The 57,434-nt window shown below is 40.4% G+C and overlaps 1 protein-coding gene and 1 pseudogene across 1 annotated transcript; one reads left to right on the forward strand and one right to left on the reverse strand.

Annotated features, from left to right (window-relative positions):
* Positions 1-3,863: 3,863 nt before the first annotated feature.
* CLCA2 (chloride channel accessory 2) lies at positions 3,864-39,049 on the reverse strand. The gene is made up of 14 exons (XM_004026077.4): positions 36,132-39,049; positions 35,092-35,229; positions 32,009-32,159; positions 29,605-29,713; positions 28,129-28,288; positions 25,919-26,146; positions 21,569-21,799; positions 20,349-20,526; positions 18,835-18,941; positions 16,367-16,591; positions 12,624-12,894; positions 9,669-9,839; positions 6,813-7,046; positions 3,864-5,333 (listed from the first exon to the last, which is right to left on the reverse strand). The coding sequence occupies exons 1-14, from the start codon at positions 36,315-36,317 to the stop codon at positions 4,891-4,893; spliced, it is 2,832 nt and encodes a 943-aa protein (XP_004026126.4). The 5' UTR covers positions 36,318-39,049; the 3' UTR covers positions 3,864-4,890.
* Positions 39,050-55,299: 16,250 nt separating this feature from the next.
* LOC101124034 (ribosomal protein uL30-like) lies at positions 55,300-56,057 on the forward strand (annotated as a pseudogene).
* The last annotated feature ends 1,377 nt before the right edge of the window (positions 56,058-57,434 follow it).

Below are 57,434 nucleotides of genomic sequence, written 5' to 3' on the forward strand. Positions count from 1 at the left end.
GGTCAGGCAGTTGTTAAACTGTCTCTCTAAAATAATAATTGGTTGCAGCCAGCACCAGGAGAAGGTAGTTTCCCAACAGATAGAAAACACCTGAAGCTGGTGATTAGCAGCTTCCCAGTAAGATCTCAGGAATTGGTCAGGTGGGCTCAAGCATGTGCACTAAGAGGCAAAATGGTGGAGTTTAACTGGTATATGACCTTCCTCTAGGAACACTCGACTGGTAAGGAAAAAAATGCCTAAAATGAACATGTACACAACTTTAGTAAACATAGTGTGCATGCTCCCCTCCCAAGTGCTGGCAGGCCACTGCGAATGCAGACAGCCTGTCCCAAGAAAAAAAATCAAGGGAGGAGAGATGCAAACCCCGGAACCATGCCAATGTATAATACCCTAAGTCAAAGGTCAAACAGGGCACTTGGATCTCTCAAGTTGCCCACTTGGCCCTCTTTTTGTTCATACTCTAAAGCTTTTTAATAAAATCTTACTCCTGCTCAAAAACTTGCCTGAGTCTCTCACTCTGCCTTATGCCCCTCGGTCAAATTCTTTCCTTCAAGGGGGCAAGAATTGAGTTGCTGCAGACCCATGTGGATTAACCGCTGCTAGCAGGGGCTGTCCTGTGCATTGTAGGATGTTTAGCATATTTTTATTTTAGATATTTTTATTTTATGTATTATTTTTGAGATAGGGTCTCACTCTGTCATCCTGGCTGAGTACAGTAGCACGAGCATAGCTCACTGCAGCTTTGACCCGCTAGGCTCAAGTGATTCTCCTGCCTCAGCATGCAATGTAGTTGGGACTACAGGCATGTGCCACAACACCTGTCTAATTTTTTTGATTTTTTGTAGAGATGGGATCGCATTTTGTTGCCCTAGCAAGCCTCTAATTCCTGGGCTCAAGCAATCCTCCCACCTAGGCCTCCCAAAGTGCTAGGATTATAGGTGTGAGCCACCATACCTGGCCTCAATTCTCTATTTTTAATGGGTGCTAAAAGAGTTACAATATGTGTTCTTAATTTATCCCACTCTACTCTGAATTAATATTATACCACTTTATGTATAATTAGAGTACCCTTCGATATTATAATTCCGTTTGTCACCTTTATGTTCATTCTGCGCTTATTGTCTTATATCTTACTTCTTGTTATTAATACCACAATATATTGTTTTTATTTCTGCTATAGTTAATTGTTTTTTAAAGGAATTGGGTAAAGCAAACCAACAGCATAGATACTTATGTACCTATTTATAATTTCTTTATTTTCTTTTTTTTTTTTGAGATGGAATCTCACTCTGTCTCCCAGGCTAGAGTGCAGTGGTGCTATCTCAGCTCACTGCAACCTCCGCCTCCCAGGTTCAAGTGATTCTTCTACCTCAGCCTTCTGAGTAGCTGGGATTACAGGCACCCGCCACCATGCCCAGCTATTTTTGTATTTTTAGTAGAAACAGGTTTTCACCACGTTGGCCAGCCTGGTCTCGAACTCCTGACCTCAGGTGATCCACCCACCTAGGCCTCCCAAAGTGCCAGGATTATAGGCATGAGCCACCGTGCCTAGCCTATAATTTCTAAAAACCTTTCAATGCTATAGATCTATATTTCCATCAGGCATCATTTTCCTTCAGCCTAAAGAAATTTCTTTGGTATTTCTTGCTGGCAAAAATTAGCTTCTGCTTATCTACATTTTGAAAGACATTTTTGCTTGAAATCATTCTATGTTGACAGATTTTCTTTTAGCACTTTAAAATGCTATTTTATTGTCTTGTGGCCTCAGTTGTTTCTGATGAGTAGTCAGTCATCATTCCTATGATATGCCTAGGTGTTTTCTTTGTATAGATCCTATTTTAGGCTCACTTGAACATCTGAGATCTGTGGATTGATAGTTTAAATCAAATTTGGGTTTTTTTCAGATTGAGAGGATGCAGGTTTGGGGACTTTCCTCTTTGTGGCTGCTTCTTTTTGGGATTCCCTTCCTCAATTTCCAACTAATCTGACACCCAGATTGCTTACTTCTGACTTATCAATCTGGGATGATGGCTGCTTTCTGCTTGAGCTCTATCCAGATGTTCTGAGCAAACTAGGGAGATCCTTTGGGGAAAAATTTGGTTAAATGTGGATCCCACCTCTACTTATTCTCCCCTTGTAAGGGTCATATCTCCTTCAGTTTCTGCTTGCTTTTGTCAGGATCCATTGCTTAAAGAATTGTGTTCTACATTTTCTTCCAGAATTATAATTGTTATTTGTAAGAGGATTAGTTTGATATGAGCAGCTTCACCATCAGTGTCACATTAAGTTTTAAATGTAAGATATATCTAGGGGTTAACTCTTCTAAGAATAATTGCATTGTAATAAAAGATAAAGCATACACAAATTTTTTTGGTAGACTTTTTGCTATTAACATGCAAGTACAAAGGTACTTTTGGGAAAGTCAATAGTGTCCACATAAACAGTGACCTGCTCAGTGCGTAGGCTATATCAGCAGCTCTTAAAAATCTCCCATCCCCTACTTTTGTCTCTCTTCCATTGAGACAATTAATCTTCCTCTACTATCCCTAAAAGAAGAGGGCAAAAAATGGGGGGATGCTCTTTTCACTTTCCAGAACAAATTTCTATCCACTACATAACAATGACTATTCTGAAATTTAAAAATAATATCTGCCCATACTGCTTAATTCCATAGACTTCTCTTCCCTCTCTGAGACAACTGTCTATCTAACCCACAATCTTCCTCCTCTTTCAATCTTGGGTCAAATTGTTAATGATGTCACATGTAGTGACATCATGGTATTCCACTAGTGACCAGCGAGCACATCATAGTTTTTCATTCTTTTTGGCCAAATGCCCTATTGTTTCAATTTTTTTATCAGGTATTTGGAATCAACAGGGTCTTTACTGTGACTCTGTTCTATTGACTGCTGGAATCTCTAAATCTGTGTTTTCCTACATTTACTACATCTTTCTTTTTAATATTTTCACTCCTTACAACCACTGAACACTGTTTACCCTACGCACTTCATGAGATCACTCTTTCTATACTGTTATATTTGTTTGTTACTTTAATATCATTAGAACCCCTTAATTTTGCCTCTTATACTCACTAATTTCTGGACTTAAGTCCATTTGTTCCATTCCTGTACCCACAACATGGAAGACAAACAACAACAACATCAACAACAAAACCCACCAGGTTTCTTTAAAGCTAGATCTGCTGTCCTGCTAACTTATCATGAAACAGTTAAATATCTCTAGGTAGAAACCCTGGCATCTCCCACACCTTCTTAAATAGGAGTAAAGGAGTAGTCTGAGAACCTGGCTCTACCTCTAATACAGCTTTGCCATTAACCAGTATAAAACTTTGAATTACTCACCCAACCCTCCATTTTCCTGTCTGTAAAATGAGGAAAATATTCGAGAACTTGAAACCCACTACAATCCGTCTCTGTGTTTCACTAGCCCAGTTTAAAACTGGAGAGAAGCAAATTCCATGCTAGCAAGTATAATAGCAATAGAGGGAGGAAGGATTGACTGCCAGCTAGGAATTGAGCTGCAAGTGTCTTGAAGCTTTCATCTGTGAAAATGTAGGCACTGTGAGACTTAGAAAGTAACAGGCCAGACACTGGATCAGTATAAACTACAAGGAGGTGGCCTGGGTAGAGAGATTTGCTGGTTGTTTTTCTCCCCAGCACTGGTCTCAGTCTCTCACTTAGGGCTTCATGCTATCTCTTTCTTCCTGTCCCAATTCCCCACATTTCCCTCTCCACCACCCCAAAACATAATCTAATTTTTATTCTTATTTGGTCCTGGTTATAAAACTTAGATCTAGTCTACATTATTATATATATTCTTCAATAAAGTTTTAAACTCTTTAATTAAAAAGGCAAATGATTTTATTGTTCGATAATCTTTTTAAAAAATAAGAGGAAGGAGTAAAATTAAAGATGAAAGATGATTTTTATTTCCTTATGACCTCTATATCCCCCTTCCCCTGCCCTTGGTAAGTAACTCTTGATGGAGAAAGGATTAAAGACTCTTATTTAACCAAAAAACAGAGCCAGCTAATCATTTCCAAAGGTTAGTATCTCCCTGCTGACCTCTTCTTTGGTTTAATTGAATAAAACTATATGTTCATATATGTATTAAAACAAACTCAGAATAATATCTTTTCTTCCTTAGTTAAGGCATTATAAGGGCTATAACTATCATCCAATAATAACCAAGGCAGTAACTTAGAAAGCTGCTTTGATGGGAGTAGAAACTTACAAACAAATAAATTCAATAGACCTTTGTCATAAAACCGGTATGCAGAGACAAGGGTAATACCCATATTGTTAAAGGTTACCTCTTACAGTGAAAAAAGATCTCTGAGCATTAGCAGTGAGATTTCATCTGTAATATATATAACAAAATAGCAAGAGGTAAAGAGCTTTGCATTAGGGGCTTCATATATAAAATATAGCATGATCTTCAGTTGTAAACAAGCAACCTGTTCTGCACAGATAAGGAGAAAAGAAAAATTAATCAAAGTAACTAAATGATTGCTTCACATAGACAGTTATAATGCAGACCTACCCTCCTTTTCTCTGCTTGGGGCTATTTTTCCACCTCAATAAAACAAACTTTCCTTGACACTGGTCCGACTTTACCCTTCCCTTTGCCTTTAAAGACATTACTTTAAAGAATAATTTTTATTATTTGTTCATAGCCAAAGTGTAAGGGTTTTCTAATCTACCCCCAAAAAGAATTTGTTGATCTACCATGTAAAAATCTTATCTGTATTGTACAAAAACTCAATGCATTTTAATACAGTTTTGATGTTAATTTGACTTTGTTAGTATGTTTTTGTAGTCGAAGGCCATGGGTCTTATATCTAAGAAGGAAGACACTTTGTATATTTATTTATAATAATTTTGTTCCATTCTCTTTCTTGTCTGCTCTCTTTTTCCTGTTTAAAGTATGATGTGTCACAACTATAATAAGGCAAATGATTCCTATCAAACCCATTGCTGTTAAAACTCCTTTCAATATAAGATCATCTCTGGCAGGTACAGGATCAGAATTGGGGGGAATAAACAGAGATGCCTGGGCAATGTTAGATAGAGCAGACTTTAAGGAGTTCCTATCCATTGCTCGTATTGCAACATAAATTCTGTGGCTTTCATGTGTTTCTCCATTTGGCTGATGTTCAGGTCCATTTGTGGAAATTTGGGGTGAGAACGTAAATATCTCCCTGATGCCAGCTTGCTGAGGATTTCGCTTTGATGTATTTACTAAAATAGCATTGTTAAAGTCATCTTGGATATTCTGTAGACTTTTACTCATTCTTATTTCATAGCTTGTGGCTGAAATTAAAAAATATAAATAGGAAAATTAAGTCACTTTGAGTATATTTTCTAGTTTATTAGAAATTACTAATGAGAACAGCAACAAAAAGTCAAAATATTTAGAAATAAACATAACGAGAAATATGAATACAAGCAAAACTTTAAAACACTACACAAGGACTCATATTAAAATCCAAGGATTTTTTTTTTTGAAAAGCAAGATTCAACATAAAATATGTTATTTTTTCCTAAGTTATTTTGTAAATGTTATGTGATGTTTTTGTTTTTGTTTTTGTTTTGTTTTGTTTGAGATGGAGTCTTGCTCTGTTGTCCAGGCTGGAGTGCAGTGGCGCCATCTCGGCTCACTGTAACCTATGACTTCTGGGTTCAAGCGCTTCTCCTACCTCAGCCTCCCAAGTAGCTGGGATTACAGGTATGCACCACCATGCCCGGCTTATTTTTGTATTTTTAGTAGAGACGGGGTTTCCCCATGTTGGCCAGGCTGGTCTCGAACTCCTGACCTCAGGTGATCCACCTGCCTCGGCCTCCCAAAGTGCTGGGATTTCAGGCGTGAGCGACTGCGCCTGGTCTGTTATGTGATTTTATTTAAAATGCCTCATTTCTGCTTTATCTAGTCAAGTTTATTGTAAATTCATATGGAAATTAAGCAATCAAAAATGAGCATATAAAGTCTAAAAAATAGCAATGTGGAAGGACTAACCCTACCAGATATACAAATGCTATAATACCTCAGTAATTAAAATGCTGTGGTACTTACTGATGCATGAATAGACACATCAAAAAATAGGCCAAAACACATTCAGAAATTTAGTATATGATAAAGGTGGAATTCAAATTAATGGGGGAAAAATACAATTTCTGAATAAGTGGTGTTGTGGAAATTGGGTAAAAAATTTGGAAAAAGACGATGGAGGCAGAAGCCTCAAAGTTAACATAAGCCTTAGAAAAGGGAAAGTAGAAAAAGTACTCCGTCAATGTTTACCCAAGCGAGAATAAGAAAGCCCTGAATCAGGGGACTGGTCCCAGGCTTCCTCGCAAACATAATGGCCAGAAGTAGGAAACAAAAATGCACCAAGGTTTGCATGAGTTATGCAAAAAATTCCCCAAAGCCTACTGATAAATATATGAATAAATATTTACTACCCAACTTTCAGAAAATGAATCACTTCCAGTACTGGGAAGCACATGCTCTGTAGTGCAGAGCCCATTTCTACTGAACAGACACCCATAACACATGGTGTTTATGCTTCTAGTCAAGGTTTCTGAGTGATTAGTATCAGTGAGTTAGCCAGGGCCTCCTCATTCCAGGAGTAGGCAACACACTGTCCTTCTGGGACTCCAGGATTTAAAGCCTGATCAGCAACTCAGAGCTTTTCACAACAATCCTCTGTATCTTTTTCAGTTCTACTAGCCCCTGACCTAGTTATTAGAAATGCTGTCTTATGGAAAAATAGGTAATGAAATGAGCAAACCTACCCTGGCCCTGATCAAAGTCTTCTCCAGGTGCTGTCCAAGATAGGGTCAATTCCTCTTCTACTCTTACAGCTTCCAGGTCAATAATTTTGCATGGTGGAAACACATCAGGGTGGGGGCCAGCTGGAACTCCCAGCACTGAAAAGGAGCCTCCTGAGCTGACTCGGCTAAAGCCCCACTTTCGCTCCTCCTCATTTCTGCCTACTGATTTCCTTGGAGCATTCATCTGAATATTACCTGAGACAAATGAGGAAAAAAAAGGCAAAATGACAAATTACAAAGCTTCTGAATAGCTTGTTCTTGACACAGTGAGACTTTCTTAAACCTTTTCTTCTTTACTACATCTCTAGAATAACTGAGTGTATTTGTACAATACTTTGATCACTAATTCATCCATTTATTCACTCAGTAAATCTTTCTTTTATTTTATTTTGAGACAGAGTCTTACTCTGCTGTCCAGGCTGGAGTGCAGTGGTGTAATCTTGGCTCACTGCAACCTCCGCCTCCCAGGTTCAAGCAATTCTCCTGCCTCAGCCTCCTGAGTAGCTGGGATTACAGGTGCCCGTCACCACGTGCAGCTAATTGTTGTGTTTTTAGTAGAGACAGGGTTTCACCATGTTGGCTAGGCTGGTCTCGAACTCCTGACCTCGTGATCCGCCCACCTTGGTCTCCCAAAGTGCTAGGATTACAGGAGTGAGCCACTGTGCCCGGCCTCAGTAAATACTTATGGAGGGCATATGCTGTGCCAATAATTATAGACAAAACAGTATCCCTCATGGAATTTATAGTCATGTTAATCATATTAATAAACATATATTTACAAAGTATGATAAGTGTAAGAAGGAAAGAAGACAGGATGCTATGAAAGAAAATAATGTGGGTCAGTAATTTAGCGTGGTATCAAAGAGGTAACATTGAAAGGCTTCCTAAAGGTTGAGTAGGAACTGTCCAGCTAAAGAAGAGAGGGAAGAACATTCTAGGTAGAGGAAACAGCAAACCCTGAGGTGAAAAAGAGGTTTCAAATTAGAAAAGCTAAATTAAAAGCAAGGAGAGTCGTTTGAGATGAGGCAGGAGAGAAGTTTACACAGGACTTCATGGTCCAAAGTGATTTTAGATTTTAATGTTACATGCTGTAGGGAAGCAGGGAAGTGACAAAATTATATTTGCTTTCTAATAGGACACTCTGGCTGCTTCGTGTAGAATGAATTAAAGCACAGCAAGCAACAAGGTGGCCACTTAGCCATTCAATAGTCCAGATGAGAGAAGATAGCAGCTTGGGATGGGAGATGGTGTGGAGAGGAGGGCAAGAAAGAGGCAGTTCAAGATGTCTTCTGCAGATGTCAGGCAAAAGCTGGTGATGGATATGAATACAGAATGGTGAAGAAAAGAAACATGGTTTAAAATGAAAAAAAAAAAAAAGCTTCCAGGTTTCTAAAATGAGCAAGCTGGGAGGCGAAGCAGGGTAAGGAGAAAAAGAACAAAAATTAAATTACAAAGTTTGTGATTCCTGTAAAACATCTAATTCAAGATGTTAATGAGCCATTTAGATCTGGATTTTAAGCTTAAAAAAGAGATTTTAGCTAAATTTAATAATTTTAAAGTTATGAATTTGGAGGTTATACACAGATAGATGTTATTAAAGGCATATGAATTAATGAGATTAACTAATAATAATTATTACTATAATGATAAGTAGCACTTTTTGAGCACCTTCTATGTGCCAGGCACTTTTCTAAGGCCTTACATGTATCAGATATTTAATTTTCCCAACAAGGCTATGAAGAGGGTACAATTATTACCCTTAATTTTTAGATGATGAAACTGAGACACACAGAAGCTAAGTCACTTGCCCAAAGTCACACGGCTAGTAAATGGAGGAGCTGGGTTTCAAAACCAGGCAATGTGGCTCCAGATGGTAAAGAAGGTTCAGAGTCAGCCAACATTTAGGGGCCTGGTAGAAAAGGAGGAGCTGGAAAAAGAGCCTGATAAAAAATTCCAGAAAATAAGAGGTAATCAGGAGAGTGAGGTATCACAGAAACCAGGAAATGGCAAAGGAGGGATCAATTGGCCGTGTTTGATACTGGTGAGGTCAGGAAGAATGAGGACTGAAAAGTAAACAAAAAGTATAGAATCATGTTATGGAATAGTCCAAATGATTAGTTATAACTTCTAAAATACATGAATAATATTTATAAAGAATCTGCATTTTTGGAAATAAAAATGCTTAGAAGTCTTTTTTGAGATTGTTTTCAAAGACTATAGCATGATATATTTCTGTTGGTCTATTATGCTTTAACCACCGCTTCCTATCAGGAACTATTATAATGGTGTTAAAAAGATAACTATCTTCCATTTATTTTGAACTTTTTTCTTGAAGAAAAGCAAAACATCTTCAGGAATCACTTAGTTGCCTGTAACATCCAAGCTCATATTTATTTAGGAACTCATTTCCTGTGTGGACTGTTTGGGCTGTTGGCCTCCTTCTTTCAACTGCTAATAACTTTTTGCCTCTTTCTCTTGCCTAAACCTCTATAGAGGAAACACAGAAGCAGGAACTGAGAAAACCCAGTAAATCTCTTTATCTATTAGTAATTCTGATGAAACAAGAAAGAGGTCAACATAATGACTAAAATGAAGTTAGGTATAATCTGTGGGCATTACCTATTGCCTTCCTGTTACCCCCCTACCATGAATCACTGAGGATTGAAGAAACAGTCAACAAATTATGTATGGACTTAAGCGTAAAGAGTTTTGAAATTCTCTCTTTCTCTCACTCCCCGCCACCCCAGTACACACATACCCATCAGAGATATGTGCATGAAATGATGTTACTCAAATAACAGTGCTAATGGTTCTTACCGTTTGCTGTGTAACCTGGTACATACATAGCATGACTCCCTGGAATAGAGTGGGCTAGGGTGCTTATGCTGGGAGAGTGATTGACATGCACTTTCAAGCTATATCTACCATTTGCAGCAAAGGAGAAAAAATACCTCGAGTAAATTCCATCATTTTTTATAACATCAGCACCTGTATATATAAAAAACACAGTGTCAACACTTGTTATCATAGTAGATTACTAATATTTAAGTCATTAAAAATGAGATTTACTCCCCTTATTCTTTCTATATAAGATATATTATCATGCTCTTATCTACTTTTTACATTCTCAGGTGATAAAAAATCCAATGGGTCCATAATTTCTCCCTGTAATTTCTTACCTCAGTAAAATGATTTTCTAGAGGTGAATAAGTTGTACCATGCTAATAAAACATTTAATCATCACCTTTAACATTCTTGTACTTATCATTGAAAATAATACTAGTTTTTTCTAGAAATCAAGCACATTCTTCAGGTTGCTTATAGTCATTGACCCTTTTGAGATATGAATAAAAGCTATTTTGTCCCTAGGAAATAAATATATATGCACATATACACATTTTCATACAGTTTCAAGGGTTTATGAATGCCTTGAAGTCACTTGATTAAGGACCTTTAATAAATAAAAACTTTGGTTAGTTTATAAAATAGTGTGAAATTACTTAATTTCCTCATTAGAGGGTATCTGGAACTGTTTTTCTAGATTCTAGGGGACTTGATGACCTGGAGTTTGACAGAATTTGGTAGCATCTACTGTGCCTTGCTTCAGGGGGCATTCTGAAAGGTTAGCCAGTGATGTACTTCCTTCCTTTTGCATTGATCTTCAGAGAGCAGTTCAATTCCAAGCCAAATTCATGACTCAATGGCAGGAAGGCCTAGACCCCAGGGCAGCAGAGGGAAGTCCAGCTTAGCCCAAGTATAGATCACTTTTGCCATTCAAGTACAGGTGGCCATATTGGGCAAGCAGCTTGTCCTCTATCCTAGAGGTCAATTCAGTTTTCATACCACACACACAGCCCTGCATACCAGCAGTGTATCATTGCTAAAGTGTCCCCAGAATCTCCCTCTTCCCCACTGCAAAGGCAGAGCTCCTTAACATAAGAAAAGCAGGAGTATATTTAAATGAAATAAGAAGTGCTAAACATTTTATTATCAAGATAGATTTAGAACTCTTTTTTGTCTGTTGTAAGAAATCAAATCTTGGTATTTAGTGGTTTTATGATTAATAAGGTTTATCTTTGTTGAGAAATTACAAAGGAAAATCTCTCCATATTAAAGTCACCACTGCCACCTCTTTTAATAACTGAGGCAGAAAGAAATGGGGAAAGAACATTGGCTTGGGAGACAGAGGAATTAATTTGAAGGCCTGCATCTGTCACTTAGTAGCTATGAGGCTTCATGTCTCTGAGCCTCAGTTTTCTCATCTATAAAATGGAGATAACTTATCTTGCAGGGTTGTTGTGATGATTATTTGAGAGTATGCATGAAAAAGTACATTTTAAATTGTAAATCATTTCAGAGGTATAAGTTTTATTACAGTTCATTTACTGAGCAAATAAATACTGCTTCCATTATAAAAGTATTAAACAACTATGTACATGCGTGTTAAGTATTGATTGGAGGGGAAACAATTTACATTTTGATGCCTGAGCAGTATTTTTTATTGTTCCTTTTTTTAGGGCATACATTTAGATATCAAACAAATAAAATAGTTCCAGGGAATAATATAAAAGCCTATTGAGCTGAATCAGACGATATTCCCTAGGGGAGTAGGCTCTGTTCTCCAGGCCGGCCCACAGGGTGGGGCAAGAGAGAAACATTCTGCAAAAGTACATTTTTGGACCATAAACAAAAAATGAAAGGTGCAACCATGGATAAGCCATCAGAGCATGAGAAGTTCATTTGGTTCCAATCCAACAGGCAAAACAAGAAGACTTCTCTGGTATCCCCCTGTGGTGGACTTGAACCAAAACCCTTTGAATAAACTTTTGTTTTCCTGCACATCATACATGATTGCCATGGCAAGATACTGATGGGCTACCAAACTTAAGACTCTTGAAAAAAGATTAACTTTGAAACAACAGGGCAAAAGAATATAATTTTGTTAGTAGATCAAACATTTCGGGCTGCCAAGAGGCAGGTCTACTGCCATTCTAAGAATGTAATTTAGGAAAATAACCAAATAGGAAAGATGGAACAACAAAGGAATTTGTTTTTCAAAGGATCCCAAGTGCTGCTGTTTACCTGGCTGGATGCTATACCATCTATAATGTATGATGACGAGGCTCTGAACGCTGTATGTGCAGAATGAGAACTTTTCTCTATTCTGATTCCACTAGGCTTGCAGGCTGGGTCTTCTTGGGACCAAATTACACATGTAAAAGGCATTGGCTGTGCTAGAACTGAGCTGTGCCCTCTCTTCAACCCAGCCTCTTGGGTCTAGTGTCATCTTATAGGTCACAAGTTCAGTTTCCAATTTTTTCTTCAGAACTGGGGTCCAAAGGGAAAAAGTGGGTTCGCTGTCACTGCACCTCCCTTCTGATTTTCATTTGCTATTTTAACAGTCCAATCTGATTACTTCAGTGAATAATAAAGCTAGTGACTCTTAGAGGAATATAAATATGTCATAAGGACATAGAAGCCTGCTCCTGTATGACCTCAGCAAGTGGAAGCCAGGACCAAGGTGTCCAGCGGCTGCCTCCCACCCTTTGCTCAAACATAGACACTATGAGGAGTCTCACGAGGACTCTCTTTTTCCATGTTAACCTGTAGCTATTCAGTATATCAGTGAATCTATAAGAATTTGAGAATATTGTAAGATTAAAAAAAAATTGAACTGAAGGAATCTTACAGATAAGCTTAATATTGATACTACCGCATCATATCACAACAGCTGTTGAGAAGATGATAAAATGTCATGACATTCCTTGTTACCTGCTCCATCATCAAGGAGTCTCAGCGTAACAGGATCTCCAGTCTCTGGCTCAACTGTGGCAGTGACAGTGGCATTAAGAATGGGATAAAATCCCTGTTTCACATTGGCATAAATCATCACAGGATGGGGAAAATGGAGGCTGTCTCTTTCCACAAAGGCTTCCACAGTGGCTGGGGGCACAGCTGAGTTGGAGGCGCGAGAGGTCACTGTCACTTTCAGGGCTTGCAGAGAATGATGGGTATTGTTCAGGGTGTAAGTCCAGTGCCCAGGCTGTAAAACAAGTCTTATTGTTTTGGAAAGTGTGAAAAAAAATCAACCCTAATTTTAAAGCATACATCAAAGCTTCTGGAGAATTTTGCTCTTGTTTTGTTGATGTTGCACTTTTTAAAATACTACAAAAAGATGCCAGGAAAAGTAGCATTGGTTAAGGGATGAATAAATTTGTATTTACATGGCTTTCATAGCATAAGTCACCTTTATTTCTAGGTAATTCTTTAGGGAATTACACCTCGAATTTATTTGGAGTGAGGGAGGATACATCTTGATTCCCATTTTTAGAACATAACAATAATAGTGTCCAACTTCAAAGTACTTTACAGATATTAATCTGAGCCCCTTCCCCAAAAAGGAGTTTAAATGTTTTTCATTTCTTTTCGTAACTGAGAAAATTACATCAAATTAATTGGACCATTATAATTTATGTGGACACCGTGGACTAAAAAGGCAACAATATCCTTCTTTCACTCCTCTTCCCAAAAAACTCCACACTCAGAAATCTCAATCAACAAAAAACACATACACTACTAGGGACCAAGAAAAGGACCTACTATTTTTAATAGGTCAGGATTATACAATATCTAATTTGGGTAATTTATAGAAATACTGCTAAACACTACTCTTGCCTATCTGCCTGGAAAAACCTAAAAAAGAAAATCTGAAAGAAAACGACTAAAATTACAATATAGCAGAAATTCATCCTTTTGATTAAGCTATACATATATTGCTTTTTCCTGACTTCTGCTGCTGCTCCTTATCAAACCCCCAGAAGTAACAAGTGAAACACAACAAAGCAGAAGGAAGAACAGAAAAGCAAGGGGTTGAAGCGTAACTCAGGGTGGAGAGTTCAGATGTACCACACCCTAGCCATCTTTCTTCATTGGGATTCATGAGCTTCACTATTTTCCATTAAGTTATGATTCAAGCACCATGTTTTTTTGTTTTTGTTTTTTGAATCATAACATTAGTGACAGATGCATGGCAGGAACTTCCACATCAAAAAGTTCTCTGAGTGTAATAAATGTTTTGATACAGGGCATCTAATCCAAACCAAGAGGTCAGGCAAGGGGAGCAAGAAGTAGGTAAAGTGTCCCTGGCCCTTATACACAGGTGTGAAAAGAACATGATGAATTTGGAGAGAAGTTCAATAGGAGCAGAGCATCGAAGAAGTTAAGAGAGAAGCTTGAGTAGAAGCCAAAACATGAAGGGTCTGGTATGTAAGATTTACCACTTGGGCCTGGTGACAGAGCGAGACTCCATCAAAAAAAAAAAAAAAAAAAAAAAGTTCCCACAGCTCGCCACTACAGAAGCAGAGAAGAAACTATGCAGAAAACAGAGTTGGTGGCAGTCAGGAGGAATGCAGCTGGTCTGTTGGACCCCTACTGGATTGGGGGAGTGCAGAAGACACTGGTGAAGTCCTTTATACTGAAGACCTGCGGTTGGGAGCAGGGGGAGTCCATGGGTCTGCTGATTTTTTTTCCCTATTTAGTACTAATGTGTGTGTGATCTTTGTTATACAAAATACCTTTTGGGTTTTCTGCATATTTTAAAATTTTTGTACAGTTTTGAATTCTATAGATTGTCTTGGAAGGATACTGTGTGATGGGCCAGGCACACAGTAATTGGAGACTTTTAATGTATGTAATATTTCATAGATTACATGCTATTAATCGTCTGTGAGGGTAGTATTTTTTTGTTTTATTGTAAGTTTCCCTCATTTTTTTATAAATTAAAAGATGGTTCGTATTAGGAATTTCAAATGAATGCAGAAAATCTTACATACTCTGTACTATTAATATTATAACAAAGACGATCCAAGTCCAAAATCTGACCAATAAAGCCACCATTTTATCAAGATAGAGGATTCTAACGGGAGAGGGGATTCTTCCCTCCTGAAGTTTGTGTGTCCAATCCCCTTAAAAAAAATGAATAGTTGTCTTTTCTTGTCATATTAATACTCGAAAGTCCATGGTGATATTAATGAAAGTACACTTTATTGTTGCCTTTGACCTTATGGCCAAGGCAATAAATCAGAAACAAAAATAGTGCCAATGTGTCAAAATCTACATCTGAGAGATTCAGCCTCCCATCTGGAATAAATGCAAATCTTCTAAGCTAAAAAAAAAAAGGGGTTACCACTTGGATTTTATTCTGAAACCACCAAGGAGGTTTTGAACAAAAGACAGACTGATTTGTGCTTCAGAAGGATCGCTTTTATAGAGGTAAAGAATGGACTGGAGGGATGGCAGTTCAGAGTCAAGGAGGCTAGTTAAGGGGCTGTCAAGAGGGTGGTGGGAGCGGTGGCTCACGCCTGCAATCCCAGCACTTTAGGAGGCAGAGGCAGGCAGGCAGATCAGTTGAGGTCAGGAGTTTGAGAACAGCCTGGCCAACATGGTAAAACCTCATCTCTACCAAAAAATACAAAAATTAGTCAGGCATGGTGGCAAGTGCCTGTAGTCCCAGCTACTTGGGAGGCTGAGGCAGGAGAATCGCTTGAACCTGGGAGGTGAAGGTTGCAGTGAGCTGAGATCATGCCACTGCACTCCCGCCTGGGTGACAGAGCGAGACTCCGTCTCAACAACAACAACAACAACAAAAGTGGGGGGGTGGGGCAGCATGTGGGGAGGCACTGAATTCAGGCAGTGCAGGAGTGAATCTGATCAACTTACAATTCTCCTTAGAACCATTAGTGGTTCCCTTTCACTTTCAGGATTCAAGCCCCTGTTCACTTTACTGTTGTGCAAAGCCCTTGCTAATACAGCTCCTGTTTACCTGTCTAGCCTCACTACTCCCCTCTCCTTCCTTTGCCTACATCCCTAACTTATAGATTACCCTACTCTATTGAACTACTCTAGTTCTATGAACAGCCATGTTCTTTTTATCTGAGTCTTTCTATGTGCTGTTTCCTCTGCCCACAATATCGTACCCACCTCTGGCCTGTTATTCCTTATATTTCCACTTTGATGTCTTTGCTTCCAGGAAGCATTCTTCCTTCCACCCTCTTGTATGTTCTGATAGTACCCTGTTCATACTCTTACCATGGCATTTTATTGTAAAGTACCTGGAACAAGACCCAGCACACCCAGTAGATGCTAAAAACCACATGCATTGCATGTATTCATATTATAAATTCTAAGTAGAGATTTTTTTCTAAGCATATAGAAAAGTGTGTTTATATGGATTATGTAAAGAAATATGTAGGCTAGAAAAACATTAATTGTAATACTAGTGGAAATACTAATTTTCAGTGTTGAAGTATTTGGTGTCTAATATATAAAACTGGGAATATACCTTAGTTATTCCTCTTAAATTTTTAATATTCACAAAATGGCCCCATAAATTTAAAGTAAACTTTTGATATATTAAAACAAAATTTTCTTTACACAATGCATTTAATCATGTGATTCAACTGAAAATCATAAACTTGGTTGAATGTTGTCCTCAGGAACAAACTCACAACACCTACCTTAGCTGTTCCTGGAATCCAAAGACTAGCTGTCCGAAAAGTTAGACTGGTGATAAAATTATTTGTGTAGTATTTTCGTCCATCAGGATCAAATAATATAATCTCAGGAGGACCACTGGCCTGCCACGTAACTAGAAACATAGTGTCGTTGCCCACAGTATTATCCACAGTCACTGTGTTTTTCAATTGATGGTGAGGTTTAACATTTTCACCTGTACTTTCAAGCTGTTAAAGAGAAGATATATATGAGAGTTTCTGGTGTATGCATAATCATTCCATCTTTTTCTATTTTAACAAACAACAATTAATTGGCAAAATAAAAATAATTTAATTCTGACAGGTACTGTAGTTATACATCATTTTTCATAAAAAATACTTTGCAAAGCAAAATATTGCATGTTATTTAAGTACAGTAGGTATAAAACACTTTGTTGTAGTTAATGCAAGTGTCATTTCATTATTCTTTATTAAGAGATGTTAGCTGTCCTCATATTATCTCTTATCCAAACCAACATTGGCCTCAGATCAGCAATTACAATGACAAGCTTTTAAAAATTTTCATTTGTGAATATGCTTAAATTTTATTAATTTGTATATAATCTGTCCAGATCCTTTTATATATTTCGATAAGAAATAAACACTTGGGTTTTGGCATGGTTTTGCTACGTTAAAAAATTATTTAGGCCAGGCACAATGGCTCATGCCTGTAATCCCAGCACTTTGGGAGGCCGAGGCGAGTGGATTGCCTGAGGTCAGGAGTTTGAGACTAGTCTGGCCAACATGGTGAAACCCTTTCTGTACTAAAAATACCAAAAAATTAGTCGGGTGTGTTGGCATGTGCCTGTAATCCCAGGTGCTCGGGAGACTGAGGCAGGGAAATTGCTTGAACCAAGGAGGTGGAGGCTGTAGTGAGCTGAGATCACGCCACTGCACTCCAGCCTGGGAGAAGAGCAAGACTCCATCTCAAAAAAAAAAAAAAAAATTATTTAGCCATTCACAATAAGCCACGTGTGTGCACACACATGTGTAACACGTACAGAGTACAAACGTCTGCCTGGCCCCATGCTAAAGGCTTCACAATCTCACTTGATCCTTATAAAAATCCTCTGTGATAAATACTATTGTTATCCACATTTTAGAGATGGGAAGAGTAGGCTTAGAGAAGTAATTTGCTGATGTCACATACCAAGGGAGTGGAACCGTGATAAAACCCAGTGGGCCTGACACCAGAGCCCCTGCATTTAATCACTGCGTATTTCCAATGGATATAAGTCTCTAAATAACTTTGAAAATTTACATTTATTAAATAAGCACATTAGTAATGCTTCGTTAAATTGCTCAAACCTGCATAGCATGTAAAATTATATTGGTGGATAACAGCAAAGACATTGTGAATTGTTTGTTCAAATGAATTTAAGAAATATTTATGGATTGCTGATGGCTGGGCCACATGCTATGCTGGGCCCTGGGCTGTTGAAGAAGATTTACATGTAGTTCCCACCTCACTCCAATGGAGCTAATGACTCCAACAGCTTGTGGGGAGGGGGACAAGTTTGGGAACGTTAAGGCTTATTTGATCCCATATGAGTAATATTTTGTTAAATTTGTTTTTTACTTCTTTAAACATTTGTTTTTATTCCATATTGTTGCAGAGGAAGTCACAGGGCATAAAGATTGAGCATTATCAGAAGAGCCAATTGTAGCCTAATCTGTACTAGATATTGTCATATATAATTCACATTTTTACTTCTTATTGTGGAATTGTGTTTATTGCCTTCACTGTGTAAATATAATCTTCATGTTAAACAAATTGACAGGCTGCATTGGTCACATCAAGCCATTAACTTGGCAGGCACACTTGCCATCTGTGAGGAAACTATAGATGAAATTTTGTTCAACACATTATTCAGTTATGTCCAAAATATCTTTAAAGTACTTTGGAAAGAAAAAAAATGGCCCTATGAAAAGGACTTAACTAGAGGAAGCTTTGGTGAGCAAAATCATGTAAGTTGTGGTAGTCAAAGAGATATTTAGATATTTGTGGTAGAATTTAATGAAATAGTTGATACCCCTTATACAAGGAAGAGCTTCAAAGATGTTGAAGAAGCAAAAATAAGATGAATTCTGATTGACAGAAAGTTACTATAACATTAAAAGTAAATTCACAGTTCCTTATTTTTCTTCTGCACCTTGCCTCTGCCACACCCCCATCTGCATTTGAGCCACAAGAAAGGAACAAGCTCCACTCGCAGACTTTGAAAAGCTGAGGTGGCAATTGTGGTAAATGGCTCCTAGGGCTGAAAGCCTGGCTCTGGTGATGCCAAGCAGCCTTTTAAAAGCCTTCCATACACAGCTGTTACATATTCCAGTAAGGTTAATGAAGCAGGTAGCACAATTCATTGATTTCCCTTGTTTCCTTCTCCCTTCCCACTCCCCACCTGGAAATATAACATTGAGAAAATTCTGACCTGAATACGTTGCTGGAAAATGTCTCCAGTTCCAGAGGAAATTCTACTGAAAGCATCAATCATGCTATTAGAGTTTGATATATCTGGAACAAAGAACTTTAAACCTCCTGAAATACATGATAGGAATGTTCACTATTAAAATGGGTAAAATAAAACAAAAATAAAATGTTAAGCCTTTTTCAACAAGCTTTCTTTGCATTAGAGTGTTCGTTTTGGGGAAATGGGAGCTGTGCTTGACTTGCTTTGCCTGACATCCTATACAACCACATGGTAAGTGGCCCTAGGCGAGTGGTTTCAGCTATTCTATTCATGACTGTATTGCCAGGGCCTAGAACTTACATACAGTACATAAGAACTCAATAAATATTTATTGAATAGTCTTCAGATTAAGGTAATTTTAAGATAATTTAGGTTAATTGCTATTTACATCCCTATATGTTTACATTTATATTCTGAAAACATTGCTTTTAAAGATAATTCAATAAAACCTTTCATTTGTCAAATCAGCATGCCCATTTTTTATTGAATAAAGAATATAAGATAAAATTATTCTGTGCCTTATTTAGTATAAAAAGATATGTATCTTAAAACACTGTGTGTGTCACTATTATAGAAGTTAGTGCATTTAATCTTTTTTCTTTTTTGAGATGGGGTCTCGCTCTGTCACCCAGGCTGGAGTGCAGTAGCGTGATCTCAGGTGACTGCAACCTCTGCCTCCTGAGTTCTAGTGATTCTCCTGCCTCAGCCTCCCGAGTAGCTGGGAGTATAGGGACCCGCCACCATGCTCGGCTAATTTTTGTATTTTTAGTAGAAGTGGGGTTTTACCATGTTGGCCAGGCTGGTCTCAAACTCCTGACGTGAAGTGATCTGCCCACCTCAGCCTCCCAAAGTGCTGGGATTACAGGTGTGAGCCACCGTGCCTGCCCATAAAGCATTTAATCTTAAACATATGTTTTAGCTCCATGATTATGCATGCTCAGACTGGCTTAACACAGAATTATAAAATATTATATTTTGCGCCTGTAATCCCAGCACTTTGGGAGGCCGAGGCAGGTGGATCACGAGGTCAGGAGATCGAGACCATCCTGGCTAACACGGTGAAACCCCGTCTCTACTAAAAATACTAAAAATTAGCCGGGCGTGGTGGCGGGCGCCTGTAGTCCCAGCTACTCGGGAGGCTGAGGCAGGAGAATGGCGTGAATCCGGGAGGCGGAGCTTGCAGTGAGCTGAGATTGCGCCACTGCACTCCAGCCTGGGCGACAGAGCGAGACTCCGTCTCAAAAAAAAAAAAAAAAAAAAATATTATATTTTGGATGTATATAGTTGGAACCTTTAGGGAAAATGTAAAAAAAAAATCAGCAAAATTTTGACAGATTCTAGCAATATGTGTGTGCGTTTTTTAAAAACAGTTTCTGTATTTTCAATTAAGCCATATAATGAGTTTCATAGTTGTGTCTTGGATAGGCAAGTTAAAGGGAAATGCTCCAAAAGATAAGATTTTAAAAGTTTATTACCTGTGAGACGTGATAATTCCTCCAGATTTGGGGCTGCAGATGAACCCAGGGCAATGGAGTGAATTGTTGAACCACTGCTGAGCACAGTGGGTAAGCAATTGCCAAGAAGCTTATCATCTCCGCTGGTCACTAATATCATCACAGAGCCATAAGCTTTTCCATTCAGTTTTTCAACCACCTGAACATAGAGAATTAGTCACTTGGAAGGAAGTGTAGTTCAAATTGTTTTATTGAGCAAAAGAATTCACTCTCATCCAAATTCCCACTGTAGCTCCTACACCCCACGCCCATCTCCATTCAAGTTTTACCTCACCCCATCACAGCACTTTTCACCCTACATTCCACTGCCAGTTTGCTTGTGAGCAGGGACTTTTCCTGCTTGAATCATCAAGGTGTCCCCATAGTTTAGGACTGTATCCATCATAGAAGATGTGGAATACATTATCGTGTGAGAGGCTTGCCTCTGAGATCCAGCAAGTGACCACCTAGAGCAGTGGTTCTCAGTCTTGGCTACACATTAGAATCAAATGTGGAGACTTAAACAATTTTAATGGTCAGGTCACATCCCAGATCAATTAAATCAGAATCTCTGGGGGTTAGACTCACACATTAGTATTTTTTTTTAATCCCCAGGTGATTTCAATAGATAGCCAAGGTTTAGACCACGGGCAGCAACAACCATAGCTGATGTGTCTTGTTTGCTATCAGATAAGCATCCCAGATGCTGAATGCAAACTTGTGTTGATTTAAATAAACTCTGTCATTCCTGAAACACAATTCTGGCCTTAATTGTGATGTGTTGCCTTAATTGGTTCTGATATGCGTGAAGTCTAGAATGACTATGGACAGAAGCTAGACATGCTGATTTTGACAAGAAAATTGAAAGGTAAAAATGGCCCAGAATGGCTAGGAACAGTTTAGAAAATGCCCAGATGTTGTTTAGGTCCTCTAGTCTTGTCCATTGTATTCATTTATTTTCTCATTCTGTCAACAAGCATTTATTAAGCAACTATTGTATGCTATGTACTTTGCTAGGCACAAGGAGTACAATGGTGAATAAGGCATGGTTCCTGACTTTAAAGATAATCCATCATTACTTTCATAGTTGAGGCTGTTATGACCAACCTGTAACAAACTGCCCGTCATCAGAGGAAACCTCGTATACTAAAAGAGGGAAAGGAAAATGATGGTGATCCAAGGCTTAGGATGCTCTACTGTACCTCAAATCCTTTCTTAAGCCCTGAACAAATGCTGACGTCTGTTTTAGCTGATACAGTGGTGGGCAGATATGAAACCAGCAACTTTCGATCATCATTGCTGTTAATTTGGTGTAGCTGGGCTCTGATCTCTCCTTTGCTGTCGAAACTGGCAATGCCCACGAAGGTATGAATTTCAACAATCTGCATCAAATAAAATTCTGCAGCTTGTTGTAGTTGAAGGAGTCTGTCAGCCTATGTCCCCAAAAAGGAAAAAAGAAAATGGCAACATTTGGTTAGTAGACAAAAGTATGATGAAGTAACTCAATTAGCAAACATCTCTGCTAATTCTTTAGAGATGTTGGATCATAATTTTTTGAGCTTTAAAGAGTAACATAATATTAGAATATTGTTTGATTAATTGCAGGCTCAAAAATGCATGCTTTCAGGGAAGAGGGAGTAGCTTGGGGCTCTGCCTCCAACAAGATGTTCATAATTTACCACTCTCTGTTTCTCATCATCCCCACTATTTCACTCCAACCTAGAATTCAAAGATTCATGAACCGAGCTGAGACAAGATTTGTAACTGCTGTTTTAAAAATGCAGTCCAGGTAAAAGAAAACATTGCAAAGAGACCTTTGCTAGAGAGGAGTGGCAGTCAGAGGACCCATGATCTGCCCCGGCACTACCCTATGCTATTGTGGTCACCTTAGGCTGGGTACTTCATCTGTAGAGTGAGGATGATAGCTTTCTTGTTTCTGAAATTAGAATTGCCGTGAGGATCAAGTGAGATACATATATGGCAGTACAGTTATACCATGAAGGGCTAACCAGGTGTAAAGTAATATTAGTGACCAGTTTTGGGCAAGTGATGCTATTGATTAATTCACTAGGGTAACTTGTTTTGAAAGCTCTGGGAAAAGAGAGGAGCAGCAAGCTGAGCTTCAATGACCACCCACTCAGGGATGACACTGATCTCTATCTCCAACTCAAGCATCTTCCTGGGTGGATCTAGACCTGCATTTCACACTTCTTAGGACACAGGTTTCTGGCTTAACTAGTTGGGAGTGATGATTTGACGACCATGAAGATGGCAACTCTACACTCTGAATTCAAATACTGTTTCTCTTACAATATTGGGAAGTAAGTTGTAAAGGGGGTAACACAAGGACTTAGAACTCTGCCTTTAACTTTTGCTAATTATGTGATCATAGTAAAATTACTTTTTTTTTTAGCTTCAGTTGTCTCATCTGCAAAATGGATACTGAGTAAGCACTCACAATAGAATAGCTATTGCCATCTTCATGGTCATCAGATCATCACTCCCAATCTTGATCTCTACTCCCAGCTAGCTAAGCCAGCAACCCAGGACTCTCTTACCATTTCTGTTACCAGCCTCCATATTCTTGAACAGGTCCCATCAACTCAATATCTTAAATTTCTCTCAAATCCATACCTATGTCTCTATCCCATTCGCCACCTCTCAGATCTACCCAGTGTTAGTTATAGTCATACAAATGAATGCCCTTCCCTTGAACAAATCCTTCTTTTTTGCCTCTTGGCCACTGCACACACTTTTCTCTTCCCACAAATGTCCTCCTTTCTTCTCTTTCCTTACATCACCCAACCTAGCAAGCGCCTAGTTGAATCCTTCAAGATTGAACTCCAAATTGATTCTCTCAGTGAAACCTTCCTTGACCACTTTCTTCTACAGCGCCAGGTGCTGCCTCTTCAGTGCTCACATAGTAACTCACATCTCTGTGGAGCCTGGTCACATTGTATTGTATCTATTCACATGTGTGTGTCCTGTGTCCCTCATTAGCTATAAGCATTTCAAAGCAGAGATGCTGTTCTTCTCATCTCCATATCCCTCAGGCCAGTGCAGTGTAGGCATCTGATAATGAATGGCAATAATGGTTCAATGACGTTGTTGGCAGGAAAAGGGAGGAAAGTTTGGTTTGCCATGAGTTTGTTACTTTGGGCTTATTTCTCTTCTACATATTTCAGATGATACTCTCAAGTACCATCATCTTTCCTCTTCATTCCATCATTCTTGCTCAATACAGGCAGATAGCCAATATAAATTACTCTGAGACCATGTTTAAGAAAAGCATGCCACTGGGAATGTTGGCTCATGCCTGTAATCCCAGCACTTTGGGAGGCCAAGGTGGGCGGATCACCTGAGGTCGGGAGTTCGAGACCAGCCTGACCAACCATGGAGAAACACCATCTCTACTAAAAATACAAAATTAGCTGGGCGTGGTGGCACATGCCTGTAATCCCAGCTACTAGGGAAGCTGAGGCAGGAGAATCACTTGAACCTGGGAGTTGGAGGTTGTGGTGAGCTGAGATCGTGCCATTGTACTCCAGCCTGGGCAATGAGAGCAAAACTCCATCTCAAAAAAAATACCAAACAAACAAACAAAAAAAATGCCCTAGTCAACTGCAGGTATGCAACATAACAAAATTATTCAAATGCTGGCTATATTAGTGGAGTTTTTAGTTTTTCAGATATCAGCCAAAAAGGCAAGTATTCCAGGACTATTGATCCACAGAGCACAAGGGGATAAATTCTCTCCTTGTACAAGTACTATTAAAATAAACAGCTACCACTTATTTATTTTGAACTAAAAATTTCATATTATCTCATTTACTCCCCTCTCAATAACCCTATGAAGTAGACAGTGGTATACTGGTAAATGTTTAATAACAGTTTTCTGATGAAGAATAAAAGAAAGGAAGGGAAAAGGGAGGTAGGGAGGGAGGAAGGCAGGCAGGCAGGCAGGCCTGATTCGTAGCAACTGCCAGTTTCTGCGGGGTAAATACTCTTCCATGTGTGAAACCATGGTTGATTTCCTGCTGTCAATGTGATGTCACTGAGTGCACAGTTGGGATGAAATTGTAGTAGCACATCCATACAGATGCAATAGACCAGAAATAACCTCAAGAATTTAGCTCAGAGATCAGCAGAAGTTTTCTGTGAAGGGCCAGATAGTAAATATTTTAGGCTTTGCTGGCCATTAAGTTCTCTGTTGCAACTCCCCAACTCTGCTACTGTAGCAATAAAGTATTCATAGATAATATGTTGACAAATGAGCATTGCTATATTCCAATAAAATTATTATTTGTGGGCACTGAAATTTGAATTTCATATACTTTTCACACATCATGAAAAAGCCTCTTTTTTTTTAACCATTTAAAATGTAAACCCGTCCTTATTTTGTGAGCCATGCAAAACAGGTAGTGGGACAGTTTGCTGACCCTGGGCATAGATAATAGTAAAAAATAGTAGGAAAAATTAAGAAGTGATGAGTTTTGAGTATTTCATATATTCGTTTTCATATATTTTATTGTAAGCTTATATCATTTAATTGTTATAATAGCTATGTTTAATTACTGGTTTGCAGATTTCCTAAAACTTTAAAAGTTGACTCTCATAAAAGTAGGCACTATTATCCCTATCTTACAGGTGAGAAAGCTGCTTCAGAGGGGCCATCATGCTCTTTATAACGAAGACATATTACACAGTAGTGAAGCAGCCAGGATTAAAACACAGCTGCCTGATTGTGGAGACTAAGACTTTAATCAGTTAAAGCAGCTGGAGGCTGCTAGATTGCTAGATGACTGAGATATGGTCTTCTGTACACAATGACATGGAAAATAGCCATATAATGGACATTCACTTTCACTGCAAATTCACAGTTTACTTCCTCAACCAGGGATATTTACCAGTGAGTAGAATGTAGCCAGCAAGAACTTTTCATTATACATAAGAATTTTGGATCATTATAGGTAAGAATTTTGGAAAAGGATCTTTGTTGGAAAGAGTTTCAATTAGTAGCAAAAATAAGGGTTAGAAATTATCTGTGGATTTCATTTATCTGCATTATCTCAACTTTTGGCCACATTCTGAATTTGTTCCTCCCAACCCCCAAAAAATAGGATGTCCTTGACTATTCCAAACCTTTTGCCTCCTCCAACTCTCACCCTTACCTCCTGAAAATAAAAATAATTAAAAACTGATAGAAAAGGCATGGTGTCCCGCACCTGTAGTCCCAGCTACTTGGAAGACTGAGATGGGAAGATCACTTGAGCCCTAGAGGTCGAGGCTGCAGTGAGCTGAAATTGTGCCACTGCACTCCAGCCTGGGTGACAGCAGGGAGGGAGAGCATCAGGATAAATAGTTAATGCAGGCGGGGCTTACTACCTAGGTGATGGGTTGATAGGTGCAGCAACCACTATGGCACACGTCTACCTGTGTAACAAACTTGCACGTCCTGCACATGTACCCCAGAACTTAAAATAAATTGAAATAATAAAGAACTGATAGAAAAAATGATAAATGTTTACATTCATTTTCATTCAAAATGTTACCTCTGCCATCTTGCTGGACACATCCAGCACTAAACAGACCACTTTGTCACCAGCCTGTACAAGCGAGAATGTGGGAGGAGGTGGAAGCTCAGTCCCATTCATGGGAAAGCTGTGGTGAAAGTCAGCAGAGTCTGTGATTACATCCCATGCACTTCTGAGGCTGCACATCTGGTTCTGTAGGTTTGGTGCTTCTTGGTTGTGGGTACTTGCATTACAAAATTCAACCACCTGGAAATAAAAACAGTCTTTAATAAAGAAAGGCACTTCTCCCAAAGCAAACATAGTTCTCATTCTCAAGGAACTATAGGTAAAAGAAAAGGTGAACTGAAAGAAAAGAAATCAAAAGTGGTACAGTGATATACCTCTTTCCTTCAAGAATGACATCAAGTTACAAATAAACCTTGGCATTCTTGCTGGGAACACTAGCATCTTTGTGGTTCTGAGAGCAATCTCTATTAAAGTTTATTGGTATTAGATAACAAACCATGTATGTGTATATATATACATAATCTTAGTCTTAAAAAACAAAACAAAACAATCTCCCTCCTCCCTTAGCATAATATTGTATTAGGAAAACAGCCGGAAGAAGTTATCATGATCAGCCTACTCCTTGGAATAATATTTAATGACCACTGCACCTTTATTTGTTGATCAGTCAATATATATTTTTCTACCTCAAATATTGATCTCTGTAAAAATAGATAAGGGGATAAACAACTTAAATTTACTTCCTGATCCCCCCATCCCCACTCAATTTGGAAATATAGATATAATTTACAGAAATATAGATATAATTCACTAAATGATACTGAACCTATGTCAATACCCCACTTAAAAATATGGTTTGCATTGCTAAGTAATGCATCACCATCTATTCCCAGTGGCTCTATTCCTACAAAGAGTCTATACTTCCCATTAACAGAGCCATGGAAACTTAGAAGCAACTGAATAGCCTCTCTTGTCTCAGCTCTAACTTCATAGAAAAGAAAGCCGAAGCTTTGAAAGGTTGATAACTGCTTAAGGACATGAGTTTCTTAGGAAGGTGCAGGGACTGGAACAGAATCTGGTTTTGCTTTGCGTTGTTTAACTCTTTTTCTTCCATTTCATGACCATGGTTATGGGATTGTAAAACTTTTCTGACAAGATATTTATGAGTAGGTCTTTCAAAACATCGTGAAGATAGTACCTAGTCATAAATAATGTGGATCGAATGCATTAGGTTAGTATCAGATATTAAAGCTATAAATAAGAAACATAATGGATGGGACAAGAAATATGAAAAATTGTCTTAAAGTTACAAAATAACTTCTAGTCCTGACTAAAACCAGAATGAAATAAAATAGCATGTCAATCCAAGGGGCATGGGTCAGCCATGGACACAAAGAGAAAACTCCACAGAGGCATGTGTGGGCTGTACCCCCAGATCTGTGAAGAGATGACCCACAGATGTGACTTACAGGCTTTTGTGAACTTTGAGAGATATATCAGGTCATGAAGGCTGATGCTACTAACCTCTGAATCACCTAACTCCCTCCTTTCTGATTCCATGCTCTCAGACTATGCATCTGGTGAGAATTGGCTGTTCCAGGCTGCTTCATCCAGAGAGAAAATAAGTTGGCCAGAGGATGCAAGTATGAGATGCCCATGACAGAGTACTCTTTTTAATTAATAATTTTAAAAATAATATTCTGGATTTATATGCTAGTTTCTTGTCAGTTAGTGTGGAATATTGACAAGGTTGGGTTTCTGCAAAGCGGAGTTGGTTGACTTCCCCTGGTGATACCTTACTGTTAAGTTCTAGACTATTCAAAACAAAGGAAAGAGATTTAGGAAAGGCATTTCAAATACAGAGTGGTCTGCTACCTCAAACGAGAGAATTATAACCATTTGTTATATCACTCTCATTAACCCAATGTAATTTCTTATGAAAGAATACAAGAACACCACCATAAGAACAATTTATTTTGTGGTCCCCAGAGTCCCCTTGTTAAACCTCCCAGGAAAGCAAATAGTCACTTTCCTGAAGGTATCATTTGGGTAATTATCTTGGGGGGTTCCAATTTTTAAATCTGTAGATGAAAACTAGATGAACTCTAGGGTCCCCCAAGTTCTAAAGCATACTGCATCTTAATTGTCTTATAATTTAAATACTTGAAACATGGGAAGAGAAGGAATCCTGCAAGAGTGTGTCATTCCAAGGGCATACTTACAGAAGATAAACTTTGCATGAACATTATTGATGCAGTTGCATTTTGGGTGCTATTGTAGATAAAGGTGCATCCTTCTTTAAAAAGCTTACTAATAATACAGTTTTCTTGGGGGCAAGGACCTTTTTCACACACAAAAATGCCTGTGATGTCAGATGAACACCTAAAAATGGGAAGAGAAACTGGGAATTAGGTCTATTTTAGAAACACTTATGTTTCTTCTTGACTAGCTTATATAATTGTTTCAAGGACTGTAGCCTGCTAGATATATACAAAACTTTAAAAACTGCTCTACTGGCGGGGTGCTGTGGCTCACACCTGTAATCCCGTTACTTTGGGAGGCTGAGGCTGGTGGATCACCTGAGGTCAGGAGTTTAAGACCAACCTAGCCAACATGGTGAAACCCCGTCTCTACTAAAAGTACAAAAATTAGCCAGGCGTGGTGTTGGGCGCCTGTAATCCCAGCTACTGAGGAGGCTGACGCAGGAGAACTGCTTGAACCCAGGTGGCAGAGGTTTCAGTGAGCCGAAATCGTGCCATTGCACTCCAGCCTGGGCGACAGGAGCAAAACTCCGTCTCAAAAAACAAACAAAAAAAACAAACAACAACAAAAACAAACAAAAAACTGCTTTATTAAGAAAGTTCACTGATTTAGAAATGCACTGTATTTTATTTTAAAGCATTTTATCTTGATGGAGGGCTTCTGTATTAACAAGGGCTTTAACAACTAAATAGGGTCAAAGCAAAAGATACTAGGAAATCCAGATGGACTTTGGGAAGCCCAAGGAAGGACATGAGTGGCAAGATCCTGGGTCAGTGCTCCTTTGAGTTCATTTCCACTTGGTATCAGGGGAAAAAAAGATAATGAACATGTAATGATGATATTTAACAGGATTATTTCCTAAATAAGCGATCTCAAATGTTGTTGATAGGAATGTAAAACAGTGGCACTTTTAGGAGAAGAATCAGTCAATAGCTACCAAAATCACCCTTTGACTCAGTAATTGTTGGAAGAATTTGATATGTTAATCTGTCTGCACGTATGAGAAATGACACATGTGTAATGCTATGAACTGCGTGTTACTGATAATACAAAAGATGGGAAACAACCCGTGTGTCCACCAAGAGGAGACTGGTTGAATAAATTATGGTATAGTCATATAATGGAACACTACACAATTATAAAACACAGAGCGAGGAAAAACATATATTTCTATTCATTTGAATTTGCCTGAAGAAATATTGAAAAAATAAACAAGAAACTAATCAAAGTGGTTACTTAGAGGGCATGAGGGGAAACAGTGAAGATAGTGCTGCAAGCAAGACAGGTACAAGCATGACTTTTTATATTGTTTTGATATTTGAACCACATAAATACCAATTTAAAGAAAAATGTCATATAACTTAAGAACTGAAAAGTGAAAGGATCTCTTTAGAGTCAAATAAATAATGAATTATAACATGAAAAAAAGTACTAACCTTGTCACTTTAATTTGATTTTGCCCATTTATGTAGAAAGGTTTGTCATTGTTATACTCATCGAACACACCCCAGCGGAGGTGGGCCCATTCGTGGACAAACACTCGGCCTGTGGAAGAAAGAGCTTTTGCTTTTGAGCTTCTAAAATCTCAGCAATGTGCCTTGTTAACTAGTGAAGACGTAACATTTCTTGACCACACATACTCTTTGGAATGACCAAAGAGTTTAAGTTACTTCCCTCTCTCCCCTTTTCCTCTCCCCTATCCTATTCCCATCTCCTCCTACTCCACCACCTACCATCATAAAAAAGGCAGCATGAAAATATGTTTGGTCTTGTAAATGCAGTAATTTACTTGTTGCACATCTATTTGAAGCTAGTGAGTAGTCCCACATCCTCTCATCTCCCCAATGAAGCTGCCCAACAGGTTTCTATTCAGCTTTGTAGAGGCCTCTAAGTTCAGGGTTTGGAGAAAGGGAAAGAAGCATATCCAGATAGGCAAATAAAGCTTTCCTAATCTTCTGTCTGAGCTATCCAAGCAGACCTGCTTTTTTTCTTGCAGGTAATTCTTCTATCTAGAGCAATAGTTGAAACCTAGGAGCTAGGGAAGGAGGAAGGAGCAAAAAAGGAGACTACAGAATGTTCTCCCCAGCCTGCATGGTCCCTTCTCTTTTATTTTATCCCTTATTCTCCATGTTTATGTGTATTTTACAGCTCCTAGGTCAGGGAAACCCCCATCCTCTGCATGAGGTCCTTTAGAACTTTCTCTCTCTCAAAATCTTACATTCCCTTCAAAGTTCAGACCACAACTTTCCCATATAAGCTTTCCAGATGAACTCCCCTCCCAAAGCACACATTTCTTTTTTCTGAATTATTTTAAGTTCCGGGAACTCAGGAAGTGTGTGCTGAGTTGACTCAGGCTGTGGCATATTGTGTAATTTTTGGACCTCGAGGCAAAGGAAGGGAGGGTAGCAGTCCAAGCTGTGAGTGTTGTTGAGGGAAAGATTGTGCCTACTCATGAAATTTAGAAATGCTGATGAAATCATGCTTGAGCAGAGATTATCAGCATCTCATGGTTACCAGGAAAGAAAAAAACTACGTTTTTCTAAAGATTTATAAAGTGTTTTGTAAAGTGTATTTTATGGAGTGTTTCACTCCACTTCCTGCTAACTATACAGAGGATAACAAAATCCTTGTTAACAAAACCCTAGTTTAGATTTAACTAGGGATAAAAAAGAAAATTAAGACATCACTTGAAAGGCACTACTGTTACATTAAATCAAAAACAAAAAATAAAGACTGGGATAGATAGTCCTTGACTGGCGAACTGTGCTCACTATTTTCTCCCTCAGATCTCACTCACTAAATACCAGTCTCTAGGCCTATGACCCTGACTTCTCTGCCAAACTCCAGCCATCAATATCTAACCACAGGCTGAACCACTTTCCCTGGCATAGTCTATTGCTCTTCACCATGAATTTGCCTAGATCCAGACTTGTGGGATTTCTTCTTGAAGCTGGTTTTTTCCATGTCTGACAAAAACCTGGTGTGTGCCTTGTTCCTTAATGCTGTCTCCACATGCCTCTTGCCTTTCCTTCTGCAGCAGTTCAGACCTCTTTTTGTTTTTTATCTCTGGAGTATTTCTCATCGCTTAGAGTTGCTAGAATTAAGTGCGATAACATTTGAAAAGCAAACCACAGAGCGGCTAGCGCATAGGAAATCCTCAGTGTCCTTATTACTATCCTTCCCATCTCACTGTCTCCACCCATTTTTAAGTCTTGTGGCCTCATACCTCGACTTCTCCCAGTTATTCTCCTGATATCCAGTTTCTCCTTCATTGATCAGAGGAAGCCAGATTAATCTTAAAACACTGCTTTGATGGAGTCACTCCTGTGCTTAGAAACCTTGAGTGGTGACTTGAAAATGTGGCCATTTTAGTGCATCACCTGGCCCTCATGTATGTTTCAACGTTTTCTCCCACTGCCCACAGTCTCCCTGCACCATCATCGGGGTCTCTGTCTCTCCTATATGCCTTTAATTTTTCTGCTGCCACAGTTTTCTTCATAGTCTTCCCACTATTTTCTCCCTTCTTTCCATTTATCAAAATGATGTTCAATCTTGAAGACCTTTTCCTTTGTGAGGACATTTCTGACCACTCTTGGCTCTAAATGACGTTTCCTTGACTGAATTCTTATAGCACTCCTCTCTGGGCCACTAATCTGGTGCTAAACTCTTTTGAGTTCACTTTAGCCCGTCATCTTTGCATGGGCATATGACCTATCTCCCCATTCGAGTGGTAAGTCCTTGACAAGTTTCAGGTTTTGTGAGTGAGTCCCTTTCAGCACCAAGCACAGAATATTATAAGTAGTACTGTCCAATGGCTATTGTTTTATTGCTCCCACTTACCTCGTGATCCGTAGCCAGCTGTTAAGTTATCATTCAGTAGGAAATTAGGTGTGAAATGAATGTATTTTCCCTCTTTTCCACACCCTCTGTATTGTAGGGTGTATGGATCATCTCCATGTGCCCCATACCAGTCAGTCACTATGACATTTGCCTAAATTAAAAGAAATGCCTTGTAATACTTTCTCAGCTCTGTTGTTGGTGACATAAATGTATACATTCATTAAAGCACTTTGAACTGTACACTTAAGATGTGTGCATTTTATTGTATGTAATTATAACCCAATTTAAAAACAGAATTGAAGAAAAACACCTCGTGGATGGAGTTTAAAATGCACCCACAGCTACATATCAATAAAATCACTTGGGATTTCCAAAAAGGTCTATGTTATGAAAGCTTAGCAAATTTTTATGGAACCTAATTACTTCCATTTGATCTTTCCACATTCCAGATTAAAATATTCTCAAAAGTCAATCCTGTAAAAGTCTGATATAACAAAACACTATAAAATGCAATTAAAATACCTGAAGAAATTCTAAAGGCATTTATACATCATTCGGAACCATTCAGAAGGCTGTAAAATGTTACAGCCTTTTGTGAACAACTTTCTGTGGGTTATTTTATTGGTGTAAGACAATAGAACATTATTTCTTTGAAAATTTGTCCTTTCTTTCCTGTAACCAATTAGATCAGCAAAACGATCATTCCAATGAAGTTATATTTCATCTTATGGCCTGACCATTTCCATTACTGTTGCTAAAACATATTTTAAGTCCAAAACTGAAATATCCACTCATATAACTATCAAGACAAGAAAATGTTATATATAACATTGTTTCTTTTATTTTTAGGAAGAAAGATAACAGATTGTTCTGGATATCCACTTAAAAGTTAAATATGCTGTTAAGTTTTTTTAAAAGCTGATTTTGGAAAAATAGATCTAATAGGATCCAATATACACAATTATCACTCTATGTACAATATGTATATGTGTTTGTGTGTGTGTGTGTGTGTGTATGTATGTGTGTCCATCTGTGTCTGTGTGTGTGCCACTGAGGAGAAGAGGATAATACAATTTTTCATTTTTATTTTCCATGTTTCTACATTATTTAATTTTTTTCAATGAGTATAAATTACTTTTATAATAATTAACATTTATTTTTAGAAAGAAAAGAATTCAAGCCAAGGTCATTACAAGGAAGTACCTACAAAAAAGGCTGAAGAGGTTACACTCTTGGATAGTTTACTTGGGTAAAACCTCATTGCTATGTCTGAAAATTTGTCCTGAGGCCAAAAGGAAAGAGTGCCCTTCATGGAATGGAATACTCAGAGGCTGTTTGGGGTTACTTTATACCTTATAGACCACAGTAATTCAGCTCTTATCTACTTTTCCTAACCTTTTCCCCCTTCCCTGATTCCTACCTACATCACATTGTAGACTTGGAAGGACAGGAACTACCTTGCTGGTCCTTGGGTTCTCTGCAGTGCCTAGCATGGTCCCGTACATAATGATCATTCACTGTTTGCTTAATTGACATTCTGAGGTTAAAGAATTGGTATCCAACAGATATATGAACAGCATTCAGGGACTATTGTTTCCTTTGGTCTTTCCGTTCACTCATATTTTCACTTTTGCTTTACTTATTTCTCTCCCCTCCATTAGGATCAAGTGTTACCTATGGCAACCTGGTTTTGGTGTTTGTTGTCTCCAATACTTCTTAGTTCTATTGAAGGCCAAATAGATGCATTAAATCTCTGTCAACAGCTAGAGACAACAAAGCTTAGTGCAAAAAGCATGGGTTTTGGAGTCAAATAGACATTCAAATTATGGCTCTGTAATTTATTAGCTGTTAGATTTGGGACAAAGTCCATACCTTATTCAAGCCCCAGTGTTTTAATTTGTGATCGCAGAAACTAATTTTAAGTTATGTGAGAATTAAATAATATATGTAAAATGCCTGGCACTTAGTTGGAGCTTAAACACTAACTCTTCCCAGCTTATCCCAGTTCCCCCACCTATCCTATCTTCGTGTGCAAGCATTCTCAAATGCTTTCATCTGGTCATAGGTCAAATGCTTTTCACAGGCTCTTTAACTTCTTCAGGACAATGGGGTACCTATCTGGATTGCTATACCATTCAATTTCTGACAGAGTAGCTTTGAAGGAGAGCTAAGAATTAAACAGACTTAGGAAATTTCATACTGAGGGTCGGAAATAAGGAAAGGGGAAAGCTGTACCACATGTTTGAGTCATTCTGTTAGAGATGTAGTTACAATCTCAAACCCACTCCATTGCTGAAACCCTGAGATAAGTTGCCAATGCCTCTACTTCTGGCCCTTCTGGTAGCTGCAATGGACTATGGTTCACAGTTGACTTCAAACAGTGATTTACCATTTATATTATTTATCATTTATTTATAGTGTGCACACTAGTATGTACCAGACATCATCATGGGTGCTTAATCATGATCTGCAACTTATGAGAAGCTTTCAAGGTGAAGTTCTTCTATAGGTGGAAAAAAAAGGTAGCCATTCCCCTGCTCATCCACATCCCCACATCCTTCCTCCCTTCTTTCTCATCTCCTTATTCCCCTAAAACAATATCCTGGACTTGAGCTAATGTGAAATTCTGATAATCTACACCATGGCATAAGACGGCAGTCATATTTTTATATGCATGGTGGTTTATATTTCTGTCTGGACATGCATGTTTATTGCTCCTGACAGGATGGTAAATGGGTATAGTCATAATTGGAACTGTTCCCTTTGCAGCTCATCCTCAGTAGGATAAAACTAGTTCTTGATCCTCAACCAAACTTTTCAGAAAGGACTCCATAAGTTACAAAATAAAGAGATCTTCTGAGAAACTACTTAGGCTATGGCATTTGACTCATTTTTTAATGCACAATTTGCATTCATTTATTCTCATATATTTTGTTGATAACATTCTGCCCATTAATATTATTTGCATTGCTAATACTGATGATTTGTTTTTACTTAACTTCTCACTTTTATCGTTTGAGCACAGTATATTTTGGTGTTTTTTTTCCCCCTTGAGATCATTGAATGAAATCCTGGATTCTTACCTTTTCATATGATTCTTGTTTTATTTTGCTGTAATTATTAGCTTTCCATGTGGCAGGTATTAAAATCTTTATATTTCTGAAAAATACTCTTCTCTTGGTAGCATTAAATAGGTAAAATGAAGCTTCAGTTATCATTTCCTACAGCCAGACAAAAGAAAAACTTACTTTACCACTTGTAAATCCTGTATGTTTTGGTTTTCTGGTATGCTTAAACAGTAATAAAAGACATTGAAATATTTTGAAGAGACCCATTTCTTTTAGAGAAAGCACTAGACTTTGGGAAAACATAGGAGCAAATTTTTAAAAAAACTTTAAATGATTATATGGAAGATTTTAGGACACTATATGTCTGTGCTTGCCTTCATAGTTTTCTCAATTTTGAGAAAGGCTTTTAAGCTTTTATGGAACAAATCCTTTTCATGTCACACCTGTGGGCACATTCAAGACCATGCCTTATGATGCTACTGATTTCACTAAAGCAATACCAAAAGAAGGCTCTTACATCATAGAGCTATGATCCTCCCTTGCCATATTAAAGTAAAAATAGTCAATTATGTTACAGCACATTCAAGTGAAAAGAATTAATTTTGCTTTTTGGCCCACCATGCAGACTCTCACCCTTTCTGCCTGAGAATTCTCACCCTCAGGATGGAATCTAGCAATATGATTTTAACAAGCATGCTCATTATCATGCTTATTCATCAGTTAAATATTCGATCTTTGTTGCCACAATGTGTTGTTATTTTTTTTAAGTTGCTACCCCAAAAACAGTCACGTAGGAAAACAAAAGAGCTGAAATTAGTAGCAACCAACAATAACAAAATAGAGGGCTAGATCAACACTCTGTGAGCTGAGACTACACAGAATTAGATGAACAAACTGGCTCAGTTAGCCATAATCATAACGTTGTGGCGCTATCTTTTAAAAATGCTGTTCTCTCTACTACTCAAATACAAACCAGTCAGGGTAGTTAGCTTCTAAATAAGGCTACAGGTCTGATCAAATGGGATGCTAGTATCAATTTCATAATTTCCACTCACCTTAATGTTTGAGATGAGGTTCTGATTCTCAGGTACCTGAGGATTAATTGCAATGAGCAATCCATTATACCCATTGTCTTGAAGCTGTACTCCAGCTCCCAGGAATGGGAGTTCTGAACTTAAGGCAACCAGGAGAGTCACAAACTTCAGGTTGCAAATAGGACCTGCAATGCTCCTTTGGGTCATGTTGTAGAGAAGCCTCCAGTTCACTCACACTGAGCCTGCTGCATACATTGTGTCAGGTTTTCAATATGGATGCAGATGGTTTCTTCCTGAACTTGCAAGGTTTTAGAACACAAGATGAAGGAGGTGTCTTCTTTGAAAAGTCTGGGGTGGATCCATCTGAGACCTGCCTCTACAAGTCCTTTTCCTCTAGGCGATGCTACACTTGCCTGTTCTGTGGCTGAGCTGCTTCCTGAATCATGGTTGGGCAAGAAACATTCTGCCCTTCATTCATTTTATAACTTCTCAGAAAGAAGAGGGAAATAAGGCCAAAGGAGCTTAAAAGCAGGAAATCTGGGCTGGAAATCAGTATATCTGGACTGTTCAATCCACTTGCAGTAGAAACACAGAAGTCTATAGTGATTTTCCTCTCCGCATTTTTCATAACCTCCTCCATCAGTTGGCACAAGCACTTTCTACTGCCCTCAAGTCATTTTTCATTTGTTGCCAGATTTCCTTGCCTGTTTATTTTGAAGATTTAGAAATCCATTCTGCAGCCCAGTCCCTACAGCCCTTGGGTCAGATAGTCTGGGCAAGCTCTCAGCTGATGGCTGGAGGTCAGATATCAGATATCCCCCAGGGAGGGCCAACTGCCAGGAACTTGGGTGTCTGTGCAGGCCTTTCCCTCTGGCCTTGCTACCTTTTCTCTCTGCATCAGGAAGAAGAATAGATTTCTCCTTCAGCTCTCTCCTAAGGGCAAGGCCCTGCTTCAGTCAACCCTCCATTTCTCCAGGACCAAAAACAGGATCTAATATATAGTAACCATCGCAAATATTTTATGATTGATTCATAATACCTGATATTTACCTTATGCTTTAAAGTTTACAAATGAACTCACTTAAATATGAATCCTCTGATGCAGGTATAATTTGTACTTTTCAAATGAAAATAATGAGTCTTGGAAATTCTGATTATGAAAATTAGCCAGTGAGAGAAGAAACTAACATTTTTTGAGTGATGGATTTTATTATGCCTATTTTATGGGTGACAGAACTAATGTTCAAAAAAATCTAAGTAACTTGTTCAAGGTTGGGAGTATTATCATCGTACTAGAATGAACCAACTGACTCCAAATTCCACTGTTTTTCAATATATCATGTTCTCTCTTAGTTACTAAATTATCTTAGTAACCTCGTTTCTCCCTCTTCTTTGTGTTTAAGAATGCCGCACGGTGACATCTATTGTAAAACTAAAGAAAAAGTTTTATTCACAGCGTCAGAGGTCCACAGCAAGCAAAACCTGTGACTCTTCCCTGCTGTGGCCCCGTCTCGGAACATTTCTGGGGAGGGGAGTGTAGCAGTTAGGAAACGGTCTGTCCCTGCTCTCAACAGGGATTTCACCAACATTGTCTCTTTTCAACATCTTCATGGGCAGTGTGATGTCACTCTTCTTCCCACCAAGGTTGGAGTCTTCTGAACTTGGGCTTTGATATTGCACTGCAATGTTGACAGATGTTGAGGGAATTTTTTTCCCCTTGCTGTCTTGCTTGAATCCTATTCTCATGCTTCTTCTCACCTGCTTTTCCTTCAAATTCCAGCTGTGTCCTGGAAGCGTGGCCTGAGCTCCATAACTAAGTCAAATTCCCTTCTTTCATGCTTCCATAGCATCAGATAACTCACCTTTGTAGTATGATCATGGTAACAATGTCACATTTATATTGTATAATTGATTGTCAGCTTCCTGCTGTATGAGGGAAGGGATGGAGTCTGTTTTCATTCAGTACTTCCCCAGCACCTATCTCAGTAAACTCTCTGTTGAATGACTGAATGAATGGAGTCAGGAGAAGTAAATAAAACAAGATAGTGAAGGAGCCCTGGGTTATAGTGTAAAAATTCTTTCCCCCACCCTTGTTTTCTAGAAGGCATCTCTTCTGTTCTAGAGCAGTTTCCCTCTTGCTCCCTCTCGACAGGCAGTGCTTGAGTATGGTGCTCTCCTTGAAGAATGGGATGGCGCTGGTCATTACGTGGCTGCCCAAGGGTCTTACCCTAAAGTTCAAAGGTCAGCTTAGCTGCCTTTTCTCCCAAACTGAATTCCCAGCCCTAGTTTTTTTCTGCTTGTTCACTGTGTCTTCAGAGTAGAAGGCCAGAGGTGTGGCAGCTCCAAAGGCTCTGTCTGTAAATGTGACTCATTGAGCAGAACAATGCACTTCATTTCAAATATCCCTGGCAGTTTATTTTGTTATGCCAACCTCTTGTGATTTTAAGAATAAAAATATTCCCATCGATAAACCAATATGCTCAAAAACTAAACTCGTAAGCACACTGCAAGAGCGGCTTTTTGCCAACACTCAGGGAAGTTTTTCATGACACTTGTATAGGTTGTTTGCTATGGGAGGGAGTGATTGAGGACTGATATTCAGCACTCTCTCCACTTGTTTTTATCATTACGATGGTTCCCTTGGGATGTGAGGGTGGAAAATATTGGCTAGAGAGTGCATGCAACTTTATAAAGAACAGCTACAAATGAACAATTTTGTCCAGCTTCACTTGGGTTGAAACCTGAACAAGCTCACTCAGGCTTTGCTTAGCCCAGGTTGAGAGTCTATGCATGATATCTACTCTTATCTATCTGCTTTTTTTTAAACTTACAATTCAGAGCCCTTTTTGTTATCAGCAACCAGGCCTGGGACCGGGCCAGCTGAAGGTCTCTTTTTACTGCCTTCTTCTTTCATCAGGCTGACCTTACAGCAGACAAAACTGAAAAGGTGGAGAAAATGAAATTGAGTAAAGGAATTAGAAATTATACTGAGCACAGCATCTTTTTGTGAAGTGTGACTTCGTCAATAAAGTGAACTTTTTATCCTTTCATTAAACAAAAATTAACTGGTCATAGCCATAGATTATAGATTTTATAATATCTGAGAAAGAAAATATACCTAAAGGAAAAGAAAGGAGGAATACAGTTTTTAAGTGTTTATTTCAATGTTATATAAACTCTAGGAATCTGCTTTGCTTTTATTCTGCTTTCAAGAAAATAAGAGTTATTCAATTTCAGTAACTGAAGAATCTAAAGCACATCTTTGTTCATTGTCTGACTCTGCAGTTCAACCTGGCCCCAGAAGGACCTATTTTCTTCATGGAGTCAGCTGGTATAGACCCACAGTCTAAGTGAATAAAACATCCAATTGGTGTCAGAGAAGTCAGGAGATTTGACATTTTGGGGAAATCAAAGAAAATTTTGGATTAGTTCCTCTCAGGCTTTGGTTTCAACAATCCCATTTAGAAAAGGAAAGTGTAGTACACTGTACGGTTGGGCTACACAGCTCATGGGCCACGTTAGTTTATGTAATCCCTGTGAAATAAATCAGAAAAGAAGTGAGACAAATTGTCAAGACTAAGAATTTAAACAAAACACAGAGTTTGCCAAGGGCCCAGATGGTACATTTCCTACCTCCTTTATCCAATTTCCTTCAAATTTAGACTCATTTTCAAAGCAAAGGAACAAAGTGGATGGTCCAGATAGGGTCTGGGAAGCCATTTGTATTGTCAAATCACCACCATGTCAAAGCATGGAGATCAAGAGCAAAGGTGAAACACAGTGAAACATAAACTCAGAATTGAGCATGTCAGGATAAGCCAGTTGGTTTCAGAGATAGCTGCTTGAGAACCTGATGGTGAAAAGATTCCAAAATTGAACAAAACAAAGACTGTCTCACATTGCAGAAGGAGGCACTGAGTTTGGATATTGCAGAGACACTCTCGGCAATAAAGGCTTATGGGCACTGATCATTATTAGAAACAATCTCTCATGTTTGTATGGTGCTTTGCACTTTTCAAAGCGCTTCTTAATCATACTATATCTCATGAGTCACAGGAACTTATAAATTCTGCTTCTGTGGAAATTAAAGAATAGTAAGAGTAGTTATCTTTTTAAAGGACCATTTAGGTGAGATCTGTCTTGGACACAAGGTTAAGATTTAGCTCACAGGTTCTCTAAAATTTATTCCATGCATATCAGTAGAGTGTACTGTGGAATGTAAAGAATGGGAGATACTGGTTTTATTCACTTGCTATAGGATCCAAGTCACATCACCTAAACTCTTGCAGCTTGGTTTTGTCACCTTCAAAATAAGGGGGTTGATCTACTTAATGGTAGTATTTTTCCTCACTTTCCTCATTCACTTCACTTTGGCAATAACTCAACAGATTATCCTGTGTGCACACAAACACACCGAAACCCTCCAAAATTTGCCAAAATGAATGAAAAACAAGAAATACTTTTAATGATAACCCAATTAAAAATGGGAGAAAGTGAATGGAACATTTATCATTTGCAAAACAGCCTCAAACTTGCCTTTTGTAAAAGACTGTTATATCTACTATATACCAGAGAGTATATAGCATCATGTGGATATAAGATATTATCATTATTACTACTGTTACTTTTGAGAGGAAAAAAAGAAGAGAAAGCAGAAGTGTAGGAAATTTATTAAAGAGATGAAAAATAACCAGGGAGACTCAGAACAGTACACAGAAGTGGAAGAACAAGATTTCGACTCTGTTCTTCCCTAGTTTCCCCTTGATTGCTTCCTGCTCTGACAGTGGCCTCCATATGTTTCTGAGACCCCAGGGATTTGCCAGATTCTCCTCTTGCTCGCAACCCCACTGGGAAGGGGTAGCAGGTATTTTTTGTTCTCCTTCCTCTACTTCTGCTGCTTCTAATACTCCATTTCACATTACCTGCCCTGTGAAGAACAGGAAGCAACTATAACCAGTTTTTCAACCGGCAACTGGGGGATTAGGGCTCCCCCTTCTGTTCTTGGGGTGCAGGTATCTGGGGCTATGAATCTCTAAATAAATTCTCAGCAACAGAATGGGCCTGCACAGAACTCCCTTCCAAAATGTACCAAAAGCTGTCCAGAACAGTGTTTTTCAAGTTTTATTATACCCAAGAATCACCTATTCAAATGCAGATTCTGACTCAGTGGGTCAAGATGAGACCAATATTCTACATGTCTATTAAGCTTCCATTATGCTCCCTTACATTTCCAATACAAATGTAAATTAATTTGTGACTGATGCAGCCTTTGTTTTATTTTATAGTTACCACTAAAATATAAATTGTGAATTAACAGGGAACTATTAATTTCAGCCAATCAATGACATCTTTAATAAGTGAGGATTGCCCATAAAGAACAAATAAATCATTATGATAAACGTTAATAACTTACGCTAAACTCAACCTAATATATGAAATATATATTGGAAATGTATTTATGTGGCTGGGGCCACTGGTCCTTGGGCCATACTTGAAGTAACCTCTGGGTCAGGAAAGCTCCTGGGAAATGTCTAGGGATTTACTTCGTGTTTATAGCCTTTACACCAGAAAGAGGTAGTCTTTATAGTCTTTAAACACATTTTTACCTTCTATGGAAAAGGCCTGTGTATTCTTCAGAACTCAGGAGAAAAACATTGCATTAGTTATGGTGACACCATTGTTTAAATATTCTTTGTAAAGAAACAACTGCAAAGAACTGTGTGGGGTTTTTTTGTTTTGTTTTGTTTTTAAAAACAAACAAACAAAAAAACCCACTGATCTGTAGGTTTTGGAATCCTAAAATTCACAATCACTTCTCTATTATTAAAACCCTGCCCTGACCCTCTCCGCCCCCAGTTCAATCCATCTATTTTCTTATTGATCATATGTGAGGCATGATAAGATTGTTTTAATGGACACTTTTTAAAAAATTTCTTATGCTTCCTCAGTGATCTGCAACACATAGCCTCTAACAAGTGATTTTCAATGATTGCCTTACTCAGCAGGGGACTGCTCCCTTAACTTTTCTTACTCTCTCTTTTTGCACACTCGTTCATTCATTCACTCAAAAGTAAAATTCTGTCAATTATATCTCAATAAAGCTGTTAAAAACAAACTTGTGTTCCTACTAGATGCCAGGCACTTTTCTAGGTGCTGGATATGAATGAACAAAACCAACCAAATCCCTGTCGTGATGGAATTTGCATGCCAGAGAAGGGAGAGAGACAACAAAGAAATATAATGTAATATCTAGTGGCCATATAAGAAATCAGATAAGGTGGGGAGGCAATGAGAGGGTGGAAGTTGGGGTTTCCTATTTTGTGTTAGGTGGTATGAGGAAGGCCTCACAGATAAGATTATCAGGAGTGAGGGGAGGAATCACGCAACTACCCTAGAGTAAAACAGAGCAGGTAGAAGGGCAAGAGGCTGAGACTGGCTGGTGCTGCAGTGGAGTGGGCACAGGACAGCAGAGTGAGAGAGGAGGTGAAATCTCTGGCTCTGGAGAGGCTAAAGCATCCAGGTGGCCTCTGGTGCACGGATCATGCAAAGCTTGCAACTTTATGTAAAGGATGGGAGTTTACTCTGTAAAATGGGGACTCAGTGGTAAATTTGGCAGAGTGATATAGTATGACCTTCAGACGTTCTTTTTGTAAGGACCACTCTGGCTGCTGAGTTGAAAGTCGATGGGAGGAGGCCGCAGGTGGAGTGGGGGCCAGTTGGAGAGTGTAACTGTAATGCGAGTGAGGAATGGAGACAAAGCTCAGACAACAGGTTGGATTGTCTTCTTCGTCCAGCTTTCCTGGAATTTCCTTTCCTCTCCCTATTAAATATTGTTGCTGTGTGGGTGAAATAAGAGCCCTTCAGCTTATAGGCTTATTAAGAGGAAGGATCATACTTCTTTGGCTGCCCAAATGGGCTTAACGTAATGCTGACTGACAAGAGATGAGATAAAATGAGAAACAACAACAAAAATAATCTGAGACCTATAGTCATTGGTAGTCAAATGACAAAAATGTAGTTCAAGTTTAAGCTTATAAGGCTGTGGTTCTTAATGCCTCATCCATAAATGCTCCATAAATGGCAGCTGATTCTACAGTAATTATTAATTAGTATAATTATCAGTACTGTCAGCTGGCGTTCTCTTTCTCCCCAGAGAAGAAGGTATAATTGGCTTTTACCTCTGTCAATTTCATGGCCCGTGGAAGATCAAGCCCCTCCTAAATTTCTGCAACTATGTTGGATGCTTGATTTCTCAAAACTCTTGCTTCCCAGATCCACACCTGCTGCTTCTGTGTTTCACTACATTGTCTTAAATGTAGTATTTGGAATTTCTCAAAGAACCATGTATATACTGTGTTTGCAGCAATTTACTAAAGAGTTCTTAGGGAAACTGAAGAGGTATTTATATCACAGAAAAAAATAAAACTTAAGCAGTCAGTGAAAATGGCAACATTCTTGTAAGGGAAATAGCTGCACTTTAGTCAAGAGCAGGCCGAGGTGGCCTTCTGGTGCAGCATGACTCAGTGGGTTTGGAGCACAGGGCACAACCCTGCACATTACATAACCACATGACACAAGGTGCATTAGGTGATCACCCATGTGAGCTCGTGCTTGGCTCAGAGCCATTATTGTCTGTAAAAGGTATAATTACCTTGCTAACGCTGTATATACAGCTTGCTCACATCCAGAGAGAGAGAGTAAAGCCATGTCAAAACTGTCTATGATTCCTCAATGTTTTTCCAGCTACCCACCACTTGCCCACCGACTCCCCTCAGACCTCAGTTAGAATCTGACAATTTGCATCATGAACAGGATCCTGAGGAGAGTGAGCCTTTGGTCCCCCACTGATTCCAGGTTGGCCATGTGGCTGCAACATGGGTTGTGGTACCCCTTGGTGGCTGTTCTGCTTGGATTTGTTCTGGTGGAAACCTGGGCGGCAGTAGTTGGGTCCCCCATGAGCATGGAGAAGGTGCTGAAGCAGCTGGAAGCACAGACCACCAAGGAGCGAGCCTTTGCTGGCAGAGTTGGATGGGCATTTTTGACTGCACTATGAGAAGTACACACCCAGTCCCTGAGGGATGCAATGCAGATAAGGACCCTCCAGATGCAGGCAGCGCACCTGGAGGCCTGGCTACACAGCCCAGAAAAAGAGTTAGAAGCTGCCATGAATGGGGACCTCCAGGTGTAGGCAGGGTGCCTGAAGTCCTAGCTACAGAGCTTGGAAAAGGATTTAGAAGCTGCTGTGGGCCAGGCGGGGTGGCTCACACCTGTAATCCAAGCACTTTGGGAGGGCAAGGCGGGTGGATAACTGAAGTCAGGAGTTTGAGACCAGCCTGGCCAACATGGTGAAATCCCCTCTCTACTAAAAATGCAAAAATTAGCTGGGCGTGGTGGTGCTCCCCTGTAAGCCCAGCTACTTGGGCCATTGAGGTAGGAGAATTGCTTGAACCTGGGAGGTGCAGTGAGCTGAGATCACGCCACTACACTCCAGCTTGAGTGACAAGAGTGAGACCCCATCTCAAAAAAATAAAATTAAATTTAGAAAGCTGCTGTGAATGCAGGCCTGGGTCTGTTGTCTCAGCCAGAGACCCCCACTTGGTCAGATACCGAGGAGGAAGAACCCCTGTTGTGGGCTCACCCAGTGGCCCATCAGAAGGTAGAACATGAGCAGCCACTGGGGCCCCAAGGATAGGCTCAGAGACCCACCACTGTAATGCAACATACTTCAAATGCTGCCTATACCCCAACTGAGTTGTGAGAGTTAGGCAAGCAGTGCCGTCAGCATCCAGGAGAACCTCTGCTCATCTGGATGCTTCATTTGTGAGATGAGGGAACAGACAGTATCACTTCTTCTGCCTCTGAGATGGAAAAGATGGCCTCTATCATGACTCACCTCTCCCTCCATCAGCGGTTGCAGATTAGCTGGTGGCTGACACAAGGGCAAGGTGACCACACCTTGATTGAGTGGCTATGGGCAGCCATACGGACGGTGTGGAACGACACCAGTGAAATACTTGAAACCGTGAGTAAATGGCAGTTGTATGCCAATTTGGTGCAAGTCAGCTGGGAGATAAGTATGCAGCAGGCTATGTGTATTAGGATTCTCTTGGACAAAACTAATAGGAGATACATACATATACATACATACATATATATATGTATATATATATGAGAGTTTATTAAGTAGTAAACTCTGTCTGCAAGCTGAGGAGCAAGGAGAGCCAGTTCAGGTCTCAAAATTGAAGAACGTGGAGTCCAATATTCTAGGGCAAGAGGCGTCCAGCATGGGAGAAAGATGTAGGCTGGGAGGCTAGGCCTGTTTTCTCCTTTTTACATTTTTCTGCCTGCTTTATATTCGCTGGCAGCTGATTAGATTGTGCCCACCAGGTTAAGGGTGGTTCTGCCTTTCCCAGCCCCCTGACTCAAATGTTAATCTCTTTTGGCAACACCCTCACAGACACACCCAGGATCAATACTTTGTATCCTTCAATTGAAGCGAATTGACACTCAGTATTAGCCATCACACTATGTTTGACCTGAATACCCGGGGGCCAGATGATGAACATTTCACCTCCCATATGAGGGATCTCATGTTGGGTTCTGTGCTCCCGAGTGCCTTTGGCTTCCTAGCTGCTGTCCTTACCCCATACGTAGGATGCTGCATACATGAAGTGACTCCTGCTGTGGCGGCTCTTGGAGAAGCAGAAGGCCATTGGTGGGACCAAGGGCTCCACACAGTAAAGAAGGGGAAGAAGTCTTGCCCATAGGGTCCCCACCATGGGAGAAAAGGGGGCCACAATGAGTGACATGCTCACAGATGTCGATAGATTTGATTTTGGCCAGGACTGGACGAGAGAAAATTGATAAGCAGCCCAATGAAGTACTCTTAACTTTGTGAAGATAGTTGTCTTCAGAGTAGCAATTCCAGAAAATGCCCAAGGGGGAGAAGGACGTTGCTGCGCCACCCGGTGCCACCCGGTCCCACCTGGGTACTTTAGCTCAAAGACTACTTGCTTCAGCCAGGTGGAAATGTGGAGCCTTTTCTGTTTGATTAGGGAACTGGCTGAGGTCCCCAGCTTGCAGGGACACTAGATAACTGGAGGCCACGTATGGAATTAGCAATCCACTGCTCCCCCACTAATGTACAGCGGGTGCTGGCGCTGGCGGATACTGGCACAGATTGCAGCCTTGTTTATGGGAACCTGGATAAGTTTCCAGGCAAACCTGCTTACATTGACAGTTATGGTGGCTGATCAATGAAAGTGAAGCCTGTATCGTACCTTGGCATGGGCTGTTTGGCTCTCCGCTTATATATTGTGTATGTGTCTCCCATACCGGAATACATTCTGGGGGTGGACATTTTACAGGGCCTGGTGTTACAAACCACGGCAAGGTAATTCAGACTCCGAGTGCATGTGGTGAAGCCAGTGCTGCATGGACATATGCATCGCCAGCCTCAGGTCCTGCCACAACCCCAGTGGGTTACTTCCATTCATCAATACCATTTGCCGGGTGGGCATACAGAGATGACTGAGACAGTTAAAAAGCTGGAGGAGGTGCAGATAGTGTGTGGCACCTACAACCCCTACAATTCTCCAGTGTGACCAGATAGAAAGCCTGATGAAACTTGGTGGATGATGGTGGACTATTGGGAACTAAACTAAGTAACATCCCCTTTGCATGCAGCTGTACCATCAATAATGGATTTGATGGACCATTTGATGACAGAACTGGGACAGTACCACTATGTAGTGAACTCGGCCAATACATTTTTCTCCACAGATATCACTCCAGAAAGCTAGGAACGGTTCGCCTTCATGTGGGACGGGGGACAATGAACTTTTATAGTGTTGCCACAGGGCTATGTGCATAGCCCCACCAAATGTCATGGTCTAGTTGCCACAGATTTAGCTGCTTGGCAATGTACAGAAGGGGCCCACCTATTCCATTATGTTGATGATATTATGTTAACCTCTGATTCTCTTGCTGATTTAGAAGTGGCAGTGCCCCTCTTGCAGCAACATTTGGCAGCATGCAGTTGGGCTGTCAATGAATCCAGGGTCCAAGGGCCTAGATTATCTGCCAAATTATTAGGAGTTATCTGGTCGGGTGAGACAAAGGCCATCCCAGAGGTTATCACTGATAAGATTCAGGCATATCTCCACCCCACCACGGTGAAGCACCTGCAAACTTTTGTGGGCTTCCAGGGATATTGGTGGGCATTTGTGCCCAATTTAGCTCAAAGTGATAAAACCATTGCATTGATTAACAAAGAAGGGAGCTACCTGGGATTGGGATGATGTGGCTGAGACTGCCTTCCTGCCAGCCAAGCAGGCTATTCAGCCAGCAGAAGCCCTACAGGTAGTTGACCAGGGGTACCCATTTGAGCTGGATGTGCATGTGACCACAGATGGTTTCAGCTGGGACCTGTGGCAGCACAAGGAGTGCTTGAGAATGCCATCAGGCTTTTGATCTCTATGGAAGGGAGCTGAGCTCTGGTATTCCTTGATAGAGAAACAGCTAGCAGCTGTATATGCCACCCTTCAGGCTTGTGAGAGTGTGACAGGATCGGCTGCAGTCATTGTGTGAATGACTTACCCAATAGCAGGATGGGTGCATCATGGGTAATGACCCCCTGGACTGGGACGGCACAGACATCCACCTTGGCAAAGTGGGGTGCCTACTTGGAGCAGTGGAGTATGCTGAGTACAAGCCCCTTAGCAGTAGAGTTGCAAGAGGTCTTGGGACCTGTAGTCTTAATGCAAGATAAGGCCTGAGGCACCCCTAGACTCTGAGCCTTCATTTAAGGGAGGGCGTCGCCCCCACTCCCGATGTGGCATGGTACACAGATGGGTCTAGCTGAGGTGCCACTGCTGCCTGGACCGCTGTTGCAGTCCAACCTAGTACTGACACCATATGGTTTGAAACTGGGTATGGACAAAGTAGCCAATGGGCTGAACACAGAGCACTATGGATGGTGATCACCAAGGAGGTGAAACCTATGGTAATCTGTATGGATATTTGGGTGATCTATCAAGGTTTAACCTTGTGGTTAACTACCAGAAAAATACATAAGTGGCCTTTGGCTACCCCCAGCAATGATGAGGCAGATGTCTTGGCTAAGGTCTGATGGTTAGAGTCGGCACCTACATGAGATGTGGCCGTGTGGCTACACCAGAGACTGGGACATGCGGGGGTAAACTGATGCAACAGGTCAATATACATTGGGATCTGTCCCTGCCCATGCAAGATATTTGGGAGGCTTGTCAGAAATGCCCAGCATGTGCTCAGACATTCCCTAATCAGAGGCAGCTGCCCAGTGTTACACAACAGTAACGATAGGGCAAGTGCCCTTGACCAGGTGGCAAGTAGACTACATCAGGCCACTACTGAAGCTGCTAGGGTATATACATGTGCTAACAGCTGTGGACGTGGCCACAGGCCTTTTGTTCCCCTACCGTTGCAGGGTGGTCAACCAACAGAACACCATTCAGGCCCTGCAACACTTATGTGCCCTGTGTGGTTACCCTCTGGCCATTGAGAGTGATAGGGGAACACATTTCACTGGACAACAGGTACAAAAATGGGCACAACGAATGGGCATAAAGTGGGGACTCCATGTGCCATACAACTCACAAGCTGTGGGTATGATTGAGCGATATAACAGGCTCCTGAAGAATGGGTTATGCTTGCATGTCACACCCCCATCTTAGCGGGGCTGGAGTTCCAGGCTGGACCTGGTGCTCCAAACCTTGAATGAATGACCACCAAAAGGTGGCCCATCCCCAGTGGAGGCTTTGTTACACTGGGCCACTGTCCCATTCAGTTGCAGATACATACCAGGGATGACCTTCTCTGACCAGATATGGTGACTTATGGTAACCTGTTGTTGCTTGCCCCAACACCCTTGAAGGCAGGAGAACAGAAAACCTGGCTGTGTCTGTGGACCCTCCAAGTCCCCCACTGCTGGTGGCTGGCCATCATAGCTCCCTGGGGGGAGGGCCTGCAGTGTGACTTGCATGTCACTCCTTGGGTGTTTGATGCATGGCCCCCGTGGTTGGCTGTTCATGGTGGGGCGGTCGGGGAAGGAGCCCTCCTCCGGGGGACATAGGTACTGCCTGTGTGGCCTATTATGAGCTCCCCTGTGACTGTGGCACTGATACAGGACTCAAAGAAACCATGGGGAGCTGAGAAGGTGTAGTACCATCGCCCAGGGCAAAAGTCCTTGGGGGCTGCATTGTTATCCAGGGATGAAAGGTTAGCTTGTATTTTGCCTGAGGGATGTGACTTACCCCCGTTAGTACCTGTGCTTGCTCTGTCACTTCGACATAGGTTAACATGCTCCAACTGCATTGTGGACCTATGCTGAGGTGACCAATGTTTTCAACTGTTGGGTCTGCACCACCCTTCCAGTAGCAGCTGCGGATAGCTTGCCTTGGCACATGCATCCCACATCTGCAGAGAACTGGACATAGTTGGAGACTTGGGGTCCCATAGCTGACACTTGGAACGCAAAGTGGCAAGCTCTGGACAAAGGATGCTGCAAGACCCACGGTGCACCCACCCCCTGGCTGGACTGTAGCGTTTATGACAGGTGGGGCTGGCTAGTGGGGGAACATGTAGTACCCCTGGCCCAGGCACTGCAACATTGGGGTAACACCACTGTGGGTTGGGTACCCATCATGTCCTGTGCAAACATAACATGTGTCACCACACCAAAGGTAGGATGGAACAAGCGGCGCCACCAAGGTCAGGCCCAATGGACTTTTTGCCCCTGAGACTTTATGGGTCTGTGGGGACACAGGGTGGCCTTACCTACCAGATGACTGGATTGGATGTTGTACCTGGGGGTGGCCTTATGTACCTGCCACTGTTCTCTCCATGTTGCCCAGATGTCTGCGTAACTGGGAGGTGCTACGCTCTTTGTTTTCGCAAATGTGACGAGCCCCCTGGTGGTTCTACCCCTTGGCAATGACTATCCCTGGAGTGGGTGTCATAACTATAGAAGCACAAGTTACTGCTCTTGTAGAGCACAACACTTGGGCTCTGCATTACACCCGAGCGGCCCTCCTCCTGTTAATGGATGAGGTTGATCAGATCAGAAAGGTGGTGTGGCAAAACAGAATGGCCTTAGGCATAATAACTGCTGCCCAAGGAGGCATCTGTGTCCTTTTAGGAACACAGCATTGTACCTTTATCCCTGACAATCAGCAGAACTTAACAGCAGCCCTGTAAGGGGTCTCATGAGAGATTAAGGCAGTTGAGAGCCTTACTGATGACCCCCTTTAGAGATGGTGGCATTCCCCAGGCTCTGGCCTATGCTGGGCCCTAACAGTCATAAGTAGCATAGCTGGGATCCTAGTAGTGAGCTGTTGCTGTCTGTATTGTTGTTGTGGGATATGGATTCAGGTCTCCACCCTATGGTCACGTATCCCTGCCTGGAGGAGGCCCTCAGCCTAGGGGGTGGAGTGTAAGCGATATGGCTGCACTTCAGTCAGGAGTAGGCTGAAGTAGCCTTCTGGTGCAGCACGAGTCAGTGGGTTTGGAGTGCAGGCTCACAACCCCACACATTATGTAACCATGCCACAGGAGGCGCATTAGGCCTCAGAGCCACTATTGTCTGAAAAAGGTTTAATTACCCTGCTAATGCTGTACATATGGTTCACTGATGCCCAGAGAGAGAGTAAAGCCATGTAGAAACTGTCTATGATTCCTCGGATGTTTTTCTAGCTACCTGCCACTCACCCACTGACTCCCCTCGGACCTCAGTTAGAACCTGACAATTCTTTATTTATTTTTTAATTTATTATTGAGATAAGGTCTGGTTCTGTTGCCCAGGCTGGAGTACAGTGGCGACATCTCAGCTCACTGCAACCTCCACCTCCCAGGCTCAAGCCATCCTTTCACCTCAGCCTCCTGAGTAGCTGGAACTACAGGTGCACACCACCATGCCTGGCTAATTTTTGTATTTTTTGTAGAGACAGGGTTTTGCCATGTCGCCCAGGCTGGTCTCGAACTCGTGAGCTCAAGCAATCCACTCGCTCCAGCCCCCCAAAGTGCTGGGATTACAGGCGTGAGCCACCACACACCTGGCTGGCAACATTCTTTAAATAATTTTCCACAAATGTGGATCTTCCTTGGCTCCCAATTTGCCTCAGCCTCTTTCTATCTTGAGGGATCTTCATCTCTCATCTCTCTTCCTCACTTTGAAAAGTAAAACCATCCAACTAGCCATCAACAAAACAAGCCTTTCCTGGCCTCATACAGAGCCCGTGACTTACTCCTCTGAATCCTAAGCACCACTCACGCAAAACCCAGGCAAGACAGGAGAAGTAGAAGAGCTCCCCTCCACCCCAGACATTTACCGACTGCTCTCCCCAAAAGGGATTCTTCAATAAGAGCTTTCAAAGACTATTCTGGCAAAGGCACTCATCTTCCTGGGGCCTTCAAAAGGGACTAGAGTTCACCTCTATTTATTCTTTTCTGAATTCAAAGTCAGAGTATTTTCTCCTCTAACATTCTTTTTCTTGTGACATGTCAGCTCTATTTTCTAAAGTTGCCATTTTCCCTTTAACTAGCTGGGCATAGCCAAGGTCTCAGAGTAAGGTCTCAGGGCTCTTCCCATATCCCACCATGCCTAGCATTCTAACTTGTTCCCAGTTTTCTTGAATAATCTCCTGTTTTGATTATTCCAAGAGTTTGGCTATGGCTTGCTTGAAAATTCTAATGAAGGTCCTGCTTAAACTAAGACCACTTTGATCTCATTCCTCACGAATTCTTTTAGTGTCTCTCATATGAGTACTTTCTCCTCTGCCTTTTTCTATACTCCCCACGAAGGCTAGGGAACAACTTTTTTTTTTTTCGGAGACGAAATCTTGCTCTTGTCCCCCAGGCTGGAGTGCGATGGCACGATCTCAGCTCACTGCAACCTCCACCTCCCAGGTTCAAGCGATTCTCCTGCCTCAGCCTCCTGAGTAGCTGGGATTACAGGCACCTGCCACCATGCCCAGCTAATTTTTGTATTTTTAGCAAAGATGGGGTTTCACCATGTTGGCCAGGCTGGTCTCGAACTCCTGACCTCAGGTGATCAGCCCACCTCGGCCTCCCAAAGTGCTGGGATTACAGGCATGAGCCACCGTGCCCGGCTGGGAACAACGTTAAAAAAAAATTAGTATTTATCTTTCACAATGTATCTGTTTTTAATTTTTTCTCTATTAGAAAGTAATGGGATATTTTTGAGTAGAGATTTTTTAGAGTCTGATAGCTAGGAAAAAGGAAAATGAATCAGTTTTTTGATGTAATGTTATAATTGGTTACTAAAAATGCAATAATTTCCAAAACAAAAAGTGTACAATATGTAATACATTTTATTCAAGATCAAATATTCATATTACAAAAATATTGAGTCTTTTAAAAACAATGGTTATGAGTGACACATTTTTGAAAAGAAACATTTCAAGAAGCATATTATCTTTTTAAAGAATAAAAGAGTAAATTTTTTAGTGTCATAACTTATCCTAAATGTTACTACATCACATACATGCTTTATCTCCATTATTTGAATGACTTATCATAATCTAGATTATAGCAATGAGTCACACATTGTAGATTACTTACAAAGAAGGGAATAAAGCTAAAAGAATAAAATTCCAGAGTATAAGAATATATCAAAATTTCCTGCCACTTCTGTTTTCCATTATATGAACTTTTATTGGCCTTCACCTGCTAATCCTGTGTTATCACAATCATGTGGAAGCAGTGGATAAATGGTTAAATGATTGGGCTTTGAAGTTAGTCTGCCTGGATTGAAATCCCAGCTCTGCTTCTTACTAGCTGTGTGGCCTTAGCTAAGTTATTAAACATCTCTATGCCTCAGTTGCTACATCTGTAAAATTGGTGTAATAATTAAGTGGGACATAGAGTGATTAAAACTATGACTAGGCCAGAGTAAGAGTTTTATAGATATTAATCTCAATTAATTTATTGCCAGTCTCCCATGTGTGTGGCCTCTGCTTAGGTTTTGTTAATGCCTACCCAATCACCATTCTCCTTCCTTCTTTCTTGCTGGCAGAACCTGTCTTCCATGACAGAGGTCAAATGTCCAATGCTCATTTTTCCAAACCTCCCTTATACTGCGACATGAGTATGTGACCTGACAATAGGATATGCTAGCAGGAGGGAGGTGCAAGAGAAGGAGGTGGTGGTTTTGGGATCATTTATAAAAAATATTTTTCTCCCTGAAAAGAGAAGTCTGGAAAACCCCCATTATTCTTTCCTATCATGGCGTCAGAAGCTGAGGGAGGCTCTGTGACTGTCAGGTAAAAGGTGTGAGGGCAGTCTTTTTGCTTTTTGCAAAGGGTAGCAGAGCTGAAAGGTAGAAAGAGCTGGCGTCCCCGATGACACTGGTAACTGCTGAGCCAACCCAAGAGCGTCTAACTCCAGACTTCACTGTGAGAAGTCATGAAAGCCCCTATTCTTTAAGCCACTTTAACAGCTGGGTATCCTGTTACTTCCAGCTGAAGCTGATAACGATTGATAAAGGCACTTCAGAAAATAGCACTGACGTTTCTAAAAAGTGTCAATCAATGTTTGGAAACATGTACATAAAGTGGTTTAATTTGTAAACTATGTAACATTTTGGTGAACAAATTAATTTTATTTTCAGCCCTTCTTTTCCAAATAAAAGGATCATGTTTAGCTTAATAAGCTAGTGGGGGAAAGACCTATTGAAAAATATCCATCCAAAGTAGACAAGCCTATGTTAAAAAGGAAAAAGGGAAAAAGCAAAGTAATTGTTAAGGTTATTTAAGCTTTTCTTAAAGTGTGTGCTAGACCATACATGTGTTAACTATGGCAATTTCATATTTGTATCCCTGCATTATTAAGCTTCTGTCTCCAAAGGACCACTTTCTGTCTTCCTATAAATATTTTTCTTTGTAGTTGGCACCTAGGAGTCCATCATTTTCTGAGGGTTCTTTAAATAGTTCACTAGCTCTCAAATTAATTTCTGGTTATACGAGTGGATTTTCAAACAATACAAGAATAAAAAGTGTCCAATTTCTCTATGATCACACAGCATCTTTATGGCATCAGACTTAAGTTGCTTACATTACCTTACATTAAAAAAGCCCTTAATAACTAATGAAAGCCAAGTGATAATATAGTTTAAAAGGTAAATTTTATACTCAAGCATCATTTTCCTTTGGTCAGACAGAGAAACACTGACGTCCCAGAGGACAGAGTATTAAGCTTAAAATACAAGGTTAAACAGTGTTATTTTCTGAATAGCATTTAAAATAAACAGATTTAAAAGCTGGTTATGTAATATAATGCATTAAATGTTTAATACCTGACCTAATTTCATTGACTGTAGACATTGAACATATGCTGCAAGGTGGGCTAACTTTGACAGTAATTATTTAACTGGTCAAACATCCTGGATTTTTTTCAGGTTATGGTAATTACTGGAATCATTTACAGTTAGAGGGAAAACTAGATTCACATATACTGTTACTCTCCTTTAAAAAAAGGCTCGTGTCTGAAGACTACAACTTACATGGAAAATATCTGGATGAAAAGAGATAAACATTCTTGATTGTGCGTCATGTACTTTGCACCTTAAAACAATCATTGCCAATACCTACCACTTATAGAGCACATATGATTTATCAGCGATAAGGCAATGTATTCTACAAATATGGCTTTAATTATCACAACAATCCTATCAGATGGGTAGAATTATTCCTTAGTTTTTTTTAATAGAGAAGCCTCAGAGAAGTAAAGCAATTTTCCCAAGGCTTCTTGGTGGAAAACATGAATACAGGTTGGTCTGATTCCAGAGCCCTTGTTACTAATTACTGTGTAATTGTAACAACCCATTTCACCCTCACCCCAGGCCCACACTTAGCCCTACCTCCACAGGTTTAGTTAGTGTAGTGCTGGGGTAGTTAGTGCCTTTCTGGATGGTTTCTGGTAAGAATCTCCTTTCAAGGTTCAAGGTAGCATGTTGTCCATTGCTATGGATTGAATGTTTGTATCCCCCACTCCCCAAAATTCATATGTTCAAACTATAATACTGAATGTGATGGTATTTAAGGATGGGTCTTTGGGAGGTGATTAGGTCATAAAAGTGGAGCCCTCAAGATGGGATTATTGCCCTCATAAGAAGAGACGTGACAGTGGGGAGGGCATGGTCAGTAGCTGCAGCACTAGAAAGTTGGCAGAGCAAGACCAAATAAAATTTCCTTTGGTCCTAGGAAATCAAGTCCTCAAAGCCACTCAGTCAAAGCGGGCACTTTTAGCAAAGAAGGAGCAGAGGAAAGGAAAAGGGCTCAGGTTTAAGTGACTGGAATTATTCCTATATGATTCTTGGCGGCATAAATGTGACAAGCTGCAACTCAGATGACTAGATGTAAAACCTTGTGCCTTGGAACAACCAGATAAACACTCCTCAGCCTTTGTTGTATGCATCCAAAGGATTAATGATGTGAGTTTGCTGGTGCAGAGAATCATCATAAGGCTTTGCCTGAAGACATTTTTCAGTGGTGTCTTTGTAGAAGTCACCCCCTCCCCACCCCTCCACCCTCAGCCTAGAAATGCTGCATATAGTGGAACATTATGTGACCTGGGGATTTTCAAATCTGAAGTCTTTCCAGGAACTCATCTTGAAATGTGGGCAAGCCAAGGTCAAAAGTAAGACCATTCCCTCTGGCAGACAACACAGTTATTGGGGAGCACCTGGGGAGGTTTGGCGTTATCTGCTTAAAAGACATCATTCACGAAATTGTCTTCCTGGGGAAGTATTTCCAAGACATCTCATTGTTCGTGCACCCTTTCCACCTCCCTGTGGCCTGTCATGCTACCAAGAATAACATGGTGGGCTTCCTCAAGGGAATGGGCTCACCTGGCTATCAGAGTAAAGGCATGAATGAGCTCATCCACAGATGAACTAGACCCAGAATACTTGAAAGCACAGTATATTAGTGTATTGGAAGTATGTGCTTTTGCTTTTCAGAATTGATATCAAGTGACTTCAGAGAAGATTATTTCCTGCTCTATTGTGAAAAACTGGAAGGGAAGGGTCAGGGAAAAGACAGCAGGTTATGTTCACGGCAGGCACCTCTCGGCACAGTCCAGTTCTAAGGAAACATTTCCATGCTCTCCATATTGGCTGCCACATCCTCTGAAATCAGCACATGCCATGGAGGAAGGAGTCCTGCTTTGTCGCATCTTCTATCCTGGGGTTTAATATTCATGAGTGAATAAGCATTTTGTACAAGACACCCTAAGACTCCTGCAGCAGTACACCAAGCCCAGGGGTATACTTGAATCTAGGAGTTCCTAAGGCCTTATTTTTAAAAGACTTGAAATACAATTAGGAAGAAGGGCACAAAAAGAACTGCTCAGTTGTCTCTGCTGCGCATCTGTGTTCCAGCTTTTCAGTGGTGGCTCTCAGAGCTCTCGGACTTGGCTGACTCCAAGTATATCTGGTGGCTTTTATATTCTAGCCTGCAACTGGCTTAGCCTTTTTCTCTAAAAGCTCAGGATTTGAGAATGAAAGACCTCTTCAGCAGAAAAACATGCACACACTCAAAATTTTGCTTGCGGTTTTAGGGTATTTAGACCCTTCTCCTCAGGGACCTATGCACCTTATGTGAGGAAGTCCTGCTCTTATCAGGACTGGTCACCCAGGCTCTGATGTTGATCATTTCTGGTTCCATGTCCTGTGGAAGTCCAAAGCTTACCAAGAGAGCTTTTTCTCTTTACGTGGCAGATTGTGTTGCCCCCTGTGCCTACTAGAACTCTGGGATATGCCCACCATTTCTCTCCTGGGCTTCAGGATAGAATCTCCTGATTTCTCTGATGATCAGCACTATCCTTAAAACCCACATCAGGCAGGAATGAACCATTTTCTTCATTTGGCCTGGATAAAGTTAGCAGTGTCTGGCTTTTTAGGCCCCAGGCAGGCAGCTTAATAAACCTTTCCCTTGCAAATTCTAGTCTCCAAAAGTATTGCCCTTTGTCCTGCTGGTAATAATGTAGGAAACTAGCAACAAGGCTTCTAGGGATTTCCTGAAAACAGTGGATCTGATACTGCTTGTGTTTTTCATCAGTGACCACCCCCAAGTGGACCCTCGCATTACTCCCTTCAATTAATTGCCTCAGCTTGCCATCTGAGCAATTGACAAGGATGTGCCAGGCCTAGGTTAAACTTTAAAACATGCTTATCCATTGTATTTCCTGATCCTTTCAGAACAGCTTTCTACATTTTGGTTTATGGGGCCCTCAAATATAGCTGGAAATTGAGTTAGAGGTATAAGAATG

Source organism: Gorilla gorilla, chromosome 1 (assembly GCF_029281585.2).
Source record: "Gorilla gorilla gorilla isolate KB3781 chromosome 1, NHGRI_mGorGor1-v2.1_pri, whole genome shotgun sequence".
NCBI lineage: Eukaryota > Metazoa > Chordata > Mammalia > Primates > Hominidae > Gorilla > Gorilla gorilla.

Excerpts from the sequence above, each read along its gene's own strand:
- CLCA2 (XM_004026077.4), bottom strand. The coding sequence starts at position 36,317 with ATGACCCAAAGGAGCATTGCAGGTCCTATTTGCAACCTGAAGTTTGTG. Across the intron at positions 12,895-16,366 it reads GGATTCCAGGAACAGCTAAG|CCTGGGCACTGGACTTACAC; the intron begins GTAGGTGTTGTG and ends CTTGTTTTACAG. Across the intron at positions 5,334-6,812 it reads AGACTTTGATCAGGGCCAGG|CCACAAGCTATGAAATAAGA; the intron begins GTAGGTTTGCTC and ends TTTTAATTTCAG.